General features: G+C 43.2%; 5 protein-coding genes across 5 annotated transcripts in view; 3 read left to right on the top strand and 2 right to left on the bottom strand.

Annotated features, from left to right (window-relative positions):
- LOC104478582 (C-type lectin domain family 1 member B-like) overlaps positions 1 to 2,741 on the top strand; it is a 4,699-nt gene extending 1,958 nt beyond the window's left edge. The window contains exons 3-6 of the mRNA XM_010118969.2: positions 428 to 526; positions 775 to 929; positions 1,452 to 1,564; positions 2,618 to 2,741. Coding sequence (XP_010117271.2) covers positions 428 to 526; positions 775 to 929; positions 1,452 to 1,564; positions 2,618 to 2,741 — 491 coding nt within the window. The remainder of the gene's footprint in view (positions 1 to 427; positions 527 to 774; positions 930 to 1,451; positions 1,565 to 2,617) is intronic.
- A 16,868-nt stretch (positions 2,742 to 19,609) lies between these two features.
- Positions 19,610 to 24,756, bottom strand: LOC147602182 (oxidized low-density lipoprotein receptor 1-like). The gene is made up of 6 exons (XM_086748342.1): positions 24,669 to 24,756; positions 23,042 to 23,155; positions 22,559 to 22,708; positions 20,846 to 20,997; positions 20,005 to 20,123; positions 19,610 to 19,772 (listed from the first exon to the last, which is right to left on the bottom strand). Exons 1-6 carry the CDS (start codon positions 24,754 to 24,756, stop codon positions 19,610 to 19,612), a joined length of 786 nt encoding a protein of 261 aa, XP_086604468.1.
- A 4,205-nt stretch (positions 24,757 to 28,961) lies between these two features.
- Positions 28,962 to 32,434, top strand: TMEM52B (transmembrane protein 52B). The gene is made up of 5 exons (XM_010127147.2): positions 28,962 to 29,006; positions 29,646 to 29,689; positions 30,552 to 30,590; positions 31,577 to 31,743; positions 32,184 to 32,434. Exons 1-5 carry the CDS (start codon positions 28,974 to 28,976, stop codon positions 32,432 to 32,434), a joined length of 534 nt encoding a protein of 177 aa, XP_010125449.1. The 5' UTR covers positions 28,962 to 28,973.
- An 8,388-nt stretch (positions 32,435 to 40,822) lies between these two features.
- On the top strand, positions 40,823 to 50,006 carry GABARAPL1 (GABA type A receptor associated protein like 1). The gene is made up of 4 exons (XM_010121043.2): positions 40,823 to 41,007; positions 44,696 to 44,774; positions 45,682 to 45,800; positions 47,218 to 50,006. Exons 1-4 carry the CDS (start codon positions 40,918 to 40,920, stop codon positions 47,281 to 47,283), a joined length of 354 nt encoding a protein of 117 aa, XP_010119345.1. The 5' UTR covers positions 40,823 to 40,917; the 3' UTR covers positions 47,284 to 50,006.
- A 13,530-nt stretch (positions 50,007 to 63,536) lies between these two features.
- On the bottom strand, positions 63,537 to 70,228 carry LOC147602181 (killer cell lectin-like receptor subfamily G member 1). Its single transcript, XM_086764689.1, has 6 exons — positions 70,210 to 70,228; positions 69,498 to 69,746; positions 68,340 to 68,438; positions 66,407 to 66,558; positions 65,651 to 65,754; positions 63,537 to 63,693 (listed from the first exon to the last, which is right to left on the bottom strand). Exons 2-6 carry the CDS (start codon positions 69,544 to 69,546, stop codon positions 63,582 to 63,584), a joined length of 516 nt encoding a protein of 171 aa, XP_086620815.1. The 5' UTR covers positions 69,547 to 69,746; positions 70,210 to 70,228; the 3' UTR covers positions 63,537 to 63,581.
- Between the last annotated feature and the right edge of the window lie 206 nt (positions 70,229 to 70,434).

The raw sequence follows: 70,434 nt of genomic DNA, 5'->3' as shown, positions 1-70,434 counted from the left end.
CTACACATAAATACCCTCCCCACTTTCTTTAGAGAAGTTTTACCAGCCTTTAAGAATAAAATATTTTTTCAATTTGAAGTATGTTTAGAATTTTAGTTTTTTTCAAAGGCTTATAAAACTTCCTTTAAGATCAACATGATTAGTTCAAGATAGTCCTTCCCAAGCATATTTTTTTTTGCATTATTTTATTAGGTTGCCAAGTGGTCTGCAATGGCACTGTGATTAAACTGTATTTAAAATTTGGAAATTTCTTTATCCATCATCTTCTCATCTGCTAATCTCCCAATAGCATCACTGTAGCATCAGAGTTGCATGTGAGCACACTGTTGCAAAAAGTGAATTTGCAATATATGAGGAAGCATGTATCATGCAGTAGCACCATCACAGCTTTTTTTTGTCTTACAAAGAATATTTTTATAAAATCCAGGTCTCAGAGGTTCTAAGGCACCTGCAGGACATAATGAAAACTTGCAGGGTCTAAAGGAGAGATTGTGCTTGACGGATGATGCAAACAGTAAGAACAATAGTAAGCAGAACCACAGCTCACACAGCCTGAAATCTATGTGTTAGGCCTTATATCAGATTAAGCAAGGGTGTTATATGCTGTATCAGATTAAATACTGAGGTTAAAAAAAAAATAGTATAGATGTGACCTATAAACTGCCATATGCATTTCAGTTCTGCATAACTTTGACTTTCCAGGCTTGTGGGTGTTGACTCCTCTACACTTCCTTTGGCTGTTTTCAAGGGACTGACAGTCCCTCTCTGTTCTAGGGTTCGCATTTTCACTCTGCCCTGTAAACTGGAAATGGGTTGGAGGCGACACTTGTTTCTACTTTTCAGAAAAGGAGGCCACGTGGCAGGAAAGTGAAGACTTTTGCTTCTCCAAGAATGCCACCCTTCTTATACTGAAAAGGAAAAGCAAATTGGTATGGTTTCAATCATACTGGTATTTCTCTGCATTGGTACCAACTATTCAAAACTCCTCAGCAGTCAGCAAGTACCTCTTACAGGTACATAGTAATATTGTCTGAGGCAATGTAGACTGCAGAACATTTAACCACAAATGGTTTAAAGATGAGGTAGCTAGCAACACAGGATATTATTCAGCCAAAGAGTGGACATGAGTGTCACAGATCCTGTGAAAGTTACAAGCACGAGTCTTTCATTCAGGAAATCTTTCTGAATACTCTAAGAGATAAGGCTCGAAAAAGAATTGTTGCCCTGGTCTTAAATTTAGTAGATAGAAAATATTCCTGTTTGCATGCCGAATAGAGATGTTGTCTCTTGGAAATGGTTATGGGGGCCTGATGATGAGGTCAGACAGTCATTGTCAAATTACCTTCTTTGGTTCTCTCTTAATCACCTCCTCTATCAAGAGTAGTTGTTTAGGTAAAGCAAAAATAATACCCACAAGCTCCTTGGTGATAAAGGTTTTGAATTTTTTATAGATTAGCATATCTCAAATATCACAAAAACTATCTTATTGGATTGGATTATCACATGGAGTTGATGGCTGGTCTTGGATAGATGATACGAAACTTTCTACAAAGAGAATGGACTGGTAAGTTTTTTTACCTTCAGCAGCTGGTGTTTTTTAATGTCTTCTTGCACAATATCCTCCCTGTGCACTGAAGGAGGAGGAAACCACAATCCCTTTAATGGCAAAGCTTCAAGGGAGAATACAGCCGCAGGTGTATTTGGAGTTAAAATACTCTTTTAGGTGTGGAGTCCCTGAAATAGGAAAGAGTTTCAGAAAACTGGAAGTGGGCACAGGAGGAGTCAACAAAGCAGTGCAATCAGTGACTACTCTCACTAGTTAAAGTCATTAATGAAACAACACATGACTCTATAGGAAGCAACCCACACTTCCTTCAAGACAGCCTACCTCCTGCAAAGCCTGCCTGCACCTGCCTCTTCTACTCAGCCACAATTATCCCAAATTCATTTCTCACTTCCATCAACATTTTGAAACCTCTATTACACAAAAATAGTCAACATTAGGTGGAGATAATCTGTTTATTTTTTTTCCTGTAAAATCTCATCTACTTACTCTGTATATTTCTCCTGTGGGGAAAACAAAAATTGAATTCCCATTCTGTTCTATGTGAAGTGATCATTGCATGCAATATGAGTCCTCTTCAGGATCTGGAGAACTTTCTTTGAGTGAAGATTCTCCAGTGCCTCCTTGGAAAGACATGCTAATTTTGTCTTGCAAACTCTTACACTTCCTGAGGCTAGTAGACATTGGGCAGAATGATCTGACTTCTGTTTGGGCAGACCACTGCCTTTCAGTTTCCAGATCCAAATTACCACTACATAAAACAATGTTTGGAGTGACATGACTACCGGTAAGGAACTAGCACTGTTTTCTGCTTTGATGGTGCTCTAGACATAGGCTCATTTTACATCTTTGAGCTGATGGCAGGGGGGAGAATGATCCTTCAGTCTTGAATTATATGACCTGCTATGTTCTTCAGTACTTCATATAAACCTTTATAGACCTTAAAATTACTAAGCAACTTTTGCAATAATGTATGATTGTCCAAAAGTGCTTTATGTTTTTAAATTTTACATGAAAGTTTCTAACAAGATGGTGTGGGATTTTTTTTCCTAGGATTAATTTGTCCTCTAAGAAAAACTGCGCATACCTGTTTTATCATAATACAAGAGTTTACAGTGAGGATTGTTATGAGAAATATCCCTGGATCTGTGAGAAGGCAGCAGTCCAGCTGATCTAGAGATTATCAGCAGAAAAAAACAACGGGAAGAGTATGAAGAAGATTTTGATATTCAGATTTTTCAAAGAAGGGGTGTAAAATAATGTTTAAGACAAATTCAGAGCAGAGTCCTTCCTTTCTTCCTAGTATATTTACACAAACACAAAAATAGAAAAGAGACAGAAAGCCTTTGCAGATAAAAAGAACCAGTAGTAACAAGTATTTACAAATCAGAGATGAGATATTAGCTTCATTGTTCTAGTTCAGAAACCTCTACCTTAGCGATGCTGATAATCTTAAGCATTACTTACAGCCAAAGAAATCAGAAGTATAAAGCCCTGTGGGATCACTTCTTGTCACTCTGATTGGAAGTCCATGTATATCCATTTCTGCCAAGGCTCTCTCTTTAGTCCATTTGACCTTACTCAGATGATGAGCCTTCTCTCACTTCAGTTTGTAAAGATATGCTAACCTCTGATAAGTCTTAACTATTTCCAGGCCTCTCTTCAGCACCCTCACTTTCAGTTATTCTATATTCCTCTAAAACTTCAAGGCAAGCTCTTCTGTTCTTTACTACTCAAAGACATGTGGCTCCCTTGTTCACTGCTTGACAGTGAAGCATCATTCAGCATTCTCACTCTCTTCTTAACTCGGTATAATATATGGATTTTAGATATGTTCAAATTTTACTTCCAGATAATTATGCTTTTACTATACATGGAATAATATTATCTATCAAGAATGCCCAGAAGTCAGTGTTAAATGAATTTTAATAAACAATATATTATTATCATCATGACGATTGCAGTTACGCAGGGAGAATGAAAATAACGACTGGATTTTTCCAGGAACACCATCTGAGGGCCATTAGTCTTCAGCTACCATAGAAAATGTCCATCCCTTTACCTAATGCATCTCATCAAATGAAAGGATGGATATGTGGCATGAATGGCTGCACTGACAGCTGGAATGCTGTGACGGTATTCAGAAAAGTATTAACTGCTGAATGGGGAACTGAATTTTCCAACATATTGGAAATCACATATTTTTCATATTATATATTAATTGTCTTTTGGAATGGGTGATTTTCTAAATCTAAGTAATTATACCTCGTGTATCTTGTTCAGGATCCCAACAGGAGGGACGTGGGTAAAAAGTAAGCTCACAATCCTGGACTTCAGGAGAGTAGACTTTGGCTTCTTGAAAGATCTGCTCAGAAGAGTCCCATGGGTTAAGGCCCTGGAGGGAAGAGTGGCTCCGGAAAGTTGGTTAATATTCAGGGATTACCTCCTCCAAGCTCAAGAGCAGTCTGTCACAACAAGTAGGAAGTCAGGCAGGAATGCCAGGAGGCTTACATGGATGAACAAGATGATCTTGGCAAAACACAGACAAAAATAGGAAGCATACACAGGGTGAAAGCAGGGACAGGTAACCTGGAAAGAACACAGAGACATTATCTGAGTATGCAGAGACAAGGTTAGGAAAGCCAAAGCCCAAAAGGTATTTAATTTGGTGAGAGGTGTCAAAGGTAACAAGGAGGGCTTCTACAAGTACATAGGTGACAAAAGGAAGACTAGGGAAAATGTGGGCCCACTGTTGAATGAGACCAGCGACCTGGTAACCCAGAATATGGAAAAGGCTGAGGTACCAAATGCCTTCTTTGCCTCAGTCTTTACTAGCAAGATCAGCCTTCAGGAATCTCAGGTCCCAGAGTCCAGGGAAAAATCTGCAGCAAGGAAGATGTATCCCTGGTGGAAGAGGACCAGGTCAGTGAATATTTAAGCAAGCTGGACACACATAAGTCCATGGGCTCTGATGGGATGCACCCATGATTGCTGAGGCAGATGTCATTGCGAGGCACCTCTTGATACTCTTTGATTGATCATGGCAACTGCAAGAAGTGCCCAAGGACTGGAAGAAAGTAAATGTCACTCCTATCTGCAATAAGGGCAGGAAGGAGGACCTAAGGAACTACCCTAGGAAGTGGATGGAGCATCTAATTCTGCAAGCCATTTCCAGGTACATGGAGGATAAGAAGGGAATTGTGAGTAGTCAGCATAGATTCACCAAGGCAAAGTCATACTTGACCAATCTGATATCCTTTTATGATGATTGGCTTGGTAGACAGGGAGAGAACAGTGAATATTTTCTACCTAGATTTCAGTAAGGCTTTCAATCCTTTCTCCTATAAGACACTCATAGAGAAGCTGTTGATGTACAGACTGGATGAGCAGACAGTGAGGTGGATTGAAAATTGGCTGAAGAGATGACCCAGAGGGTGGTGACCCATGGCATGAAGTCTACAGCTGGAAGCCAGTCACTAGTGATGTACCTCAGGGGTCAACACTGGATCTAACCTGGTTTAATATACTCATTAATGATCTGGATGATAAGGCAGAGTTTGTTAATGACACAAAAGTGGGAGGAGTGGTTGATACACCAGAAGATTGTGTTGCCTCACAGGGACCTCAACAGGCTGGAGAAATGGGCTGACAGGACCCTCATTAAGTTCAATAAGAAGTGGTGCAAAGTCCTGTAACTGGAGGCGAACAACCCCATGCATCAGTACATGCTGGGGGCTGACCAGCTGGAAATCAGCAAAGGGCTTCTGGTGGACACCAAATTGACCATGAGACAACAGAATGCCCTTCTGGCAAAGAAGGTGTCCTGATTTCAGCTAGGATAGAGTTAATTTTCCTCTCAGTAGCTGATGTGTTTTGGATTTCGTATGTGAAGAATGTTGATAAACACACCGATATTGTTAGTTGTTGCTAAAGAGACCAAGGTCATTGTCTGGCTTCCCAGGTTTTGCTAATGTGCAGGTACAGGAAGCTGGGCAGGATAGTTAACCCAAACTGGCCAAAGAGAGTACTCCATGCCATAAATGTCATGCTCAGTACTTAAGTGGGAGGTGAGCCAGTGAGCTGTTTCTTTTTTTCTCTCTCACTGTTTGGAATCATTCTGGGATAGTTTACAGGTTTTTTTTCATTCCATGATTGCTGCTCAGGACAGGCTGTATTGGTCATTGGGTCATCGGGTGGTGAGAAATTGTGCATCATTTGTTGTTCTTGTTTTGTTCATTGGTTTGGGTTATTATTATTAGTAGTATTATCTATTAGTATTATTACAATTATTACATATATATATATATAATTATATTTTCTTTCACTGTCCTAGTAAACTGCCTTTATCTCAAGCCACAAATTTTCTTTTCTTCCTGATTCTCTCCTCTGTCTCCTGGAGAGGGGGAGGGTGATTGAGCAGTTGTGTGGTACTCGATTGCTGACTGTAGCTAAACCATGACAGAAGGCTTATGGTATCCTGGGCTGCATTAGGAGGAGTGTGGCCAGCAGGCTGAGGGAGCTGATCCTTTCCCTCTGCTCAGCACTGGTGAGATCACACCTGAAGTGCTGGGTCCAGTGCTGGGCTCCCCAATACAAGAGAGACATGGACATCCTGGAGAGGGTCCAATGAAAGGCCACAAAGATGATGAAGGAATGGAAGCATCTCTCCCATGAGGAGGGGCTGAGAGAGCTGGGATGATTTATCCTGGAGAAGAGAAGGTTTGGAGGGGAAATTATTAATACCTGAAGGGAGGGTGCAAAGAGGACGGAGCCAGCCTATTTTCAGTGGTACACAGTGACAAGACCAGAGGCAATGGACACAAACTCAAACACAGGAAGTTCCCTCTGAACATCAGGAAACACTTTTTTACTCTGAGGGTGACCAAGCACTGGCACTGGTTGCCCAGAGAGGTTGTGGAGTCTCCCTCTATGGAGATATTAAAAAACAATCTGGACATTGCAGGCTTCTCTTGCCAGCTAACCTACCCCGCACGCACCGGAGCCCCGCTCCGGGGAAAGCAGGGCATCACACGGATACCGTCAAGCCAAGCCTTCAATTTAATGCTGCACAACACAGGGTTAAATACCCGTACACCCGCTACGCACGCGAACGCACCCGCCCCCCTGCACCCATGGACCCATCCATGCCCGCCACGCACCTACCCCTACACTCATGGACTTATCCGTGCCTACCACGTACGTGGACACACCTAACCCCTGCACTGATGGATTCATCCGCGTCCAGTGCGTGAGTCGCCACGGACCGCCCCTCCAGTGTACGTGCATCCCTTCTAACGTTACCCCACAATTCCCCCCCTCTATGCTAAATCACTCTAGTCTAATGGCTGGTACCCTGAGGCGGATGCCGCTATAACATAGTTGATTACGAATAGTTGCCTAGTAACCCCTCAATCATAGCATGCAAGAAAGGTAACAATAACAGAAACAAACAAAGCCTTATCAAAACAACTACTAGGATCATCAAACCTATAGACACAATATTTCTTAGCCATCTAGGTAAACTGAGGAAGTCCGAAATCTACCCCCAGTCTTTTAGAGCCCTGACGTTGAATACTAACTGGGCAGCATGCGCACGTGTCTTCTCCGAGGCCAAGAAAGCATTTTTGCTGAAGTCCAAACAGCAGTAGCTTAGGAGACCTAGTACTCCCTCCAAGTCACTGCAACCGACGCCAGGCCTCGCAAGGGCATAATCTAATGCCAACTTCATTTGTGTCAGTCCTTCGTCGCATGCTGAGTAAAGCTGATGTAGTTCGTGAACCGCTCCCAGAAATTAGTCGTTATCACTTGCATTGGAAGACTCACAATCAGGATCAATCCCACTAAGATGAGCTGGAGAGTGCCATGCCGCTCGGTTACCCTGCTGATCCTCCAGCCACAGCTGTACCAACCAGGCTGGGATCCATCAGGTCCCCGTACCTGTGGAGATACAAGCATACCCTCGTCCCCATGTTAGCAAATCAGCAGGACCTTCCCAACGTGGGTCTTCTGGCAGGCGGTCCCAGACCCCCGGGAGTGCCTTGCCCCCAAACAGCAGCTAACATGAGGAGAAATTATTTTGGATAGGGGAAACGGGCTAAGGGTCAGCAAAGGACATATGATTCAGTACCACAAGTACTTCACTGACCAAGACTCCTGGCGAACCCCTCTTTTCCCCCTCTCTCAAGCAGATTAGCTGTGCTTTCAGGGTCCTGTGTGCGCGTTCTACAATCACTTGCTTGGTGCTGTTCAGAGGAATGCCAAACGTATGGCGGACTCCCCACATCTGCAGGAAGTGGTGAGATATCTGTGACGGCCCACGGTCAGTCTTTATTTTCCAAGGTATCCTAGGCGAATAAAAGCCCAGCTCTGGTGCAGGATGGATTTTGTGTTATAGACGTCGTGAATGGACACACGAAGAGAGCTCGGGAGCAAGTGTCGATCGCAACATGAATGTATTTGAAACAGCCAAACAGCACATAGTCTGTGATATCTAGTTGTCATACCTGGTTCGGAGCATACCTCCGGGGTTAACGCCTGGGTAGTATAAGGCCTGGTTCGGGTTAGGTGCTTGACATGCTGGACAGGCTGGCACTGCAGCCCAACCGTGTGAGATGGGCAGTTGGAACTGACGTCATATGGCATGTGTGTTCTGATGTATTATCCTCTGTATCACTTTTATAGACAGGTGACCAAGCATGGAATGTTAATGATTATACCTAGTATGATGCCTAGTATCACAATTTTGTAGCTAAGGATAGCAACCACCTAGCTATGCCCTACACAAGCTAATAAGATTACTAATGACACCTTATATATATATATATATATATAAAAAAAAAACCCTAAATTTCACTATTTTCTACTAATTTTCTATTATGATATTCTCTATTACTACAAACATAATAACTTCAATAACTTTCTTATCTACAAAGCCAGTGACTAATTTTTGCAGGCCTCTGTTGAAACAAGCCATAAATTCCATTAACAATGTCTTGTATTTAAAGTTCCCTTCTCATTCCATGTCTTTCTCCCAACAACTATGATTGTATCCCCCTCCCAAGGTCAGTGTGTTTTCACTGACCTACATCTCCCCTTGTTTGTTTACGAGAAGAGGCTTGTTTCAATGCTTTATCTATTACAATCTGCACACATTTCATTACACATAAAACACAAATTAAAATACATATATAAAAGCATGAATGAGTAAAACATCTTACGTCTATTTGTAATAAGCTTCTATCAATGTAACTTTTTTTTTTTCCATATTCATGCAGCAAAACTCATCAAAATCTTGACAATCATGACTTTGTTATCTACTGTTACCAACCCTACTATGCTAATAACACCACCGCCGAGCAAGAGGATAATTATCAGCTGGGTCAGAGCAGAGAAAAGAGACAGATACAGCACCTTCAGGGCGTCCCCTGCTATTAATAAAGTGTGCTCCGGATCCTCTCCCCCTCCCCGCCCCGAGTCATCCCTGTTTTATCCTCAGCGGATTCAGTAAAAGAGTAGTCAGTAGACATTGCTGCACACGTGGCCAACGCACACAACAAGGCCTGATGAGACGTTGCTGCATGTGTGGCCAGCACATGCAACAAGGTCTGTCAAACATGTGCTCTGCAGGCTAACAGCGGTTCTGTTTTGTAAAATAGTATAGCGTATAGAACCTATATCAATTAACAGTGTTAATAGTACTAATATAATTGCATGTGTTTACTTAGCAAGCCAAAAACCCAATTTATTTAGCGTAGCTAATGCCTAGCCACTTGCCGCATCAAGTGCAAAGATTGAAGCAGCAATAATTTCACCTGGTTTCCAAAACTCTATATTATCTTGGCAATCAGATTTAAAGCTATGTGTACTTCGTTTAGGTTTTTATGCTGTCAGGATTTTGATACGCGGTCGCATGATTACACCATGCTGTGCCATTGCAATGTATAGGTCTTAGAGCATTTACAATCATTACCCCTCTAGTAACATTAGCTCCTGAACAGTTAAAGAAAATAGGCAGAAGTCCATCTTTAGGGATCCCAAAAGTTCCATCTTCTGTTATTTAGCACTCAGCACTCACGGCTGCTGTTGTTTTACACAGAATTGTCATCCTACCGCTATCTGATCTGGCAGATTGACCAAGCATGTTCTGAAAGGCTTATTTTAAGATGATATAGACAAACAAATCATGTCCTGTTCTGTGGCATTAACCATAATTACCCACACATTTGTTCTTTCTGTAACTGATGTCCATGGAGCTGCCACACAGGTTGTTAACAATCTGACGGACGCAAGGCAGCTTGGAGCACTGGTTGTAGCCATCCAGGGATGGCAGGGATCCATTTGTTTACTGTCCCTGTGTTAGTGATTTGAAAGAGAAACTTAACACATATTTAATAGGATATTATCACATGGGGAAGATTCACTCAGGCATCAAAACATGCATCTGAACCCTTTACTGCTGGACGAATCCATTTAGCAGGCACCCATCGAGGGCCACTAGCAGTTTGCACACATGCATAACCTCGGCCCACTTGCAGTAGTGGTACTGGCCCGTGCCATTCTAAAGTGACTGGGTCACGGAAGCACACTGGAGCTTCTGCTAAGCGGGAAGACAATGTAGTCGAAAAATGCTGGGAAATTGGGGATATCTCTGTTCCAGTCATTTGATTGATTACTACCAGAGCTCTTGTTAGGAACTCATAATGCCCCCCAGGGGACACTCTCTCCCCCCCTCTAACCCGATCAAGCTGACACTTGATTGATTGATGTGCCCGTTCCACTATAGCTTGGCCACCACTATTGCCTGGGATGCCAGTACAGTGTTCCACTCCCCAGTTCTGTAAGAAATTGTTATACAAGCTGCTTTTATAGCAAGGCCCATTGTCTGTTTTTATCCGTTGAGGCAGCCCCAATGTAGCAAATGCAGCACAACAATGTCGGATAGCAGCACGTGCATTAGTTTTGATTTCTGCAGTAGCATGGATGCAACCGCTACAAGTATCCACACTTACATGAAGATATTTAAACCGTCCGAAGGGGGGATATTCTGTAATATCTTGCTGCCAGATCTGGTTTGCTTGAAGGCCCTGCGGATTAACACCTATTGCTATGGAAGAGGTAGATTTGCAGCTAGGGCAAGCAGCGATAATTGCTCGTGCGTCCGCTAAGGACACTTTGAAATTTTTGGCTAGAGCTCGAGCCCCTTGATGAAAGAACTGATGAGATAACTGAGCTTGTTTTAGAGCAGGAACCCCCACCGCTGCTATCTGTACCAGAGTACTTGCGGCCTCGTCTGCCCGACGATTACCCTCTGTAATAACCCCTGGTAACGTGGTATGGCTATTAACATGCGCAAAAAAAATAGGTGCAGTACGCTGTTCTAGTGCATTTTGAAGCAGTCGTGCTGGGGCTGTAGTTCCGGGCAAACTAAGTGTACAGCGGAGAGCTAATCGGTAGCAATACTCACTGTCAGTCACAATATTTATCGGGATATTGATCCATTTGTGTATGGCATGCGTTATTGCTTGTAATTCCAAGCCCTGAATAGAGCCCTCTGCCTTCCAAACTTGTGTGTGCCAAGTTCCTTGGTTATACCAAGCAATAGCCGCTTGCTGAGTCTGTCCGGAGGCATCTGTGAATACATAAGTCCCTGCACTGGGGTCATTACAATTGGGCTAACTGGCAGTACTGTGACTGACTCCAATGCCTTTAGCGCCGTGCATGGCCGGGCTGGACGGATGTCACCAGAAAAGTGTGCTAGTGCCCCCTGAATGTTGGTATCCATCATCATTAAATTTTCTAATGTTGCCGCATTGTTGGAATCATCATGGCAAATCGCTTACTGTCATCAGGGTGCAATGGTATGGAGAAAAAGCAGTCTTTAATGTCTATGACCGCTACCGGCCAGCTGTCCGGTAACATGGACGGCCAAGGCATACCTGGCTGCAGTGGTCCCATGTCTTCCAGTACTGCATTCACTGCTCGCAAATCATGCAAAAATCGCCAAGTTCCAGACTTCTTTTTTATCAGAAACACTGGACAATTCCAGGGGCTTACTGAGTGTATCAAATGTCCTGCTGCTACTTCCCTATCTACTAGCAAATTTAATTGATTCAATTTTTCTTCAGTTAGCGGCCACTGATCCACCCATACCGGGTTGTCGGTTAACCATGTCATTCTAATGGAGGGTTTTTCTGGATCAGTGGCCTCCACTAAAAAGGCTTTTCTATGCTGAGCTGAACTTTAAGAGATTGCAAAACGTCCCGACCTAAAAGGGAAACAGGTAGATTATTCAATACGTACGGTCGTATAGTTGTCTCACCTTTTTCTCCTTTTATTGAGAGACATGCTGGGTATTGGCTCCGTAATGCTCTCTGACTGCCGCCAACGCCTTTCAATGGGGTGGCCACTGGGGCTAAAGGAAGCTCCTTTGGCCAATCTGTCAGAGAAATTACCGTAACGTCTGCTCCAGTGTCTAACATGGCTTCAAAGCAGTTTGGTGGCTGTTGGTCTGCTTCCGTGGAAGGGTACCTGTATGGACGTAGCTCGCACACGACTATCGGGCGTGTTGAAAGATCAAGTAATAAACCGACAAAAGTTGACCCTTTGGGCAAATATACGGGCATCTCGGACACCGGAGTAACACACACTGTGTTTTCCCCGTTTTGTGTCTTCATTTCTGGCACCACCTCCACCTCCAACTGTTGTGCCCCTGCCCCTACTATTATTCCAGGTGGTATTTTTTCGTCAATGCGTACATAAGTAGGGGCTGTAATCCACAAACCTTCCGCACAAGTTAGTTGTACTCCTGAGTGGGACCCGACAGCAAGGCCCGCCCCTCTCTGTTTAGAAAGGTTAGTGGGGGCGTTTCTTTGCCTGGCATATCCCTCCGCCCCCGTAAGAGACCGCGCCTCCCGTTCCCCTGCCCCCCTGCCAGGCGTGGCTGCAGACACTGTTTGGCAAGATGTCCGCCCCGCCCACCTCGAAAACATCTCCTTTTTTGGCCATTTGTGAGTTCTGTCTCCTGATTGGTCCCTGAGGGACACTGTCGCTTAAAGTGTCCTACACCCCCACAACCAAACAGGTGGGGCGCACGGGCGGTGATCGCATAGCGGACACTGCTGCGATGAGCGGTTTTGCTTGCTGCAGCGCTTCTGCCTCCATGGCTCGTTTAATCGTCTGCGCCACACCTGCATTCCCGGGCAATTGAAGCAAAAGTTGTTGAGTTACCTCGTTTGCATTCTGTTTAGCTAGTTCTTTCGCCAGTATAGGTTTCACATCCTCTGGCAAATCAGAATTCTCAATCGCTTTTTGCAGCCTTTCCAAGAAAGAGGTATAGGACTCCCCTACGCCCTGCTTCACCTGAGTGTATGACCACTTCTTGCCCTCATACTTACCCATTTTTGCAAACGCCACTCGTGCCGCCCGTACAGTGGCGTTGATGTCTCTGCCTCGCATGTTAGCCTGTGCAGCCGGATCAATGAAGTTACCTGAACCCATAATTCTCTCCACAGTAATCCCGTGCAAGGGGTGATTCGGATCTAAAGCTTCTAAAACCATCCTATCTGCTTCCTCCTCTAACGCAGCCTCCCACAGCACCATATGGGGGGCTGTAAAACCCGCTCTAGCCAGCTGCCTGCAATCAAAGGGAAGCGGATTCGCTGCCCAGATGACATCTAAAATTGCTCGAGTCGCCACCCCATTAACACCTTCCTCCTTCACCGCCTTCTGCCACTCTCTAAGCAACTTGTAATCTAACGGGCTCCACTGCCGCCCGTCCTGCCCCTGTGTCACTGGGCACACCATTATACCCCCGTCTCCGTCTGGTGGCCCTAGAGAAACTCCTTCCAATACGCAATTTCTAGCAATCAGTGTCCAATCTGTAAATCCACGAGTCATCCCCTTTTCAGCTGCTGCCTCCGCCTTCCGCGCCGACCCCTCTACTTGATGTAATGTTTTTTCTACATCCGACGCCAACCGCGTGAACCTTCGGATTAAAGCGTGCACTACTCCCACTTCAGTGGCCCCCTCCCTTCCTTTTTCAGTCCATGAATCATTAGGGAGAGATGGTAAATTGGTCTCATCCTTCTGCAAATTTTCTAACGGTGGAGCTGATGGGGCAGAAGTAGAGACAGAGGGCATTTCTGTATCCTCGTATTTGGGGGGTTGTTTTTTCAATTCTGGCTCTTCCGGCAAGGAAGGCATGATACACGGGGGAGTACATCCAAATTCTACCATCCCTTTGCTATCTTTGAAGGCTGCCGGCCGAACCGGGCAGACCACGGAAGCGCGACCCCCCTTCCCCTCCGCGCCGTCTCGAGCCCCTTCGTCCCTCTCCCCCTCTGCCTCCGGGGGCCGCTGTTCTCCCTTGATTGCAGCTAAAGTTGTAAGCCACAATTCATGCTCCTCACGAGCCTTAGTCAGCAATCTTTTTACTGAACCTAACGTCTGCAGCCGCGTCGCCACACCCCTCACTCCGACCTCCCCTTCTTTCTGTAACTCTTTCCCCGCCGCCTGTAACCGCGCCACGTCCATCACCTCTCCCGGCTTGTTAATCAAGCCCCTTTTCTGCATCCATAGGATGAACTCCGTCAACGGTGCCCTATGCACCGGACAATTCACATCTTTACCCAACGCCTTTAATACCTTCACTGTATCAGAGATGGATGCCATCTTAACAGCAGGCAGGCACGACCGCCGCGCGGCCCCAGCTCAAAACCGTCCGGATCTGTCACACGTCGGGGTCACCACTTGCAGGCTTCTCTTGCCAGCTAACCTACCCCGCACGCACCGGAGCCCCGCTCCGGGGAAAGCAGGGCATCACACGGACACCGTCAAGCCAAGCCTTCAATTTAATGCTGCGCAACACAGGGTTAAATACCCGTACACCCGCTACGCACGCGAACGCACCCACCCCCCTGCACCCATGGACCCATCCATGCCCGCCACGCACCTACCCCTACACTCATGGACTTATCCGTACCTACCACGTACGTGGACACACCTAACCCCTGCACTGATGGATTCATCCACGTCCAGTGCGTGAGTCGCCACGGACCGCCCCTCCAGCGTACGTGCATCCCTTCTAACGTTACCCCACAGACATAGTCCTGGACAAATGGTTCTAGGTGGCTGTGCTTGAGCAGAGGGGTTGGAGCAGATGACATTCAGAGGTCACAGAATGGTTAGGTTGGAAAGGACCTTTAAAGTTCATCTAGTCCAGTCCCCCTGCCCTGGGTAGAGACATCTTTCACTAGGTCAGGTTGCTCAAAGCCCCATCCAATCTGACCTTGAACAATTTCAGGGAGAGGGCGTCCACATCTTTTCTGGGCAACTTGTTCCAGTGTCTCACCACTCTCATCATAAAAAAAAAAAAGCTTCTTATGTCTAATCTAAATCCACCCTCTTATAGTTTAAAACCTTGCCTCTTGTCCTATCATTGCAGGCCTTGGCAAAAAGTCTCTTTCTGTTTTGCTTATGAGCTACCTTTATATATTGAAAGGCTGCAATAATGTCTCCCTAGAGCTTTCTATTCTCCAGGCTGAACAACCCCAACTCTCTCAGCCTGTCCTCATAGGAGAGGTGCTCCAGCCCTCTGATTTGAGGTCCCATCCAACTTCAAACATTCAGTAATTCTGTTTTTTTTTCAAAAGCTCAAATTTTAGACACTAGTGAATAAAATCTCTGTGTGATACTAATGTGACCATGTTCGAATGAGCTGCTCAGTTTAATAGTGTTTGCCTTTTTTTAGTAAGAACACTGATTACAAAAATCTCCTTGTTATCTGACCAATTTTTAAAGGGCCAAGACTTTTGCCATCATAACAAGCTGATGTTAATTATTTATTTACTTTCCCCTACAAAATACTGCTTTCCAGATATTATTAAATATCTGCACCACGATTTGTGCTATGACAAGCCTTCACCTTAATTTGACATTATAAAAAGCAACTGAGCATAGTTATTTGACTGTCCATTTCCAGGAAAACCTTACCCACAAAGGCCACCTGTGCATATTGTGCATTTAAGTGTGCCCAACTGAGTGCTCCAATTCCATACATCCCTTGAGTCTGTTTCTTTGTTTCAGGTGCCCACTGTTGCTAGCTATGTTCTTCTGAAAAAAAAGCATAATAAATCTAAAGAACAAGCGAGGAATAAAATACAGGAAATACTGAATAGAGAGGAAATACTGGCTTTGCTGCTGATGGCTAAACCAGACTTATGTCGTCTTTCTCTGCCGAATAATATTTCACAACTCTGAATATAGTTGTTTCAAATTAAAAAAAAAAAAAAAACAAACCAGCAACCCTTCTACAGAACAAGTAAGCATTTCTTCCTGCTCAGTTTCCTGGTGGGCTTCCAGAACGGTGAGGAGCAGGGAGGGTAGGTATATTTCCAAGATAGGATGCATATGTGTGATTGCAAACCTTTGACTCTGAATTTCTGAAACAGAAATAGAAATAGGCTTCTGTGGAAGCATTTAGACAAGGTCTGCATTTTGGTTTTCAAATGTAAAATCACAAGTTTCTTTTTGCAAAATTTACAGGAAGGGAATCTTAATTTAGCAAAAGGAGGAATCCCCACATGACTCTGACCAGAGAACTGCAGGATGAATAACGTTTCCTTTTTTACTTCATTTTTTAGCATTAGTTCTTTTATCCAAGAGGGTTAAGGATGAGATGGTGGTAGAAAGACAATCACAGATTGGGAGAGGGTAAAAGATTAGACTAAACAAGCTTGAATGCATAGGTTTAAATGCAAGGTCCCAAAATCCTAACTCTGCAGAATTCCGAGTGTAAAGAAAAAAACTCTCTTAACCATCTCTCATGGCATTGACTTTGATTTTAGGTCTAGGACATGAACATTCATTTTTTAAAAAGCTGAAAACCTCAGAAAATGTTTCACTCAAAGCACCCAATATGCAACTGCATTTACTGTGATATATTCAGTAAATAATTGTGTTTCTGTCCTTGCTTCCTTTTTCTCTCAGCAGTCCTTAGCAGAAGTGATTTAGCAGCACTTCCCATATATTATGTGGCTGTGAAAAATGACAGTATATTTTGCAAGGCCTGCTGTTTAAAGGCAGCAGATTCTGTCTTCACGTGAAATCAGAGCTGCATCTATTTTCTCTGCTAATTATGAGTATTGGGATCTTGCTGCAAGAACATTTTTCTACACTTTGATTTGTTTTTATGATGCAGGTGGTTTACTGACTATTTGTCACTAAGGGTAAAGAGAAGAAAACTCATTAAAAAGTAAAGCTCTGACACTCAATTCAAGGTTGCATCTCTGAGCTTTGCCAATAAATTAGCTAGTTGTGCAGCTATATGTCAATATAGAACAGAACAGAACGGAACAGAACGGAACAGAACAGAATAGAATAGAATAGAATAGAATAGAATAGAATAGAATAGAATAGAATAGAATAGAATAGAATAGAATAGAATAGAATAGAATAGAATCATTAAGGTTGTAAAACACCTCTAAGGTCATCAAGTCCAACCGTCAACACCACCACGCCTACTAAACCATATGCTGAAGTGCCACGTCTACACATTTTTTGAACACCTCTGGGGTGTTCCTACCAGCCTCCTCCTGCTGGCCACACTGTTCCTGATGCAAGCCAGGATGCTGTTGGCCTTCTTGGCCACCTGGGCACACTGCAACTGAAAGAAATGTAAGAAAACTAAGTGAGCAGAACAATTTGTCTTTATGACACATAGGCACTATGAAGAAAAACCTTTATGAGTTTGGTAGATCTACTGAGACAAATACTCACGTTCAGGCCAATATAGAAATTATTTACCAAGAAGCACTGAGAGCAGCTTGTGAGCTGAAGGCTTGTTTTGTAACAATGTAGCATGTGCACAATGCTTATACTCTGATTTTAATGAACATTGTATACATTTATTGAACATTGTATTTGCTGTATTCACTTGATTTGTTATCACTGTGAACAACATAACATCAATAATACAGAACTGGCTGTGCTAATAAAAGCTTATGGCAACAACAGAAAGTAACTAATTACTAATCTAGTGGTAGCTATTAAAAAAAATTAACCCTTGCAACAAAACCTAAATATTTGCCTATGACCATTGTACAACTCAGTTCATTTGATTAAAGGTATGATTGCATGCTGCCTTTTGAACTTTGTCAGTTTTAAACGCTTTCTGCAGCCAAATGACAACAGAGATGATCTTGCTTTTAAGACAAATTACCACTGCAGTTGTGGTAATTTTCAAGGACTAGACTTCACAGGTAGCTGTGCAAAATGCCATGGTCAGCATGACTTGCAAAGCTAAGTGGAAAGACTGCTTCTCTAACTCATTGCTTACTGAGAATATACTGAGCACCACAGAATAGAGTCCTGTGAGCCAACTAGTTTAATGGGCCCTGGGCAAACTGAGAAAGAATCCTGAAGAGGACATTTCAAAGGAAGTTAAGAAGAAGAATGCACAGACATATTTAGAAGATAGTCCTATGCGTGCAGACAGCTATGGGAAAGGGTAAAGTGCAGAAGGTATGTGCACGAAATTGCTTAGTTCTGAATTGCTTTAAAGTTCAGAACATTTTAACCTCATACAACAAAAGATATGACATCTGTTAAAATAATTATTGTATTGTGTCTTCAGTTACCATCTTATGTATAAGGCTAATTTTTTCTCTCCTAGTTTAAGCCAAACTGATTTACGCTACATATCAAGGAAATTCAGGATTAGGCATTACTCAAAGAAACACAGTAACAGGTTGCACACTGCACATCTCAGGGCAATTACTGGATACCATGTGCTCCTCTGTTCTGTGGAACTTAGCTTATCATGTAGCAGTTAGAATTATGAGTCATTGAGGTATGAAGATGTGGTATAAAATGAAAAAAATCCAGACACCAATGAGGACCAGGAACTTACCCCAAGTTTTATAAGCTTGTGAATATTCAGCAGCCAGGCACAGGGATGAGTGCTTCATGCCCCGGCCAGGGGGACAAGACAGGCTAATGGATTCTCCACCCAAATGCAGTACAGAACAGTAGACTTTAATTCAACATTTCATTCCTTCACTTTCTGCAGCATTTCACTCCCAGTAATAGTCCATAATACCTGTGCTTTTACATCCAACACTTTTCCCTCAGCCAGGCCCCTACAATCAACCATTGCTCCCCTCACTGTTTCGCTGAGCCCATGCCCATCACACCAGTTCCCTCACATCAGTTTTGCTCACTGCTTCAGCTCTTCACCAGCTCCTCCTCATACCAGCACCCTCAGTGAGGGCTCTCCTGCTTCCTCGCAGTGTGATCTTTAAGAGGTCTTGTATTATTGTATTATCTTGTATTATTAAGGGTTATAAGATGAGAACTCCCTTGCTAATGCTCGGTACAGCAGAACAATCCACTAGCAGCTGGACTGGGATTCCTGGACATTAAATATTGCTGACTTTCCTAAATAAAGAAGTGTTCTCTATTTGCCTCCTATTTGTTGATCCCATAGGGCATACAATCCCATTTGGAAGCTTTTCTCTCTAACCAGGACAACTATAAATATTTGTATTTGTCTTTTAATGCAGGCTCTGATTCTGTCTCACTTTCTAGTTATCAGTAGGCAAGGAGTGAAATTAAATCAAATATTTGGAAATTTACTGTAAATTGGGAGCTCACATCTGTGAATACCCAATGGATGGATTTTGAAAACATGATGTGTTGCTTTTACAAATGATCATTGATTCCTGTTTCTAGGAGATAGGAATTAATCTTTAGAGTTCTGGAACCATACCCTTAATTTTGTTTCATTTAAAAATAAATTTATGAGGAGCGGATAGAAGAGGTTACACAAGACTGCAAGGGCTGAAAGAATAAAGAGGGAATGAAGTTGTTGAAGAAAAAGCCCGAGAAGGAGTCTGACTGATGCGCATCATCAGAGGGCAAGTTAAGCTTAGATTATCTCTGATGTTATATTAAAGAAAGCTCAGACTGTCTTTCCCTTTCACAAACCCTGGAGCAGAACTTGCCCCTACGACATATCCCAGGATGGGGCTCTCTGCAGAGCTCTGCACACTAGTGCCCGTTCGAGTAGCTCACTTGCTTGACCACCGCAGGATCCACCACTTTCTCACAAATGTAAAATTTGTACTCGCCACACCGTGCAGTGTCTATGTTAGCACCTTGAAGCCACACACAATCTAGTAAACTATTTGAGCTGGTTCGTTGCATCTGAAACCTGTGAAAAAATAGCAGAGATATTCATCATCCCATGGGAAAAGTCACAGGCTGATACAATAATTCCCAACTGCTGTTACCCATTTGACCCACAACAGCACACAAGCTCTCTGACATGGGCTTGCCTAGGTTGATAAGCGAATGAGTGATAGATAACCTCTCTGCTGGCAAGCAGGCAGGGGGACAGGCGATTACTGAGTGGCGGTCACAGATTGCTGCTTCTGGCTCGTAACAGATCAGGGGAAAAAGATGATCCATCCTTCCACAGCCAGGGCCCCTCAGCTCTGCTGTGAGACAGCCCAATCCAGAAAGAGTAAGAACTATAAGACTGTGCTGATCGTATTGCAAAGTCCTGCATGGAAATAAATGCAAATAAATAGATCACGTCCCTGCTTCAGTCATAACAGCCTATGACTTGGAAAAGGAGAGAGGCAAAAGAAAATAAGCTGCTCGCAACTGTGTATAACAGACTTTGTTTTGTAAGTGAACCTTTGCAGTGCCTCCTACTCCTAGCAGTCAGTGCTGTTTTGGAGATAAGGAAAAAGAACATGCTGAGACCTTTCAGTAGCTCTCAGCTAAAATGACAGTTGAGATAAGTAAAGCCTGCACATTAGCTGGGTAATGGATATAGGATAATTACTTCCTTCCAACACCCTGGCTGCATAAGTCAGGCAGGAAAAGGCCTTTGCATCATCTGCTATCACTGTATAAAGGAAATTCAAAATACAGACAATAAAATCACTCAGTTCAAGACATAATTCCATTTCCATTAAGGGTCCAGGTAGAAATTCACTCACAGCAAAGAGCTCTTCTGGCTCTGGTGGAATGAGGATCTAGAGGTAGACCTAAGCTGGTGTGTCTCAGTTAACTCCCCTGAAGTCAGTAGCGATGCACCAGGGAGGCTGCAGCCACAGTACAGGTAGAGAGGCTCCAAAGGGACATGGACAGTTTTTGCCATTTGGTCCAGCACACGCATGCTATAGCATACTGCACCAATGGAAGGATGGAGTGGCTGTTCAGGCCACAGGAAAATGCCAAGTGTATAATTAGAGAGAGGAAAAAAATAATCTTTACCAGCTTTTCCTTACTCTTTATCTTAAGGAGTCTGGACTCCAGAGCAGAGCACTGAGCCTTGCTTTCTTGACAAGTTTTCCATTCCTTTGAAAAGTGGTAGCAGTTGTCCCCATACTGTAGCCAGTTCTCAAGACAAGGAATACATTTATTTCCTTGAAAAAAAAAAGAGCACCTGATCAGGTTTGCCAGTGACAGCAGTCTCTAGTGGTCTAGTGGATCCCTGCAGGATCACTAGAGCTCTGCACAGCCTCTCTATGACAGAGCAACAATTCCTCCTTCATTCTGCAGCTAAATTCATGTCTTCATTGGAGACTCAATAAACCCAGTTGCCAGAAGACCAGGAAAAAACATTTCTAAATGAAAATCAGAAATAGAAATCATAAAGATTTCTGGAACCTGACCAGCAAATCTGGAGGGTGCTAGTAAAACAAAAATCGAGGAAATTTTGGAAGATTGAGCCATACTCGTTATATTCATAGCATCAGGGTCAGCTCTTCCCTGCTATATGCTTTACAACACAATTTATACTTTAACTTTTCTGGTAGCATTTCATACTTGCTGTGGATTCAGTGCACAGACATCAGATAGTGATGGCCAGCCAAAGTGAAAGACAATGAGCCTATTGCTGTTAAAGAAAATACCTTTCTGACAACTGCACTTTGACTCTTTTCTGCCACATTATTCTGTTAGCTGCTTGTTGAGACCCTGAATAATACTGAAGCCAGAAAGAACTCCAAATGTTGACTTTTTTCCTGCACCATTTGGGGAACTTTATTTCTAGTTGGAAACTGAAATAATGACAAGCACCAAAAAGATCTGTCAGAGAAAATATTTTTGAGATTTGTGGGAACTGGGTCCCAAGTACTGGGCAAACCAGATTCATTATACTATAGTTCACATGACCATTTTCTATTGTTACAAATCAACACCAACTGGAAATGCCAGGACTTGAGGCTGGATGGCAATACATAGCACAGCACAGTGCACTTGACTCTTATAAGTAGCTTCTGGTTTGTGCCAAATTCAAACGTAGATATTTCAAAAGATAATAACCTTGCCACTCTCTCATATGACATTAATTCATTACAATTCTCTTCCCTCCACTATGACCTAACATGTTCAGCTCACCTATGATTAAACTTTCACAACACAAGAAAAAATACTCTCAGCTTAGAGTCTGTAACTGTTAAAGCCAGTGATTACAGTCCCATTTGGTACAGAGCAGCAGTTTTCCCACTGCTGCATTCACTATGGCATAACAGAATGAAGCTGTCTTGAGGAGTCAAAGCATTCCAGATAATTAAAGCCAGTAGGGATTTTCCATCAAAACTTTTTTACTATAATTCACTGAAACTGACTGTGAAAAGGAGAATGATAGCATTAATGAATTTACCTACTGGAAATATTTAAAAAAAAAAAAAAAGGTATCACGATTGTAGTATTTTCTGAATTTTATTGTTTATTTTAGGTTATGAAACAGCTCCATTACAAAAATTTAATAAACATACTTCAAAAAGACTGATGCTTAAAAAATTATCAAAATGGAAATGCAGCCTTTTGATTGACTCAGTTGAATTTTGGTTTTAAATTAAATAATTCAAGGAATTTTTAAAGATTTTTATTTTTCTTTTCTTTTATTTTCCAAATCAGAAAAAAAATCAACCTGTGGCTACCATAATGCAATGGAATCACTATCTTCCCACCACTATGTACCTCTGGAGGTGGCAAGCTGCTTTACAGTCTCTGTCAAGTTCAAATTCTGAGCCTGGAGGAGCTCCAGCTGCTGGTTGAGGCTATCCATAATTGCCTTTTGCAGAGTGAAGTTTTCATCCCCTTCGCGCACAAGGTGACAGACCAGCATGACTTGAATCACAGTGAAACAGGAATGAAATTGTTCCATTAACATAAAAGCTAAAATGTTCAATGCAACCTGAATAAACTTACCAAAGACACACTTACCTCCCCATGACTCAACATACTTCACCCACATACAGTTTGTGTATGCCTATGAGTAAGACAGATATACTATATGCCGATTTCAAAGTCTGGGGGATCTCCTGAGTGGGGAAACTCTTCCAGCAAGGGACACCTTTTCCCGTCATTAATCCCCTAGGCTAATCCTTTTCCTTAACTAATTTCCTAGACTTTTAGTTGTTCATACTGAACTCTGAGCGTCCCTTCTATGACCATACTTACACCTGGCAGCCAAGACTCCTGCAGCTACCACTGAACTTAGGCAGAAGTCGCCAACAGGAAGATGGACTGGGAGAACCTGTGATAGACAAAAAGGAAAGTAGCAAGAACAGGAATCTCTCATTTCTGTACCCGCAGCTCCTACGTTGCACAAGACAATATGACTGTCCAGTGAATTGCTCAGGTCTAGAATGGTATGTGATATTAAATTGTGAAAATTGTCCCATCGTTTGGCTGTAGTCAGTCCTCCTTAGGAGCTGGAGGCTGGGAAGTGAGCAAGCCAGGGAGACTAGCTTAGCCAGGCGCTTTTAAAAGAAAACAAATTGGACAAATAAAGCTGAACAGCACAGAATTTCACAGGTGAAGAAAGAACATCAAGGAAGTATTTGTGCTTACAAAATGGCCAAAATTTTCATACACAGACAGGTATTGGGGTATTTTTGAGTGCCTAACCTGTCAAATCAGGAATTAATTCACCTTTTCAACCTCGCCAATGGAAGCCAGTTTTCTCTAAAATAATCTGAAATTAAGGCATACAGATGTGAACAAGACCACGTACCTGCAGTTGCACAGAAACACAGTCTCACACTTAGAAGTGCACACACCTGTTCTTGCAATGTGAGCAGGTGCAAACACCCATGTAAACTCAGCCCCAAACACACACAGGAAAGGACTGCTTCAAATTTAAGACTTTTGTGTTCTTTTACTAGACTACAGTATCAAATTTCCATGGGAATATTTATGCTGAAGTCACTAACAGAAACAACTGGCATACCAACCAGTGGTATTTCTGCCTTTTATTCTCTGTGATCCCTAACTCTGTAACCAAATAGTTGAGAAGAAACCTACTACATTACTAGGAGTTCAGCTTCAGGCTCTAAGTAAAACAAGGATCCCTCAAAAAGTGAGAATGGGATAATCACTGGCTAGCCAATAAGGGGAAAATTCCTTCAGAAAGAGCTCTTTAATCTATTAGATTTTTATCAAATGTATCAAATTCATCTCCAGACATTTAGTCAGGCTGCAACATAACATCTCTTTGCCTTGTTACTACCTTTCATACAGAGCAATTCTAAAGTACTAATACATAGAACAAAGAATATAGACTTGGCATCAGCCACATTCCTCCCTTCCTTTGTGAAGCTATGTAGCAGAATTTTTATTACTTTTAAGTACAAAAAGGTATTTGTCTGAGTATTTCTTCTGTTGAGAGAAAACGTATTTTTCCCTAGCAATTACTTCATTCAGTTAGTCACATTTAAATTAGTAAAGCTGAAAGACTTTTGCAAGGTCCCTTAGGCAGATTACTTCACTAACTTGCAGGAGCTGACACTTAATGTCTAACTGGAACATGTTTATTTTTACTTAACTGCATCCCACAACTTTAATTATATCTCTCCTCTCAAGTCCAAACACTTTTTCCACATTTTCCACCCTTCCATTCTTTTTTAATCTCCTACCTTTTTTAATTTCTACCTCCAATTTCTTAGAAGATTTGAGTTCAAAGGGCTCCCAGAAGCCAAGATGCTTCTTGGTAGGTCACATCCTCCTCTGAGTGTCACAAAAAAAAAAATGTTCTCCAAGGTGAGAGTTTGCCTTGGAGAGAATTGCTCCCCAGTGCCACCGCTACCTTTTGCTCTGGCAGTCTGGAGCTCCTGGTCCTGGGATTTTTCCAGTGTCATGAACCTCAGGTTTGCGTATGTCACTTCTTCAGTCATTTCTGGCATGGTCACAGGAGAATTCAAAAGTTTGGTTGATCACACAGGAGAAACAGGCATAAGGCTCTACCTAGGATCAGATGAACAGTCAGTGTCGCTGGGAGTTAACAGTGATTCATGTAAAAGTCAGAAGGGGTTTTTTGCTCATACTAAAGGATTTCATGATGGGGCACAAAAATCTCACAGTTCTCAGTTCCTGGAACAGATGTATACAGTTACTCAATTTGGGAGTACATCCTTTCTGTAGAAAGAAAAAGAAGAAACAAGAGAGGTAAAGAGGAAATGACATTAATTTTTTATTAAGTCTAAACAATTACTTGATTTTTTTCAGCAGAGTTTGTTTTCTGGCTTTATTATTAATAAATAATAATAAATATTATTATTAAATAATAATAAATAATAATAAATATTATAAATAAATATTAATAAATATTTAATATTCAATAAATTCAGCCAGAAGGGCTCCTCGATCTCTCAAGAGGCACAGGAGAACTGGAGGTAAAATGAAATGAGAAACAAAATTATCCCCTTTGCTCACCCTAATATAGTACCACATAGACTTGTTACTGCTATCGCCCATTCCTAAGACAAAAATCCAGGTTTCGCAGCTGCCATTCCAGGTATATGTGCACTGTAAGAGAATGAGTCCAAGAAATCAGCTGAACTAATGGATCTGGGTAGAAAATTCATGTACCAGAGTATGATGCTGTGCTCCTGGACTAGCTCTGGCCTGAAAGCAGTCCAGGCAAAGTCACACATGATAATCTCTGTCTTTTAGCAAGAGCGATTAACAGAGCACAGCAGCATGCCATTGCACTAGGGCTGCCCCTGCATCCATGGAGGGGTTGCCTATCAACTTGAGTGCCTGCACCATGCTCTCTTGAACTTTGAGCACTAGGAATAAGATGGAAAAACTTAACTGGTCCTACATTTCCTGGTATTTCTAGGTTTGCTGGTGAAATGACAGGAATAAGACCTCAAATTGCAGTTTTGCTTCATATGGCTGTACTGCACAGAGCTCAAGAACTGCCGGTCTCACCAGCTGTTAACTCAGCAACAACGAACACCAGGTAGCACAGAATACTACCCCCCCCAGCACCACGTCTCACCAAGGGCTTTGCCAGCCGCTGTTAACCCCAGACCGCTGGACATCAAAGCTCCCTGCAGACAGGGCAGAAGGTATTCCCACACTTTTCTCGCACAGTGGAAAAATTGAGCACTGTGACTTAGACTCCAGCACCTGGGCAGACACATATAGACCAATAAACAGTAATTTCAAGGAGCGTCTTGCCCTGTCTCTAATCAACTGCTGCTTTTGAATCGTCTGTCACATTTTCTATCAAGGGGAGGTAACAATCCTTATGTCCTCAGTGGAAAGAGCATGGAATGTGGGAGGGAAGTGTTCTGCTTCTTTATGTGCAGTTTATTAAAAAAATGATTTGGTTTTGTTTTACAAGCCACTGAGCTCTTTTAAATTATCATCATCCAGTGCAAAATACATGAAAGCTTTGATAATGTCCTGCTACACCCGCAAAAGTATCAGAGATCCTTAGATGGATACTTTTCCCTATGTAAATGTGTTCCCATACTTTACTTCCCAAATGCCCATAGGGAAGTATTGGGTATGAGTAATCAAGATGGCTCTAGAGAGCAACAGGGAACAAGCAGCAATTTCTCAACAACTTCTAAGAGCAGTACAACAGCATTTTTTTCAGCTTATTAAGAAGCTTTACTTCCAGTTACAATCATGCTATCTAAGAAATAAAAGTTAAAACAGGCTTGACATGCATCCCTTGATACAACCAAAGCAGGGAAGCAGAGAGGATAGAAATACCTTCTGTCCATACCATAATCTGCTTTCTCTGGCATCCAAGGAAGGATATGTTCAAATCACATAGCTCACTATGGAAGGGACCCTTAGATTTTAAACAATCACAAAGAACAGAGAAAAGCCAATGATGAGATTTTTTTTTTTAATTTAGCAGTTCTGCAATAGTCTGATCACAATTTTTAACTTTTTGAAAGGTGGTAAGGGCAAAATATGAAAGAGAAAAGTCACTGCAATATAATATAAAACAAAGAAAAATAAAATATTGAGATGATTGAGGCAAAATGCCAGGGGAAGGTGGGGAAATTTAAACCATTGTTGGATGATAAGATAACGAGGCCATAGGTGGATTACTGGAAGCACAGTATTAATGGCAATGCCATAGAAATGGAAAAAGAATGATCAATAATTTTCAGCACGAATGAATTATGATAAGTTTTTGGAAGGGTTACTGTTTCAAGTTACACTGCTGCTTTTTCTTTGAAGACATTTTTTTTTTACTTTTCCTGATATTTCTCCAGTTTGATCCAGGTGATTAAATTCTCAAGAGACTGAATTTCAGTTAAAAATCAATTTAATAATATAGTGGATTATCATAATGATAATAAAAAGTCCCTGAAAAACATTGATAATTCACACTTCTTTTCCACATTGAATCCCACCAGTTCTAAAAGCTGTACATACAAGAAAGACTATTTTATAGTTCTGCTGGTTCTTTTCTTCTAAAACTCCTATAATACACAAAAGAATTTAAGAAGAAAGCGACAAAAAGAATACTGGGCAATTCCCATGAAAATACAAAGCAAATACCTCATGTTTCTATGTTTCTTATTTATCCACTAGGACTCAGAAACCTTCTTCCAGTAGTAGACTAGTATAGACAGATAGACAGACAGACAAAGAGATAAATAGATAGATAAACTCATGCTAAGGCATGTTTATACTCCACCACTACTTTTATAATTGGAGAATGTTAAATGGTTTATAGCCTGCCTTGAGAGAATACATTATGTTCACTAATCCATTGGTTCTGCTCTGCAACTCTAATATGCATCACCAAGGCTAATGATTCACCAGTTTAATGTGAATGCATTGTGATTGCAACATGGGGCAACAAGTTTCTCTAGTTGCTACCCTCCCCTTAACATATATTTACGCACCAGTCCCAGGAGGTTCCCAAACACAAATAGTAACATATTACTGCAGAGCATTTTTTCTGTATCAGGTATTCAAAAAAGAAAGAGAAGGTGAACAAAATTATATGCATGTAATAACATTCTGTATAGCCACAAGCAGTAAAAGAAATCTAAAGCAGTTCTACAAGAGAGAGAAAATGAATGGGGCATTGAATGGAAACTCTGTATTTAACTAACTGCAGGACAAAGAGTATCCAGGATAGGAGAATCAACACGTATGCCTTGAGATGCAAAGTATTTGGAGGGACTTTGCTGGCCATGCAGGAAGTTCAGTGAGTGACCAAACTGCCAGTTGCAGGACTGACATAGCAGGAGACTACCAGGTAAGAGGGATGGTGGGAGAGTCTTAAAATGGGAGATAGGAGAAGTGTTGCATATGCGCAACAGATATACATATATATGTATATACATATACACATATGCATACATACATATGCATATATGTGTATATATATATGTTGCATTCATATACATATAGCTACATATATATAAAATGCTGTATATAATTATTACATTGCAAACTCTTTCAATTCAGCAGGAACATCTCACTTGTAACTTACACTTTGGATGTTGATTATGTGGCTAAAGCCAATAGACAATGTGAGTGCAGGAGCAGAAAAGCTCCTGGAGGAGGGAAAGGAACCTGAACTCCATTTAAACAGGTCAATAACATGACCTTCAACCCACTCCCCTCAGGGTAGGGGCGGGGAGAGGAATAATTGGGAATGAACAAACTCAGAGACCCTTTCTGCTCACAGAAGGGAAGGGTCAGGCCTGCAGAGATCTCATTATGCCCTTCACTGAACTAGGTCAACATCTAAAGTAAGAACTTGTAGCCACTGCTTTTCTCCTGATCTGACTGGAAGGCTTTAGAGATCCCTTCAAAAGAAGGACAGAAGCAGACCAAGAAAATAACAAAAGGAGACAGGCAGAAAGAAACAGGAATTGCCGATCACAAAGAGTGAAAGAGAGAAAGCAAAAACTTGAAGGGCAGAGAAGGACAGACCCAGAGGAGGACAGAAAGGTAGAGCAGGAAGAAGAGATTGGATTCAACGTACAACAAGGAATCTGCTCCTTCTCCTGGTGGGTGGACTGGTGAGGATGAACTGAAACCAGAAAGGACAAGAAGATATCAAGCAGCTTGAGCTACCAAAAGGCCACAGAACCACCATACAGGGATACATAGCCCAGTCATGATCTGCTTTGTTTTAGTGTGTTTCTTATGGGTAAGTTACATCTCATGTTCCTTTTTATGGGATCTCTGCTCAGTTATGAAGTTACTTTGGAAAGGTGGAGGGGGATTAGCAATTAACCATCACAATAATTTCCCCAATATTAGAAAGAAGTGGTCATATAAAAGGCAGACATGCAGAAGAGAAGAATATTTGCTGCTATTCCTGGGATGGTAACACAGAGACCAGGGTGCCCAACAAAAAGGAATGAGAAGGGTAGGAGTACTGGATGGACAGAATAAAATTCAGGTCAATGTGGATATAATATGAAGCAGGACATTTAAAGGTTCTTTAATATTTGAGAAGGATCTACATCTGTAGCATGACATAGCTTGTGGTGGGGAAAGAGAAACCTGTTGTGAGGGTGAAGGTAAGTTGGTGTTTGTGCTGGGAACAGTGCTAAGTAGGATTTTAATGACTACAGGAAGTTAAGATATGAAACAATGCAGTTGGTATCACAAGAACTTCAAATCTACAGAAGAATATATGATGCAAGCAATGGACGATAGATAACAGTAAGTCCTTACCGTAGGCAATTCAAACTGGCAATAGTCCAGGTGGCAGAGACAAAAGTTGCATATGACAAAGATTTAATTCACTCTAGCTGTGACTTGCTTGGTTTTCTCCTTCTAGTTCCCCCAAGTGAGAGGTGAGGAAGGCTGTCTCAACACTGAACTGTGAGTATTTGTTGATTTTGCACTCTTTTAAGAAGGACAGAGGCCGTAGTAGACATCAGTGTTACAGCACGGTGGCTGACACTTTCCAGAAAAGCTTACTTTAATTGCGACTCTGGAAAACTCAACATAAAATTTCCATTGCACTGAATGTGAAGTGTATTGTTTACTGTTCCTGCTGCCTATTTGGATAACTGTAATGGTTAAGAGCTTTCTGGTGTAATTTTGATTGACTGATATTATAAATTTGAAATAGACCTTTCCTTGAAAAATGATCTGAAATATAGTGCTTGTGTGAGTATTCCTCTTGGTGATGTGATTTGTAAGAATAACAGAAATCAAGATAAAACAAATGTGAAAAATTGCCTAGGAGGGTTCTTTTTAGACTAAAAAAAAGGTCTTTAAAAATGCACAGGCAGATCTACTAACTACAACTAAAGGAACCTACCCCACAGAATCCTAAATGTGCCCACAGGGCGAGAAAGAAATCAAAGAGAAAGTCGAAAAAAAACAAAGCAAAAAATAACAGGATTGGGCAGACTAAATTGTGAAAAAAAATATATGAAAGAAAGAAGTAACATGATGCAGATCCCTAAAGTTTGCAAACAGAATTGGTCAGGCACAAATATCAGGGGAACAATAAAGACATAAATCCAAAGAGAAGGCAAACTCACCTAACAGTGAGATTGATGAGGTTGCACAACTGTCTCCTCCATGAAGCACAGTGAATTTCTCAACATTGTGCTATTTAGAAGCTGGAGTGTAATTGAGGAGTGTGAAGGGAGCTGGAAGAGGGTAAGGTAGGGATCTTTCCATTTATTTGGCATTCTGTGGCTAACTATATGTTGCACCCTCTTCTCCTCAGCTGTTCAGGTACGGAGTGGGACCGTTTGTGGTATATCTGGTAAGATGACGTGTTTACTTTAAAACTGCATCACTGGAAAATTCCAGTAGCAAAGAATGGGACTAAATGTGATGCACTCAAGTGTGATGCCACCTCTGCTTTTCCTTGGGACACTCTAATGCTCTACAGAAGCTAGGCAATGCCCTAGCTATTGCATTGTCTTTAACAAATGTTGACTTGCCAGCCTCCTTTTTTATTCCATATATTAATTTAGTCAAATGAACAATATTAATACAGCATTCATGCCACAACATGCCTTTTAAAAGGCTCATTAAAAAAAAAAAAAAAAAAAAAAAAGATTAGTCTGATTCCTTAGTAATTTTCAACAGGATGAGACTAAAAAGAATAGTAATTGTTGGACATCTACAAGACTGCATTAACAAAAGTACAGCCACTACACTGAGAGACACGAGACAGAGATTTTTCCTCTCTGCTTGTCACTCATGAGGATACATCTGGAATATGTAGTCTAGTCTTAGTTCAGTCTTGGTCTCTCAGTGCAAGAGTGATGTTGACAAACTGGAACAAGTCCACTGGAGAGACAATAAAATGGTCAGGGGTCCAGAGGACACGATGTATGAGGAGGGGCTGAAAGGATCAGGTTTGTTCAGCCTGGAGGAGGCTAAGCGGTCAGCCTGATTGCAGTTTTCCTCTACCTAAAGTGGCTCTAGAGAGAAGATAGAGCCAGAGTCTTCTCAGAGGTGCCCAGCAGAAGGATCTGAGGGGACTGGACAAGCTGAATGCAGGGAAGTTCTGATTAGAGAGAAGGAAAAAAATGCTTTCCCCAAGGGTGATGCAGCACTGGAACGGATGTAGAGGGGATGTGAGCTCTCCATCTCTGGAGACTGTCCAAACTCTGCTGGACAGCGTTCCAAACTACCATGTCTAGCTTTGAGGTTAGCCCTACATCAGTCAGGGTGAGACTTTAAAAGATCTCCTGCAAACAAAGTCTTTCTGTCCTAATTCTGTATCCGCTTCCTTTCCAGGCTGGTGGTGGTGATTGGTGGACTGCTGCTTCTGTGTGGTCTGGTTTCCATCTGCATGAGATGCTGTTTTCATTGCCGTCAGACAGGGGAGGAATCAAGTCCTCAGCCCTACGAGGTCACAGTCATTGCTTTTGATCATGACAGCACCCTCCAAAGCACCATTACCTGTGAGTTGGCTTCAACAGAGGCTGGGGACCTCAGCATGAGAGGCTGCACTGTAAAAAGCCCAGATTGTGGCTCTCCAAGGCTGGCAGAGAGAAGTTCATGGCAGGATGCAGGGAAAGCAGCATCTGTACATATTACAAATTAATGTGTTCACCAGGCTTCATGTAGCAAATGCAGCCAGATGGTGAATCAGCTGTGAGACATAAGTGGGTGGAATTAGGGCAGCTATGGGCCTCAGTGGCGCTTAAGGAAGGAGTAATTGTGGGATGTTGCTGATGAAGTTTCACACCCTTCTCTTTCAGGGAAGGATGAAGGGGCATGAAAAGGAAAACATTCAGGCTGTGGGGAAAGAAAAGCCTATGCGGGGTAGATATACTTGTCCTCCTCTAACCACATGATGCTTTGAAGATGAGGCAAAAAGCTTTTGTCTCCTCCCTTTCAGCTCTCCATTCTGTGTTTGGGCCTGCTGCCAGGAGGATATTAGCAGTGGCACACTCCCATAGTGCTGCACAGGGAACGCCATCCCTCTCACCATCAGACACTCCTCCAGTCTACGAAGAAGCTCTGCACATGAGCAGATTCACAGTCGCGAAGGCGGGGCATAAAGTATCAGACCTGGATCCAGTGCTGGAGGAAAAACCACAGGCATCTACTGAGGGCAAGGATGTCCAGTCAGCCGTCCCAGGACACTAGTGCCTGTTTCTACTCAACAGCAATTAATACAGAATAGTTATGTGCAGAAACTAATCCTTCTGAGCAGGGTGAGGAATATCAGATTAACCTCCTTAGTCTAATGAGAAAGGGGAAAAAAAAAACCAAACTAAAATAGTTTCAGATCCAGCATATTTTGATGGCTCCTTTTGACACCTGCTTGAGATAATCGACAATTGGCCTTCCCCATGTCCATTTATTACACACAGGTATCATCCTTTTCACAAAAAAAAAAAAAAAACAGGCAGCAGAATCAAGGTGCTGAGCGTCTTTGCAGGCTAGTGACCTATAGGGAGATTTCAGCATAAGTCTCCTGGCAGAGACGTCTTCACAAGAAGAAAAAGAAAGCTATATGAGAAGGTCTTAATACCTAGCAGTAACACCGAACTTCTGGGAAGTGCCAACCATTTATAGTAAATGTAAAAAAAAAAAAAAAAAAAAGGAGGTGTGTAGGAATATAATCTGCATGTAAACAAAAGATAGCATACATTTGGTAGTATGTGCAGTATAGTGCCCTAAATGCCCTACAGGATATATAGAACGAATACAGTTCTGAATACAATATATAGCAATTCTGTAATACTAGTCAAAAGCTCTTATATTTGAATTTTAAAAATACATGTGCGATAACACATCAAACAAGGGGAGGAGATGGAACACTACCCCTTGAAGTAAAGTTCAATCTTATTTTAGTTGCATTCATATTGTGTAATTTATTAATTATTCCTAATGTTGCTGTCAATAGCAGATCAAATTAAATAAGACTATTTAAAATATTTAACCCATTTCTCAAATAGAAATAATATGTGAATCTTTCCTGATCTATACAAATACATTGAATCAGCCAGAAATATGAATCAAACTGTTTGGATGAATACACCTATGGACCATCTGTAAAATGTATTCTTGGACTAGGCACTCAGAAGAAGGTGACTGTTGAATTACATCAGTATTGTTTCTACCCCATCTTCAGCAACTGAAAACACTAAATCAGAAGGATATCCAAGATCACATGATAAGCAGTCACAAATGAATTGCGTATATATATATGTTAATGTTGACATGAATGCAGAGGTCGCGAATATCACATCTTTCTGAAGTGCCTGCATGGCCCGTCCTACTGCAGTACCCAAATTCTCACTGTCCTTAATATGCTGATCTTTACAACGATCCCGTGAAAATACAGAAAATATGGTTATTTTGTGGATAAGGAGAACAAGGACCAGGTCCCCAGATATGTTAAGGAACATAACTGCTGTTGAGATTACAGCCAGCCATGAATAATTTTAGTAAAGGATGATAAGACAGCTTCAGGTATTGCATAAAGCAGAACTGAATGACCAAAACACCTTTGATGGTGTCCCAGACCTTGTCCAGTCTCAGGAATTTTTTATCCAAGGGCATTTAATGAGGGTCTTGATTTCCTAGGTGACAAAGTTCTTCCTGAATTTCCTAGTCATTACCTAACTGTACCATTAATGAGTGATAAACTGGAATGCAATAAATAAATAAGTGACATGTAAGGTTATGTCTCTCCTGCTATACAGCACACTTGAAATAATAATAACAACTGTTTGTGGAACATTTACTGGAGACCTATTTCATCAGCTGCTCTCTTAAGTCCAGTCTGAGCCTGCCTTCTCCACCAGCTGAACATTTCCTGGAAGGCTTTTGTTTACTCCCCAGTAAAAGCCCGAAGCGAGCAGAGACATTTGCACTTGCTGAACATGCACCGAGGCCTATCAAGCCCACAAACTTCCTGGAAGCCTTCAAAACCGTTTCCGGGGGAACATCCCGTTCCTCCGCCGCCTCCCCGCCGCCTTCCTCTTGCCTACGAGCCCCGAGCTGTGCGGGCCTTTAACAGGAGGTGGCAGCCGCGCTCCACGGGGCAGCAATCCTGCCGAGCAGCGCAGGACAGCGCAACTTTTAATAATTTGCAAGAAAAGGCACACCGTATTTTTTTTTTTCTAAGATGTGCAACCAAAAGGGAAGTTATAAAATTCTTCATTTTCCCCTCCTCTGCAGCAAATCACCTCTGCTATCTGCTTTCTCAGTTTCATGAGGAAAAATTATGGGTCACTCGTACCCAGAGCTGGGTATTACCTGCCAATTTCAGTGTTTTCCGGTAACCAGAGACAGTATTGTCTAACTCTCCTGTCCTTTTCCGTCTGCTCACATCCTTCTTTGCTTGTCTCACCCTTAGTTGTTAGATGCTAGAGCAGGTACCCTCAATTTTTTTTTTACCAGCGAGACATCCAAAATACTTCAAGTGACAATGATATATATAACTTCACTTGCTCAGGGATTGTTTCCTACTAAACTGACTTCAGATGATTACTCAATGCTCAGAGACCAGATTAAAACAAGGACCAGAATCAAACAAATAAACAAAAAACAGAAGCAGAGCTACAGACACTTGATTTAACCATAGAAGGTTGTGCGTGAAAGGAAAGACCAGGTGTCAGTGATTGGAAACGCTTCACTCTCACCTTCCTATCTGTTATGATCAAAGGCTTCTCTCCTCGCAAACAATCCAAAAATGAGGACAGAGTCAATAAAGATTACTTGTACTTCATGAAAAAGCAGGACCACACCCCATAAAAATACAGCAAGTTTACTTATTTACAGAGGTAAACTGCTACTTTGTACTGCAAATTGCTGTTATTCATCTGAATTTTTTACTCCATTAGTGGTGACTCCATCTCACTGTTTAGTCTGGACACTGAATACACTTTGTATGTTGTATTATATTGGCCAATAAGCACTTTGAAATCTTTTATGCTTTCAGATTGAAAATTAAACATTCAATATTATCAAACATAAAGAATTAATGCTTTCATGCAATATTTAAAAAAACATTCAAGTAGCAACTGTTTTCCCCACACTGAAGAGCAGCAGAGACGTGAATTGCTCACAAATACAGAATAACATACATTGGAAAATAAATAAAAGGTTTCTGTTAATCATTAAATAATTTTAGGGTTAGTTCAGATGCTGTGTACAGCCACTGGTGTCAAGTTGGCTGCACTGGGGTACCCATCTTCTGCAGAGCACTCCAATATCCTGCACGACAAGGAAAAAAATACCATCAAAAGCAATTCTATTTAGTTATGAATAATTAAGTATCTGCATTCAAAGATCCCCATGCACTTTACAGACTTTAACCATATTGTCACGCTACCTATGCATCAGACAAGCCTTAGTATGCCATCTGTAGATAGCGAAAATTATGCACAAAGTACTGAAGATAACTATGTCATAACCACGTCACTGACCCTTGACTCGGCTCCGGCTCACTTGTTCACTCAGGCCTTAACCAAACACTGGGAAAAGGGTGGGATACACACAAGCACAGGAGCAGAAAGAGCAACCAGTGTCCACTTTAGCCTGCACATGGAGTAAGTTGGGCTGGAACACGTGAAGGGAAACAAGGGGATACTGACAGCAGGTGCTACAGAGGAATTGTCCACACCACCCTTAGGTTCCCCTACAGCATGTGGTACGTGAGAAAGACTGCTCTTTAGAAACACCCCACTGGCCTCACTGTTGTGTTGCTTCTTTGTTTTCACAGGACTGTAAGTAACAATGATACCCCAACAGGCCACTTCAAACCCTAGTCTGGAACAAAGGGATCTCAGACTTGTGTTATTCAGATTTTGTCCTGTACTGCTGCTTTTCACAGTGCAACAAGCTTATTTTCCTTAATCTCCTCTTAACATTATTTGTATGCGTTTAAGCAACTTGAACTGAGGCTGGGCCATGCAACCACTTTGGGAGGAATGAGTAGCTTCTTTGTAAAAAATAAGAAGCTGTACAAAACAGAGCGGTGAAATGGCAGCACAGCATAGACAATACAGAGGAAAGGAAAACATCTGCACAATTAGACATTGTTTGCTGGGAGTGACTAACCCTGTGCCCTCACACAGAGCCAGTTCTCCTGTACTGGCTCTGAGGCTGCTATAGATCCAGTGTCAAGTGAAACTGGTGGCCAGTCACGAGTGGTGCAGGAGAGGTGCCAGGCAAGAACTGAAGAACTATCCGTGTGCCATAGATGGACATAAAACAGAGCAGAATCACAAGTGACTTGAGGTACGCCCTCTGTGATTTAATCACCATTCAGACTACAAAGTAGAAGTTTTCTGACAGGAGAGGCTTCAATATGCTGAAACTACCCTAAAGATTAAAAAAAAAAGGAAAAAAAGTCAGCCTCTTGAGGTACAAATGGAGTAAGTATTCAAGGGCAGGTACTAATGAAAGAAATATCCAAGGGAATCTAGATTTATAGGCAGCTGAACAGTAGCTCCAGGGGGTTCCCAGAGACACTCACCTAGATGACATTTCCAAGAAACACAGTGCAAATAATGGATATTTTTATCCTTAATCCACAGAATTTTAGCCAGTTGTGTAGATATACCCAAGCTACCTTCAAGTCACAGTAGTGCACTGCAGAGCTCCTAGCAGTGCCCCTGGAGCACTGTGTGCTACAGAATGGGCGGCAAAGCCTACCCCCAGATTCTGTGTAAATATTTTTATCGTCTGCTTCTACGGTTACAGTATTGGCAATGCTCGGGAAATCCCTTTTAGAGTGAACCTCGGCCTACGTGAGTTGCAGACACAGCAATACACGACATGCCCAGAGCTGTTCTGACACTCTAGTTTAAGAAAGAGTATATTGTTTTGACACTCTGTGCACCACCTCGCAGTCCAGGGTAGGAAAACTAGCCAACCACCTTTCCAGTTCCTCCCTCTAGCACAGGGACCCAGAATGTGGGGTTTGTCACATGCTCAGGGGTTGACATTCTAATAGGAATTCTAAGTCAGATGATTAGCTGTTTGTCACTGTTTCTGCATGTATCATCTTCCCCCCTGCTCCTGTGCCAATGACGTTATTGTTATTATTGAGCTGGAGAAGAGGGCTGGGAATTCAGTGCCTGGTGGGGAGGAAGCCGGGAAGTGGGAGGAGTGAGGCTTGTGGATGCACATCCAGGGCTGCATCACCAGGGCAGGAAGAGTTCAGTAAGGAGATTTGTGATCCTGACATGGGATGTGTTGGGGGAAAAGCCACCAATGCTCTCACAGGCCATGCCTTTGCATCAGACCAGGGAATAACCCTGAAACTCCTCTCTGACTTGTCAATAGAAACTAAAACTAGACGCTAGCTCAGCTGCCCTGTGTATAGTTCTGGAGAGGGAAACAGCGATTTACAGGACAACAGGGGTTTGAGATCAGTATGTTAAAATTTCCAGAATGTGTTGGTGCCCTATGTGAAACAAGCTGGAAAATTTCCTTTCTTTTGTCCTTGAGGAAGAGGGCATCTACATCACTACAGACTTTGAATACATTTTAGCAACTGCTATGCTGCAGTTAGGAAGTTAGGAAGCAAGTTGGCCAAACACAGGTATTATAAAAAGGTGCAATGCCATGAAACCAAAATTTTCCCCAGGTCTAAACTCTGGGATTCCTTCAGTCTATGTTATTCATTATGGTACTGCACAAAAATAATGCCTTCCTTCTGACTCACCCTTCTGAGATCCTCTGACACTCCCTGCAACTATGGGGAAATGTTCACATGTCCTAGGATAGACAGAAACAAGATGATGATGTTTCCTGTACAAACCTTATGCACGTGAACTAGTGAAGGCTTGGACACACTGGTCTGTGCCATTCCAACTGTGGGCTGCTCTATCCTCAAGAGATTTGGGCATGCACCTGTTGGAGCTGACCATTGCGCTACGCAGGAGGTCATGCTACACCATAGTAAAAAGTAGTAAAAGCTTAGACACTAAAGCACCTGCCAGAGTTCTTGGGGCATACTTCAGCCTTCCAAAAGTAGATGTCATGACTCAGGTGAGAAAAATCCCAGGCCAACATGCCTATTTATTGGCATTGACTATAAGGACAGTCTAAAGTGACAGATTCAGCTGTACATGCCTACATTAAAAAGTGTAGGTGAGATTTCTGTCCTACACATTCCTGTGCCAGGCAAGATCATCTGGTACATGCCACCATCTGAACATATCTACAACTAAGTAAATTTATTTCCTCCACATCTCTCCTACATACGTACAAAATAAGAGGTCACAGTGCACCAGGGTTTGGCGAGGGAGCCTCTGAGTTCAAGCAGCAGTGTGCTATTGAGTGCAAAGATCGGTGGTGACCAGTATGTGAAACAGCTCTCTACAAGGCAAGGGACACAAGCTAACACCGCGCATCTGCTGTGAGGATTTGTAATAGGACCTTCCTACCCCCAGTGTCACCATGCGTCCCATCCTGCAGGCAACTCAGGTGTGCATATCAGTATATAGGGATAAAGCCACCAGTTCTATGAGCTTCCAGGGGCAGCCTAAATGATTTATGTGAGTACTTCAGACAAAGACCAGTGCTTTATGTCCCCCTGTCCTGGTTTCATCTAGGATAGAGTTAATTTTCCTCTCAGTAGCTGATGTGTTTTGGATTTCCTATGTGAAGAATGTTGATAAACACACTCATGTTGTTAGTTGTTGCTAAAGAGACCAAGGTCACCTCTGGCTTCCCAGGTTTTGCTAATGTGCAGGTACAGGAAGCTGGGCAGGATATAGCCAGAATAGTTGACCCTAACTGGCCAAGAGAGTATTCCATGCCATAAACGTCACACTCAGTATTTAAGTAAGGGGGTGAGCCAGTGAGTGCTCTCTTTTTTTCCCTCTCTCACTGTTTGGAATCGTTCCGGGATCATTTATAGGGTTTTTTTTTTTCATTCCGTGATTGCTGCTTGGGACAGGCTGTATCAGTCATCGGGTCATAGGGTGGTGAGAAATTACGCATTATTTGTTGGTTTGTTTGTTTGTTTGGGGGGGTTTAAAATTATTCTTCTTTTTATTTTTTCTATTAGTATTATTATTTATATATATATATATCTATATCTTTACATATATATATCTTTTCTTTTGCTATCCTAGTAAACTGCCTTTATCTCAACCCACAAGTTTTATTTTCTTCCCAATTCTCTCCTCCATCCCCTGGGTCGGGTGACTGAGCAGCTGCGTGGTACTCGATTGCTGACTGTAGCTAAACCACAACACCCCCTGATCCTGTTTTTATCATTAAGGAGAATCCAGCTTGCTCTTCAGTTTCTTCAGGATTCAAGCTGACTCTGTTATGGCCTGGATTTTTTCCATTCTAACCGCACTGCAGAAGCAGAGTGCCAGCAAAACATCAACAATGTCTTTTCCTGCCCTTGTTTATTCTGAGTCAACACACTGGCACAGGGTTGAATCAGATACAGGAAACCTGGGTCCTCTCATCTCTGCCAATGGTGTGGCCTTGCAGAGTCACCTTACTCATCTGAGGCTGTCTGCTGTCTCACTCAGCCCCTACCAGTACAACTAAAACTATGACACAAATAAAAGATTATCCTTAGAAAGGTTCTGCTTCTCTGGTTCAGGCATGCAAAGAAAGAATTATTTGATACACTCCCATTCATTTTCCCCAGGGTAGCTGCAATTAATTTTTATGCTGATTTGAGCATGCTGATCCATTCATTAATACCTTCTCTTTTGCTGGTCAGTAAATAATTACAAGCCCAACTACTCCCAGAAAAAAAAAAAAAACAAAGATAGTCCAAGTGTGTATCAGCTGAGTAACTGGGCTAAAATTGGCTGGCTATTTTGGCTTGTTTGCAGACAGTTCCCTTTAACTGTCTGCTCTTCGTAAGTGCATCTGGCCTGGCACATTACATGACACACTTTTCTTTAACCGAGATGTTATAAGCAGAGGGATAATCCAGATCCGACAGGGACAGTCACGATAAGTAGCATTTTTTTTGGTCTTACGTCTCACAGCCACTTTAAGAACAGGTCAAGCTCATTACCTCCGTTTTAGACAAGCACACGCCTTAAAGCTTCACACAGGGGAGACCAACACCAAGCCTCTCTCTCACGCGTGGAGCGCCGCCCCGCGCTGCCGCGCCCGTCCGGAGAGAGAGGGAGGAGCAACGCGGTCATCCCCGCAGTCCCGGGTGGATTATGTATAACTACCTCATGCGGTATTTGTAACCCCTGAGTCACGCTGGGGGCATGCGACGTTGCTCAATCGTATGTTTGTTTTGCTGCCTTATTAAAAAAAAAAAAAGTTTTAAAATTTTTATTTATTATTTATTGCCGCGCAATAAGTCAATGCCCGAACAAACATATCCCTCCCCCCCCCGTCACGCGTGGGCTAGAAGGCGGCACATCCCTTCTTACCCCCCTCCCCAGTATGCGCACTTTCTGCGCCTTCCCCCTCAACCCCCCCACCACGGGCGGCGTGGACCTGAGCCCCGCCCCGGCGGCAGGGTGACGGCGGGGGGAAGAGGGGGAGGGGCTGCCTCCCCGTGACGTCACAGCGCCCAATTTGCTCCCGAGGCAGTGCTTCGCTGGGCTTGCGGGGGCGTGCGGGGTCTTGCTGAGCAGCCGGCCGCAGGGGAGGGAGAGTGACAGCCCGGCAGCATGAAGTTCCAGTACAAGGAAGACCACCCGTTCGAGTACAGGAAAAAAGAAGGGGAGAAAATCCGGAAGAAATATCCCGACAGAGTCCCTGTGAGTGGGGGGGGGGCGGGGGGCAGCGGCCATTGCTGGCTATGCCGCCTTTGTGTGCCTCGTCGGCTGCCGCTGTCTGCATTTTTCAAGGCAAAAGAAATGAGATTAGTAAAGATGATTGTCATCTTGATGGCCTCATTCTCATTCCGGGCGGCTTTTCTCTTTAGCGGAAAGCCATGCCTGTTTATTGTGTAGAAGGTCTGTGTCCGTGGGTGGGTGCGGGGCCGCCGGGATGTAATACATCTTTTTTTCTTTTTTTCTTTTTTTTTTTTTTTCCCTGGAATCCGCAGTAACTCGACAGCGAGAATGCTGCTAATCTTTTTCTGGCAGCAAACGTGCGTGGGATTATGGGGTGGGGAGGGAGCTTGCCATTAGCTCTGGAAAAATGGAGAACAATGAGTGGGTTAGCCGGGTACTCTTTATAGAAAACAAGGTCTGTGTCGCTGTCATCTGATACTTTCCTTTTATTTTATTTTCTTTTGGCCTGTCTTTTCGATATAGTCTTGCTCTGTTGTTTGCCTTTGCATGAGAGAAAAATGATGCTTTGCAGTCTTTCTGTCCTCCTGTTTAATCATCCTGTGGAAAAAACGTCACTTGGAAAACAAGGTCATCTTTTAGCTAAACTTTGCTTCTTCATCTTTAGGTCCCTTTGGAGTGCCTGTGGAAAACGCCTAGCTTTGTAATTACTAATAATAATTGGGAAAAAAATGACAAATCAAATTAATTGTGGGGTTTTTTTTGTTCCTTTTTAATAAACGTTTTGCAGATATTCTTTCTTTCCATCCCCAGTGGAGAGGTCTGTCCTAGATTTACTGCCCAGGGGTACTGCATGCAAAATAACTTAGACTCTCCTGTAAATCAAGGGAGAACAGTTAACACCACATGTTTTCCATGCAGGCTAACACGATTTTTTGATTTGGGAGTGGCTCTTGGGTGCATTTGTCCTAGCTGTTTTTGGGACCCCTGGCATAGCACAGCAGGTTGAGCATGCAACGAGTCAATGGTGAAGTGTGTGCAGCTCTGTGTTTTAAGATGAGGACTGCAGGGGGCTCTGTAGGCAGGGAGTCAGGCAGGCTGTAAATTGAGGATTAGCATGGCAGATTGTACAGCAGATCACGAGAGATGTGTCTGGAAGAGCACCATGTGGGGAGCCTGGGACCAGAGCTGATCTGGCAGGAGGTAAAAGAAGTCAAGATAGAGGGACATCAGCAGATCTTTATGGAGGAGGCCAGGACCAGAATAACAAGGTGTGCTGTAGTTAAGGATAAATGAAAATGATGCATGATGAGGCCCAGATGTGAATTTTTGGGGGTAGCCTCTTGTCAGAACTGCGTACGGAGCAAACAAATGCAGCAGACAACTGTTCTTTACATCACTTCTGTCTCTGCCCTTCCTGACAGCAGGATCCTTGAAGATGACGTCCATTTGGCTGCCTACGCTGCAGTGCCCTGATACACCTCAGCATTTTGCTGAGATTATACGGTTGGCACGGTCGCACGTTACCACAGTCACCAGCCAGCAATAACAGACGTACAGATAATCTGTATCTTCCCTTTGGATTTTCTTTGTAGGTTTATTTGTATGTATGAAGGGTTTAGTGCTTTGGAGGACAGACCTGTGTTATCAGGCAAACTGACTACAGTTGATAGTCAGACTAGCAGAGCATCTCCCTGCCACTTTGCAAGAGGGAGATCTCTCTTAAGCTTGGTGATGATCTGGTCTAAATCCTTCCTAGGGATTTAGAAGCCCCAACGCTCTCACCTTTTCCTCATAAACATGACTTCTTTTTCTTTATTATCTAGTGACCAAGCTACAAGCCACCCTTTTGAGTCAGGGTGATCACAACAGTGCTACTAGCTGACAGTTCTGCTTGCAGTAGTTTTTTTTTTTTTAATTGGAGGCAAGAAGTAAAGGTTTCTCTCAACTTCAGTTTGTTGTGTTAGATATTACCTTGTTGGATGTGTAGGGAAGAAAAACGTGCAAAGTGCTGTTGCTGTTCAGTCTGCACCTGTTCAGTGAGACTGTAGAACTGTCCTTCCTTCACAGCACTTACCAACTGCATCTTGTACAGAAATGCATATCCTACCATAAACTGCCTAAATTAGCTTGAATGCCTTATTCTGATTGAGATGCTTGAAGTTCTTGAATTAGCAGAGATGACTATGTTTCTATTCTAAAAACAAACTTAAAATTTTCAGGGTTTTTCACTGTGTTGGCAGCATCCAAATGGAGCAGAGTGAAGAGATGTTAAGCTAGCATCTCTATGATGCAACATGCTTTGCAGATATTCACTTTGCATTGAATTAGCGTGGCACTTTGTCCTGGCTAAATACACCAAGCTCATCATTATCACTTTTTTTCCTCTGGCATGGTGTCTCACTGCTGTGACACTACTGTTTTGCTTGCAAAGAAGGCTTAGTCCACAGGAGTTCAGCGTTTTCTGTTACACAACAGGTGCAGTTGCTGATTTGGGTTGCCAAAGAGCTAAGGGAGCATGGAGCCCTTAAAAATTAGTCCCACGCTGTCTCGCATGGAGTATTTAGAATTATAGGATCTAACAGAATTAAAAAGTTGAGGAGGTTCAGAAAATACAGCTTCTTGTTTAGATGGTCAAAATGGCTTCTGCAAAACAGCAAGCCACATAGGTTGAATCATGTAATAATCTCTTACTAGTTCAAAAATACGTATCACCAAAAGAACTCTCAAAAAACTGCCTTCAAATTTTTTTTCTGCACAAACTTAGTAGTTCCATGGAAACATACCTCCAACCTTTGAAAAGGTTTCCAAGGTTTTTCATGGAAGGAGATCAGGTCACATTGGTATACTTCCTGCTTCTGAGGTAAACATTTTGCCTAGGTCTAGTAGCAAAAAATTTTCCTGTCGTAGAAGATCTCGTCATCTATTTGACCTTAAAGCTGCTAAGCTTCATATTTTTCTATGTCTTAATGACATGAGAATATAATGAGGATTGATCTCTGTTGGTCCAGTTGCCCAGATGGCAGCCTGTTTTTTAATTATTAGATATATATATGAATAGGGAAATGTCCATAACTATATGAAATAGGGAAAACAACCTTAATGGATAGGAATTTCAGAGTAGAAGATAAACTCTGAAGAACTGGGGATTCAAAAAAAAAAAATCATTCCCCCATGAGCTATAGTAATTCTTTGCTTCATTCTAGAGCACTTGGTATTGATGAATGTAGAAATTAGGATGTTAGACTGCTGGGAGTAGGGCTGATTTTGTGCTAGGCAGTTTGGAACTGTAACCTGGAAACAGTTCAACTTACTTGGGATAGTACTTGTGTTCATGTATTAGCCTCCTGGCAGCTCCTTCATACAAAATTAACCTGCATTGGGACCATCAAGGTGACCTGATTTTTTTTTTTTTTTTTTTTTTTCTCAGCTATTATGGTTTATTTTTATGTCTGTTCCAGTCTCCATTTTTCACTCACTGTGCTTCCTGCTGCTGTCTTACAGCACAGCTATTGACAGTGATTTTAAGTCGTCTTCTTGCCTACCTATTCTTTAATGTTGTGTGTTACAGATTAAATACATGTCTAAAGGCCTGGTAGCACCATCTCTCTCGAAGAATAATACCCTTTTCCGCTGATGATTTTCGGTCCATTTCATTTTATGACACTCATGGGTTGTTGCTTTCTTGCTTTTTCTCATTCTTTCTCTCCAGGTAATTGTGGAAAAAGCACCGAAAGCCAGAGTACCTGACCTAGACAAAAGGAAGTATCTTGTGCCTTCTGACCTCACAGGTAACAAAGTATACCTCCTTTCTTCCTGTTTTCAGTGAGAAGGTCTCAGAAGTTTACCTGGCTGTCCTTGTTATATTTGTGTACCTTACAGCCTGGATTACAACATGCAGAATTCTCTGAGGTCTTCTGAGGTATCCCACAGGCTTAGCTAACATGCATGTGTCAGAGCTTACTTCTAGCCATGGTGAAAATGACTGAACTGTGTATCATAGGCAGTAGCATAATTATCAGTCAATGATGACCTAGCTGCAGAGTTGCCAGCGACTGTATTCTTGTTGCAGGAAGAGACAAGTTCTTGAAATAGTCACATTGTTTTCTGTCCCTGTGGTTGGAGTCATGGCTACAAAGTCCCTTTTTCAAATGGTCCTGTGCGTTTTGTGTGTGATTACATTTGTTTTCATTTAAGGACATGAATGAGTTAAAGGAACTGCATTTTTTTTTTCTTCTTGCATTATATAATAGTGTGCAGAATACTTTGTTTGCAACATAATTCAAGCAAATGGTAAGGAATTTGTTTTCAGGAATACTATGACTATTTCCATCAAGGTTAAATTCTCTAAGGTGTTTTTGATCTATACAATTTAAAGGTTAAGCTAGTTAGAGATCTTCCCACCAATCCCCGCAGTAGAGCATTTCATACTGTAGTGGGTGGAGTGTGGATTTAGAGGGTACGTGGCCTGGGGTATGTACCAGCCAGCTCCAACTGGATTGGCTGCTAATGTGGCTACAGTCACGAAGTTACTGCTTTCTTTCCTACGTTGTTCATTTTTCCCTGCTTTTTACATAAAATATGTGACTTCCACCACCAAAAGAAAACAGCCATGGCTAGGGTAAAAACAAAAAAAAAACACCCCGAAACCAAAACATTCTTTCTGCATCTAAGTCATTCTCCTCTGTTCCTCATCAGTTGGCCAGTTCTACTTCTTAATCCGAAAGCGGATCCACCTGAGACCAGAAGATGCCCTGTTCTTCTTTGTCAATAATACCATCCCTCCTACCAGTGCTACCATGGGCCAGCTCTATGAGGTAAGCCTGGCCTATCTCTTTCTCCTTTTGTTGGAGTATCTGGAAGAATGCATATCCCCGCTGAAGAACAACTGAGCACTACTCAGCTGGCAAGTAGGTGCAGCTTGGTCATAGATGCCTGAACATGGACCTCCTTGGCCAGGGCTGTGTCCTGTCATCTGTTTAGGGAAGTTCCATCCTGGAGTTACAAAGAGGAGCCCGGGGACCCTCAGCATTTTGTTTGTTTGCTATTTGAAAGGGTTGTTGCATCAGGTGGTAAATAGCTGCCCCAGCAGTGGTATGTTGGTCCTACTACTTTAACAAAGTACTGAAATAAACTACGTATATTTCAGAGGAAATACTATGTCTGGGGTGGAGGCTGGAACATACACTTTAGCTTTAGTTTTTATACAAAAAATATTTCCTTTTAGCCAGTAAAAGAACACAGTATCACTGGGCAGCCAACTGTCTATAAATGTACTGCCAAGGAACATTTATTCTTTGTTCAGAATTACATTTTCATAGCTGGTACTGTATATGTTAGGATCTTGTAGGACACTGTAAACATTGCTGCCCGTTGTTTCTACTGAGCAGTGTTTATTTGATTGACCATAAAGGCATATTCTATGCCCATCAGAGGAATGTTCCTCAATGATGTAGCTGTTATATCATGGCTGGTTTGCAGCCTGGATTGATTTATCCTTGATTTCTCCTTCTGCTACGTTAGTGTGTTTTAATAGGAGAGCTCCGGTATGATGCTGTGAGCATTATTTGACCTGTCACTTTTTGACAATAACTGGACAGTGTGTATATGGACTGATGAAAATAATATACATCCACAGGGAGTTTTCCAAATTTAGACATGTAGGAGGAAGGTATGTCTGACTGTCCAGAGCTGAGGTCAGGACTCTGTTCCTGTTGCTCTACAGACTTTGTGTATCAGTGTAATCACTTAACATCTCAGCTTTGCTGCCCATATGTAAAAAAGGACTAGAAATACAGCCACTTGTTAAAGTGTTATGAAAACCAACAAATATAACCACATTTACCAAATACTGAAGTACCGAGAGGTGATTTTTGACTTCAAAGTCTTTCCTCTCAATCTTAAGGCCATACCAGCACTGAGATTCTGCTGCACAGCCTGCAGCAATCAGAGCTGTTTCTGTTGTCCAAGCACACTCTGGCTGTGACTTTTCAAGTAAATTCACTTGTGTCCAGAAATGTGGCATGCCTGAATTTAGAAGTAGAGCTGTGGCCACAGAGAGAGAGTTGCTGTACGCTCTCTTTGGTATAAGGAAGTGAAGCCTTCAGTGTAAAGGGGAAGAAACAGTGAAAGAGATTATGCCCTCTTGTTACAATGATCTCTTGGTTGGGCTTTTTCACATGTAGTGAGTTGCAGAGCTTTAGTTTGTTACTTTCTCCCTTTCTTTCCTTGCAGGATAACCACGAAGAGGACTATTTTCTCTATGTGGCCTATAGTGATGAGAGTGTCTATGGCAAGTGAGCACCAGCCCCCCAGGCATGCAGGCGAGATGGACTGATGGAATGGATTTGGGGAGGGGTGTTGGAGAGGAGGAAGGAGAATGCTTGAGAAGAGGGGAAGAGAACTGGAAGTGACCACATGCACAATGCCATCACCTTCCATGCATTAATTATAACCATTATTTTTTAAATTGAGGGGAGGAAGGGTAGGGGGACAGTGTGTAAAAGGGTGAACTGGAAGGCTAACTAGGGTTCTGTGCTGAGGGATGGGGAGATTCCACTATTCATAGTTATTCTTTTACCACAGCTGCAAGTAGTTAGCCAGTACTGCAGTCTGCTAGACAACCCAGTGTGGTGGAGTTCCAGGAGAGTGTCTGGGCAGGATGGCCATTTTTGTGTAACCCTTTCATTGGATGAAGAAGGCATGCCATGTATTGTACACTGACCTTGTTACGTCTTGCCCATGGTATGGACTGCACTCCTGTGAGCATTCGGTGAGCTGTGAAATACTTCATTCTTCCCACGCAAGGCTGTCCTGTGCTGACAGTCCTCACTCCAGCTGCTACCTGCGAAGTGTTTGAAGAGTATTGTGCTTCCCATCACTTCCATCTGTACTAGAAGGGCTAACTCTGAGGCCTCCCATCTGTGAGACATGAAGGTTGGGGAAAAGAAGGAAGGATTTTATTTTTTTTGCCTTTGTTGCTTTAATTGCAAGTGCTGGACAGAAAAACTTGAGACAACCCTTATATTCTTTTCAGTGAAGCCAAGTGATAAACTCGTAAGCATAGGGCTAAAAAAAGGACCTCAAGAGAATGATTAGCCCACTCCAGCCCTGAGACAGGACTAAGTACACCAAACACGTCCACCATGGCCACTCATGTAACTTGTTCATAGTGAACTTCACTGTGGCAGATCTTGGTTGTCTGTTCAGCTCCTAGCTAACCTCTGAGCGAGACAGCTTTTCTTGCTACCTAACTTCAGTTTCCCTTGCTGTGCATTAAAGGAACTAACTACTAATGATCTTGTTATTGGTGAACACAGAAAATTATCTATCAGTGTTGTCCTTGTATCAGTCTTCTGGAGAATTGAAGATGGCAGATGTCCTGTGGGTTTAGCCTTCCCTTCCATGTCTCATCTCTGTACAGCTCTTGTACCACATGCACAAGCAGAAGAAGTCACTCCCACGTTTTGCTGGCTTTTCACGATTGGACAACAGTGCCACTCTTTGCCAAAAGAGAGGTGCTTTTAGACATGAAGGGGAATATATTCTCTGTAGATTTTAAAAAAATTATTTTAAGCCAGTGTTATTCTTAGAAAGGTGCCAGATAGATATGTCCTATGTAAGCCTTATGCTGTTATGCCAAAGCAGTTTCTTCCCTGTGGTACAAACAGCAGATTTTCCCATAACTGCAATAACTGTGATGGAGGGATGGGGTTTGGGGAGTGAGCTTTTAGGAGAATTCTGGGATTTTATCTAAAAATCAGAGAACTGGACCTGAATTACTGTAAACATTCCTATATTTAAGGGAGGGACCAAGAGGGAGGAAAAGGCAAGAAGGATGAAGAAGACAGGCAGATTCCAAAATAAGTTGAGGGTGTTTGCTCTGTTCATGTAAGTCAGATGCTAGTTCTCTGCATTCCTTAGGAATGAGAAATCAAGATGAGTGCTCCTCTGATTGTGGGAGACAGGAAATCAGGTTTCAGCCTTCTCTGACTGTTACTCTACAGAGGTACACGAGGCAGAAGAGCAGGCTGGAAGTGTGAGGTGGAAGTCACCGGCAGAACTGTGTGAAGATCACGGAAGGCAGCGTAGGGGGAGCAGGAGGGTCACTGCCTGCGTGGTACAGGAAGTAGCAGAAGAATGGGAGAGAAAGGAGGGAGCACAAAGGATGTAGACAGAGAAGTCATAAAGGGCAGACAGAAATTGAGGGAACAAAGGATTAAATGAGTGGGTTAGTATTTCCCAGTTTTTCATCCTGAACTTCAAGTTTGCTTTTCTGTCGTGTGCTCATCTGGAATAAATGCATTTGAATGAGTTGTACCTACTGCCAACTTAGATAACTTCAGTTTCTGCCTCCAGTGCTCAGTCCTCTCTTTTTGGCCCACTCTCCTCCAATTATCTGGCTTTTTTTTCACATCTTTTGGGTGCAAATCCACATCAGTCTCTTGTTTTAGGAAGCTGTGAATGTTCTGAAACAGAGAACAGACCGAGGAGGCTTTCTAGGGTAAATGACAAGATGCGGGCAGATGGTGTGCATCTCTCTGCCACTGTCCCAGTTGCTCACATGCATGCTGCCAAGCACATGGTTCTGCATTGTCTCAAATGAGCCCATGCTTAGACACGCTCAAGGGAGAAGGAGCTGGCATCTGGGGTGCTCAGTTTTGTGTTCACACCTCCCCTCCCGCTGCTGGATTTATAAGTGACATGTGTGGGACTAATCTCAGCCATTTTACAGTTTAATTTAGTTTAATACAGTTTAATTTAGTTATTTTACAGTTCTTTTAACTGGATTGTGGCTTTTTTTTTTTTTTTTGTGCTAGTCCGGTATTGTACAAGGTAATGATGGTAATTCCTTTTTGTGTTGGTTAGCTGCAGGTTCTTGTAAAATAAAGTTCATACTACTTGAGCTAAATCAACCAATCAATAAAGATGCATTAGAAAATCAGAGGCGTGGTCCAAAAGGGATGACTGTAGCATTTCTCCCCACATGTGTGCTTGTAAATAAAGAGGCAGCTTTGTCAGAACTTCTTGCTGCTGCTTTTCCCCAGAACCTCAGTTTTTCTCTGTCCTGTCTACCAGGACAAGTCACATGTCTCCTTTTTTTTTTTGTTATGTTGTCACACACACTTGGCTATGTCTTGCTGTGCCATGAACAGACCTGGATTATGTGAAAAGGTCTCCAGGAGTGCAATGGATGCACTGAGGCATTATTCTGCCATTTTAAGGCCTTGAACAGTTCTAGGCAGCTGACGGGGCCCTGAGGGTACCACCAGCCCTGATTGTCTGTGCCCAGCCCCCAGGGCTACCCCCAACCCTGCCCACAGCCCAGGACTTCATTGCAGCTCCCCAGGGCCATCGGCCCCTGCCCAAGTGATGGAATCATAGAATGGTCAGGGTTGGTTAGGGTTGTGATGCCACAGGAAGGCTGATCTCCAACTCCCACAGCCTTGCTGTGCCCAACTATGAGCTACACTGAGCCAGGCCCATGGGGCCCAGCCCCAGCCCATCCCCATCCCCGCTGCCCTGCCATCATTAGGCCTGACCCAGAGCATAACCTGCAGATGGGGTTCCCATCTCGGCCCACCTCATCACCATGATGAGCCTTATGGTTGGGGCTGGTGGCTGTGCCTGGCCACCATCCCTGGGCCTGCCTTGCTCCCCACATCAGGTGCTGTAGGATGGGTGCCATGTTGCCCTGCCAGCCATGCCCCTCAGGGAGCTACTGGCCCTCACTGTCTGGTGACAGCTCAGGCTGAGGTGGGACTTCTAGCCATGGGCAGAGGGTGTGGGGGAGGCCCCTCCATGCCTCAGGGCCCTCTAAAGATAGGAAAGGCAGAGATGAGGAAATCTAGGACTGATTGAAATGTAAGCCCACAGTGGCGCAGATCTAGACTGCTTTTCCTTCCAGGTATTTGTGCACTGAGAGGGAAGGAGCCCTGCTGGGAGCTGGCAAGACCAACAGGCACCATTTGCTCAGTGCCATAACTCCACATCAGGCACAGGCAGCACATGAGGAGGAAAGGGATGAGTGATGCCATCTGGGGAACCAGCAAGAGACATGCTGCTTCTTCCACCTCCTCCTTTCTCCTCCTCCGTCACCTGTAGGTTTGTGTGGGTGCTGCTGGCTGGAGTGGCAGAAACGGACCACATCAATGCTGCAGAGGAGTGACCATCAGCTCTTACCATGCTGCACACTGAGATGGTTGCTTGAAACACTGAGGTCAAGAGTTAATGACACTGAAACTCAGGAATAAAACTCGCTAGGCCTAATGGATCTTACCTTCCCCGTTGCATACAGGGTGGAGCCACAGTGTGAGCTTTCGTTGCTAGTGCTGAGGGAGAGGCAGTAAATCATCCTGCACTGTGTAAACTCAGGGCCTGCCCGTAGCAGCAGTTTCTGTGCTCATATCCACTATGGTGACTGAAACAAGCTCCCCCTGTATGGCAGAAGGGCACTGTGACTCCAGCCAGATGGGCAGAGATCAGCTAAAAGCATACATTATCAGCTGAAATAATTTTAATTTCAGCTTCAAACATAGTGCATGTTTTGCTGTCTAGGTTGAGGTACTGTCTGCTGGCTCAAGTAGAAAAGAGCTATGGAATTGTATCTGTATCCAAGCAGGCCTCTCCCACTCCTCACCCTTTTCCTAGGAAAATGGTGCCTCAGTGATGTTTGTACCTGCCATGCTGCTTTGCACATGCATGTCAGTGCCATCACTGAGAGAAAGAGCAGGCAGGTGCATTTGCTGAATGTGATTTGCCTGGTCCATATGTGAAATGTTAGCCTGTGCTCAAAGGCTGTCACCCTTATTCTGTGGGTTATGGAAACGGGATTGGAGCAAGGCCTGCAGGGCTCAGCTGGTTAAGAGAGGTTAAGTAATTAAGACTGTGCCTTGGTCACTCTCGCCACACTTAGGATCCTCTCTCCAGTCATCCTAATGCTTGCTTTGGAAGAAAACATTGCCCTGGAGCAGAGACTACCTAAGGAAAAAGATGCCTTGGGGCATTGGGGCCTCACAACATAACCATGAAGGATGTCTGGGCTAACAAAACAGGTCCTAAATTATGCTAAGGACTGATGTTTTCACTTCCATAGCGCAGTCATGTCCGAAGTGAAAGAAACACTGATTAAAACAGAAATAAGACTACCGGGGGGGAGAAACTCCAACTCATTCCTGTCACTCAGTCTCAAATAAATGCTCCCCCGGGATGAGCCACAGAGTGTGACTAGAGATCTCATTGCTGGCATACTATCTCCACATAGATAGTATGTAGAAAAAACACTGCAAAGGGGAAGGAAAAAGGAAGATGCATGCACACCCCGAATATGACACTTTACCGGCCTGAAGTACAGCCACTCCATCAAATATAGTGTATCCAGGGAATCAAGAAATAAACACAGTGAAATATATACCTGTGCGCACTGGTTTTCACCCAGCCCTTAGAAGGATGGGCAAACATACATTGTGCGCTAACATATATTCAGTGCAACTGGAGCCAACACCCACGTGGCAAAAGTGGCCACTGAGAAGTGGACATCAACAGGGAAACACAGAATGGAAAAAATGCACAGGGAAATCATAAACAGTTATGGGCTTCATGTGATTACAGAAAAGTTTACAAGGGTAAAATTAAGAGTGAAGAAGGAACTTGGAGCGCCTAGAAAAGGTACTACAGAATACACCCACTAAACTGCCTCTTATCTATGGTGTACAAAGGATGCCAAGAAAGCATCAGGTCATAGGAAACCTTGGAGGAAAGGTATACAGCCGTATTTCACAGGTGAAGAAACAGCAGTCCCTTTTTCTTCTGTCCTTTGCAATTGAGGGTGAAAATTTGTCGTAGTTCAGCCCCGATCAGGACCAAACTACGCAGTCTCTCTCTCGCTCCCCCCACCCTCCAAGAGAATAGGGCGAGATGATATAAGGAAAAACAGCTCGAGGTTTGAGATAAGGACAGGGAGAAATCCTTAAGGTTACCATCACAGGCAAAACAGGCTCGACTTGCGGAAAACTATTCATTTATTTCTAAAACTAGTAGGAGAATGAGACAGGGAACAAGATAACCTCCCCCCACACCTCCCTCTTCCCAGGCTTAACATTATCTCTACTACCTTCCCCTCCCGAGCGGCACGGGGGGAAAAGGGAATGGGGGTTGCGGTCAGTTCATCATGTGTTGTTTCATGCTGCTGCTTCATCGTCGGGGGAAAAACTCCTCTCATTCCTCCTCTGCTCCTTCGTGGGGTCCCTCCCACAGGCCACAGTCCTTCGTGAAATTGCTCCAGCGTGGGTCATCTCTTCCACGGGTGCAGTCCCTCCAGAACAGCTGTCCCAGTGGGCCCTCCATGGGCCACAGCCTCCTTCAGGCCTCCACCTGCTCCGGCATGGGGTCCTCCACGGGCTGCAGGTGGATCCCTGCTCCTCTGTGGGCCTCCATGGGCTGCAGAAGGACAACCTGTTCCACCATGGTCGTCACCACGGGCTGCAGGGGAATCTTGGCTAGGACCCGCATTACTCCTCCCCCTCCTTCTGAACTGACCTTGGCGTCTGCAGCCGTCCCTCACAACAGGCTGGCAGACGCCTCTCAGGATTGTTTTTACATCTTATTCACTTCTCATCTCCTCTCCACTTCTTGCGGCCGGGCCAGGCTGAGTTTGGCCCAGTTGGCCGCCCGGCGGGAGGCCAGAGGGTGAGGCCTGCAAGGCCCACAAGGCTCACGCCTCCCCCTCTCTGCCCCCGCTCAGCTGCTTCACATCTTCTCCTCCTTTTTCCTGTTTTCCCCTTCTTAAATACGTTATCGCAGAGGCGTTATCACGGGACATTCTGCTACCAATTGGCTCGGCCTTGGCCAACAGTGGGTCCGCCCTAGGCCCGGCTGAGTCCACTGAACAAAGGGGAGCAACTTCTAGCAGTTTCCTACAGAAGCTACCACCTTAGGCCCCCCTTACTAAACAAAACCAGAACAAAATTACAGAGCCCTTTTGACTAGGACTGGATTGGGAGAATAGGGGGAGGGTAAAACTGGAGTATCAGCAGTTTGTGGAGTGCAGATGGAAGGTAGTAGACTGACAGAGCAAGGTGTGCGAAGAGAGCAAGACTCATGAAAGGGCTGCGGGATATGAGTAAACCTGGAAGAACTGCATGGGAAGCCCAGCACTGAAATAACACAGTGGCTCCCCAGCACTGAAATAACACAGTGGCTCCAAGCCAGGAGTTAAAAGGTACAGCTAGCTTAAACTTATGCAAATGGTATTGCAGAAAAAGCTCCTTCTGTATCAGGTGTGTGGTTGCTCCAACAGATCATAGAATCATAGAATGGTTAGGGTTGTAAGGGACCTTCAAAGGTCATCTAGTCCAACCCCCCTGCAAGAAGCAGGGACATCCCCAACTAGATCAGGTTGCTCAGAGCCTCATCCAACCTGGCCTTGAACATTCCCAGATCCTGTGCATTCAGATTGCTGTCACTACCAGTAGAACTGAGTATACAGAACTCATTCGCAAAGCTGAGTATCTGGTGAAGCTGTGATTATTCACCTAACTGTCTCTCTATCTAGGCCTTTTGTGCATAGTCATTATAGTAGCCATCCAAGCTCCCTATGACCATTGTGCTGCCTCAGTGCTACCAGTTAACCTGTTTGACAGTGGGGGGACAGAGGTGTGGGATGGACTAAATGCCTTTTCTTGACATTACACAGGAAATTTGTGGCAGGGCAAGGGATTATCACAGAGATGGTCCTTTTTCTTAAGAGCTGTTCTGAGCCCACAAGCAAAATAAGAATATAGTTCAAGGAGTGCTATTACCATGCAGATACAAAGGACAATAGAGTCTAATATTTAGGAGAGAACAACTAGAAGACAACGGACAAAATAATACTTTTAGAATGAGAGTCAAGAAAGGCAGGCTTCAAGCTGTGATTCACTATGTAATGTATAATAAATGTAATGTAATGTATATTAAAATGATGAAGAAGATGCTAATACAGATTAGAATCTGAAATAAGTATTTTGTTCAGATGTAACACTGGAATATTTCAGGTCTCACTCACTGCTCATTTGTTCCAAGGAGCATACAACAGAAAATGAGCACTGACAGGTCTGATCACATTTTATTCGGTTGCATTTTATTACTTCACACTTGAATAACAAGTTCTACATGATACTCTCAGTCCTTTCAAAAAAAAGATCTGTTCGGCCTCACAGTGGCCCAGTGGGGTAGCTCTCATTGTCTCCAGCCTGATGCTGGGGAAATTGATGCACAGAGATATGGGACTGGCTTGCCTCAAGGCAACACACAATGAATTAGAAGCAGAGTTAGAAAAAAAACTTCATCCCCCTGATCTCTAGCACCTCTAATAACAGGATTATAGTCATTACACAGTAAAATTTGAAATGAGGATTCTGTATATTCATGTTATCTTTCATTAATGAAAGAAACCCTTCATCATCTTTGGAATAACAGCATTGTAACATTTTGATGTTCTGCCATTTGCAGACTGGAAAAGCTCTGATTTCTTTGCCAGAACCAGCAACAAGAAGGTAGCTCCTACTCTTGATGTACTGCCAAGAAAACACTGCTGAATTTTCTTAGAGCAACAGCTCTCTTCAAAGCTCATTGATACATTTATCAGTGCCTTCCTTCTTTGGAACAAAAAAAAACAAATCACAGTGCAAGCTGGAAAAAAAAAATGTGCATTTTCTTCTAGTCATTTGCATTTTGTTGATTTTCGGGCAACTTACAAGTATTTAGTATCTGCTCTTCTATTTTATTATGAGCAAGTTTCATGAAATTTGCAAAAGGATTCAAATTATTTAGAAGCCTAAATGTCACTTTGAAAATAATTTAGACATTTAACTCTAGATCTTCAGAGCTGAAGTCCTACTTACTCTTGAAAATGTTGAAATAAACACAACACTGTAGCCGCAGAATTTCAGTGATATTTTGGTTTGTAGTATTTTTTAAGGCATATTCACATGACAAAGCAAAAAGAAATCTTGATGTTTTTGAAACTATATACCTATTTGCAGCTGTGGTTATCTAAATAAAAATCAGACATAAGACACTTCTGGAAGAGCTATCATTTTGGGATAGCATTTCCTGGCTAGGGAAAAAAAAAAATCTATGCATGTGCTGTGGGTGTCATAGAGATGAGTGTTAGAGTGTTTCACTGTTAGAGAAAAATGTCATACACTGTCTTGGCCTCAGGAGATGAGAAAGCACTTATCCAGTGGCAAAGACTGAAGGCCCTACAGCTACCTAATAAAATGGAGAAGTGACACTAAGTTAATGTCACTTCAGTGACTGAGATACTTTTGCTTCTTATAAAAGGTTTCAGCTGATTTTACCTTGAGGATATTCAGTAAGAAAACTGCATTTCCCCAACTCAACCACAGTGGAAAATACCTTTTATTAAAACTTTGACTATTCCAGAAAGCAGAATCAAGTGCATATTTGGACCAACTTCTGAGCTCCAGAAAAATCACAAAGCTGCTAAGGCAAATTCATATTTTAGCATATTCTTATAGTATATTTTAGCATATTTTTTTTACTGAAACATTCTCATATTTTTCCAGAAAAGAGAAAACACATCCAAGTAGTATATCCTAGATAGTGCACTGACACTTCTCCTCTTGACTTAGACGTTGCAGTTCAGTTGCTCCCACAGCATGGATGTTTTCCTCTCTCTGCAGTTGGTGTTGAGTTGTCTAGAATAAAACAATCTCCTTGAAGGCACCTCCCTGCAAAGGATTCCTGGGCGGAGCCCGCCTCCCAGATTGGATCTGAGCATGCCACCTTGTCTAGCAGCTTATTTTTGAAAGAGACGATAAAGACAATTTAAAAAGTAAAGTAAGCTATGCTGGGCAATTTAGGGTGAGGCAGCCACAAGAAAGTAACACTACTCAGTGACTTAATATCTAAGGTTTTTTTTTACTAAGGGAGATGGTATTAGCAGGTGGCTGGCAATTTCTAGCTTTGAAATGCATGTGTGCACACACACTCTCTGCAGAACACACACCCCTCAACCAAAAACTCCGGTACAACTGTAAATGGCACTATGGACTCAGGGGAGCAACACCATACTGGGTGTAACGGGCAGTTTCTGGAACAGGGGCCTGCAGGGTTGCCCTATGTGAGAGGAGGCAGTGAACTGCCCCATTCAGTTACAGCTACTTCCAGTTGTCTCTGAAATGGGTGTGACAGCCCGTGGTGCTCCAGAAACCTCAGTCTGTCAGAGCCAGTCAGAAGATCCATAGCAGAAAATGGGAAGAGGTATATAAGGAGACACATGAAAGAAGACATTGCTGGAGAGGCGCCCTTGGAAGAAGAAGCTCCATGCCAGAGCAGGAACACCTCTGAGGGATTGTGGCTTGTGGAGAGCCCATGCCAGAGTAGGGACACACGCAAAGGAACTGCAGCCTGTGGGTGACCCACAACAGAGCAGAGGAAAATTAATAAAAAACATAGATTGGCAGAGAGAAACCATTACGTGTCAACCTCAGCCTTGTGCACTGCCCATCGCATCCCTGAAGGGATTGGAGAGACTGTAATGCGCAGCAAAAACAAGGGAAGTGGGGACAAGGAAGGGGTGGGAATGGTGTTTGACTGAAATTGAGGTGGGGAAAGAGGAGGAAAGGTGTTTCCCTAAATGTTTGTTTACTCATTTACTTTTTTGTCTCTCCTTAATGTCCAAATCAGTAATCCAAAGTTTGTGCTAGCTGGCAATAAATTAAATTAAACATAATTCCCCAAGTTTAGACTGCTTTGGCCATGACAAGTATGCTTATTGCAGCTGGTAAAAGTGTCCAAGTCCTGTGTGGTGACCCAGCTTTTACAGTTCCAGCTCAAGATCAGCCTTCAGTATGATGCTGTACACTGAGGATTGGTTCCTCCCCTCAGTGACAATTGTTTTCACTGTTTATTGCTGCCTAACTAAGATGGTCAGTAAGTCATCAGTTACCTCATTTTCAGGTCAACCCAAACTGCCTTAGCTTTCTCCATATGTTAAGCCAGTTAATGGTCGTTTGTGGAGTCACTAATATGTTGCAAGGAGCTAAAGCTGTTAAGAGCTCCTCTGTGCTTCTTGGTTCTTTTGGTTGCATACCTGAATCATTTGGAACAGGGCAAATGTCATTCAGAGCTTTGGGCAAGCCTTCCCCATAACAGCTATTTGTGTTTTCCTTGTTTTTCCCAGTGTACATGCCAGAATCATCCTAAGTGTTAAAGCTGGCACAGCAGTTCAAGTCTCATTTTGTCTGAGTGATAGTCTGGGGCAAGTTTCACGACATGAGAAGCCTAGCCTCCATTTCCAAAGGATCTCGAAGCAATCTACAGAGATTGATACTAAAATGGTCATCCTACTTATGGAAAGGCAGCTGTTCTTTAAGCTGCAGAAAACAACCATAGATCAGCTAGCTACAGGGTAGAAAAAGCAGAATAACATCAAGTCTCTGAAGCAGGAGGTGGGGGGATTCTGTCTGCTAGAACCGGATCAACACTTTCATAGACCCATCCACTTCAGAAATACTAAAGATAATTTACTATTATTCATAAGCTTAGTTTGAAAATTCTTTTCTGTCTCCAAATAGCATGGGTTTTGATTGGAAATATTAAAGATGTGAGCCATGTGTAGTGTGGGAGTTTTAAAAGCAGAAAAATGGAAGGCTAAATTATATCGTGAAATAATGAGAAAAATGATACATGCTGGCTACAATTTGGGGATAGTGTGTTTTCTGGGGAGTTTTGTACCGCCTCTTAAAAAGTACAGAGAAAGAGACAGAGTGAACTAGTTTAACCCAATGTAAGAGAGATAGAAACCTCCTGGCTATTCCGGTTTTCTGCTTTCAGACAATTGTTTTCATAAGCATTTTCTATTAAAACCTCATGTTTCAGTCAAAGAACTCAAATATCCACTGTTTATGTAAGATATTTATTTGTCTGCCTGATGGAAGGTAGGAGTTGTGAGTCTCCAAAGTGTGGAACAGAGATGATAAACTTATCTGATGGGACAGATTCAGTAATGTTAGTGCAGGACCCAAGAATGCAACCAACATTAAGTAGGATTCACTGCTATGAAGTTTAGAGGCTGTAACAGAAACTTGACTCTCCTGGGATTACAATGTAAAGGACAGTATCAATGTAAAGGCCTTATCCTTCCAGCTAGTTAACAATGACAGTAACTAATAAACTCCTCTGGGGCAAGAAGTAGCAATAAGTCTCAAAAGGATAGGAAAGAGCATCAAAGGAGACATAAAGGATTTACAGTGGAAGAAAAATATTAGATTCTTAATCTTGCTTTCACTGGCATTACTGAAGAGCTTCAGTTTGGTTTCTATGAGACCAGACTCTGCACCTGAAAGCAGACATAAGATTATGCTCTATGCTATATTCATGGCACGGAGATTGGTAGAGTTGCACAGAGGCAAAAAAAAATTCCTTCCTTTCTTGGTGGGAGTAAAAATTAACCCAAGAAAGCTTTGTGGTGGTTGTCTGCAGGTCTCCATTATGAATGCTTAAGCCTATGGATGATGCCACCCTCCTTCACTTCCCATTTCAGCCATCATCATACATGTCAGACTGGAAAATGCTGTTGAAAGGTGATTAATACTGGATTTTAGACTGGATATCTCCCACCTGGAGAAAGCCAGCTTGAAAGAATATAAAGCAAGGTTGCTGCCTCTTTGCTTGTGTGCTGTCAGTGGACCCAGCTGGGAAATGATGCAAGATTTAGAAAGGAAGCTGGGAACTAGATGGAAAAAGACATTTTCTAATTGAACTGATATTTCGTGACAGGTCTTATTGGCCAACAAAGCAGCAGATATGATGCACTTGGCTGAGTCTGACATATGTTACCATGTCAGGGTGTTCACAGCCCTCAAAACCTCATCCATTGAAAACCACTGAAAAATATATCACATTATTAACAGATGGCTGTTAACAGCTTCTGAGAGCATCCTCTCCTATGTTTCCAAGCCATTACCCATTCAATGGACATGTCTGCACAGCATTAACTATTGCAGGTGATCCAAAGAAGTCAGATCACAGTGAAAAATTGTCTTCTGCCTTTGTGATTAATATTGTTAAACAAAATAGACTACAAGTTCTTTAAAAAGAATTGGATTATCCAAACTTTCCCCCCACCCCCCAGGGTATTTTTTTTTTCTGACACTATGTACACAGTAGGACTGCTTCCAATTATATCAAATACTGTAAAAATATTCAGCCCCTTTTAGGCATTTGACACACTGCAGACAGCATAGAACAGAAAGCTAACAAGGTTTCCATCAAGTCAGTCATTAGGAGAGATTGTTAGAGGGCAAAATGCTTGAATGGGAATTGTCAAAAAATATCAGGGTTTAGATGTCAGTCTTGCAAAATTACAAATAATAAGCAAGTGGGTGATAGACCAGTTTCTCATCTCCTAGATGTCTGTGCCAGTACTATTCTTCTAACAATAGCACCCATGTAATTGCTTTAGAAAACATGAACTAAATTAACGTAAATCCTCTTTTCTGGCCCACCTTCCCCTGGGTTTGGAGCACCTTTTCTCAGTATAGCAACATCTTTCTCACACCACTACCTTCTTAAAATGCATTTTTGATCTCTATGCTCCCTGAAGCACTGGGAACTGAGGGTTGTATACTGTTTCTCAGCGCAGCCATGCTCTTTCTCTGTCCCCATTCCTCTGACAACCAGTGGAGTAGCTCAGCAATGCACAATGCCTTTAAGAGAAGGCTGTACTAAAATATTTATTTTTGTCTTAGAAGGTGTAAACACTGGTTTTCATTCCAGAGCCCAAATAATTTCCCACCCCTCCAGCACTGTCAGTATAGTTTGTGAATCTAATAGCTGATTATGGAAAAGCCACAAAACATACAATATGCAGAAGTAACCCAAACCCATTCCTTTCATTTCTCAGGCTCTACAGGGAGAACAGGGCATAAATTTCATGTGCTGAGAAAAGACTCATTTATTCATGAGGTACTATCGTACATATTAAACGGGAGAGTGCTCCTCAGAGGCTGAAAAAACACCCAGATGAGAAGAATTTAGATGCCAAGAATCCTGCCTGATTTTCCTTACATTCTGCTAGGAAAAAAAATACAGAAAACAACGGTATTTATCAAAAGGTATTTGAAGAATCTCTGCTGTTTTCCTCACATGCTCTGTTAGTTTTTGTAACCCAAAGTTAATAACTATTAAAGAAAACTAATGAGCACAAAGGAGTAACATTTGTAAAGTCTTTATTAATTGCTTCTGAACTGATAGCGCTTCTAAAATAAACTCCTTTTTTATGCATACAGTTAGCATGGTCATGGAAGAGTTCTCTGATTGGAGAGGGACTTGCAGTGTGTGGTGTAGGGCTGAAGCCACTGTTTATTCTTTACTGTAAAGCGCAGAAAATCCTGGAAGAATGCTGTGATGGCTGCTGAAATGTTTTAAATACTTACAAGGCAGTCAAGATGAGTAATTTGTAAAGCAGCGGGGCTAAAACTCCTCTAGGATTTTTTCTCCGGTATGTCATATCTCTCAATATTGTTCTTGGTAGCACGATTTTCTCTACCTTATTGATGAGCAGTTTGCCTTAGAAAGCTCTTTGTTCACAAATATGAGCTAGTCCTTAGGTATAGCCAAAGGAATAAAGGTCGTCTGTTCTGAAAGCAGCCTCATGTCCTATGCCCTTTTGTTGTATTTGAAACTTCAAATTGGAAGACATCTTTTATTGTTAACTTTTCTAATCTTATTATAAATGGCACATAAAGAAATGGTGCCTTCTTTGCTTCTCTGGGTACCCATAGTTGTTTTGGAGTTTCTTGGAGTTTAGAGGGATTCACCATGGAAGGGGCAGATGGGTGAGCCATACCAGGCTCTGCTCCATCACAGAAGTCTGTATACAGTAGACAAAAAGTAAGGCAGATATACTTCTTATTCTCCTAAGAGAAATCCCGTGAGCTGTAGTTGCTGCTGTAATTTGCACTATCAGACATGAATACATCCCAGTATTTCTTCACAGGCCTGGAGATGGGGGCTAATAGACAAAAATGGAAAGGCTTAGCTGAAGGAAGAACTCATGGCCGCTGCACTGGAAGCTCAGGAAAGCAGATGACAGAGATAAGAACAAGGGCCATATCAGTAACACTATCCTAACAACTCAAAATGCTGTTATAAAAATCGTTGTCTGTCCAAGCCTTGAGACAGAACAGTCCTCCATCCTTCTGGAAGAGAACATGCCCGAAAAGCGTCCACCTCCCAAAGCAGGCTTTGCAAAAACGTAAAATAGCAAACAAGGATAAGATAAACTTGAAAACAAAAGAAACACAGATTTCACTTATTGATGGCTCTAAAATCTCCTCTGAGTGCTCTACTCCATTAGACTGGTCCTTCCCTGGTCCAGTTCTGCGGTTTTTTTTCAGTGATTCTCTGCATTAAATAAGCAATAAGTGCCCACAGCTCCTAGAAGGCATGAGACTGTGCTAGGGGTCTGCACCCAGGGTTTCAGGGTTCCCCATTACTGTGTGACCCCCTGCCTCCCCCAGCCCACCTTCTGGATTCTGAGCACATCCAGCCAGCTGTGGGGAAGGTACCACCTTCCCTCTTTTCAGTGGAGTCTCCTTGACTAAGCATGCTGCAGCAGGGATGGGGTGACAGCACCATCTTTCCTGTCCTCCTGTCTCTGTCATCTGGCTATATGTCTTACCTTCCTCCCTTGTAATCTATGGCCCTTCAGCATACCACCAATGGAGACCACACATCGTACAGCATCGGTGTATGTAGGTTTAAAAAAGACAAATGAAAGACATTGGAGAGATTTCTAGACTCCCTGCCACACAATGGTAGTATAAAGCCTGTCTAAAGAGAGCTCCAAGAATTTCTTTTTCAAACAAATATCCCTTTGACATACAGAAATCTAGTTATGGTTCCTTTTATGTGTTCACTTAACCCACTAGCAAAGTCTAAGCTTCCAGCCCTACATGATGAGTTGCACCTTCCAACAGCCTTTGTATTCTCATCTTCCACATAAAGTCAGTGAACACCAGAATCAGTGGTGTTGCATGGCCTTCTCACCTCCTAGGGTTGCTGCTTGGATGATGGGATAGCTACTTGGTAACAGTGCCCCATATATTGTCTATGATGTGATAATCCCCACATTTCCCTTATGGCACTCTCTGCAGGGATTTCACAATTTCTATCTGCTCACACCTCACAGACTGTACTCTGAACAAGAATGATTTGCCACCTCTGAAACTTATCAAATTCTTGGGAACACTGGCTTCTTCACGAGGAAAACAAAGTGTTAAAAAAATATCTCTTTCCTCATCTCTACCATTTTGAAGACTGTTTGTCACTAGCCGATGGCTATGAATATGAGCATCACCAGTGTGATTCTGAATGGAGCCAGGAGCAGCACGCAGACCTCCTGTTGCAGCTGCTCGTGCCAGGGCTTTGGCTGTAGCTGCATTCATTCCTTGCACTATGGCAGGTGTCACAGCAGCAAGGAGCACACCCAGGCACGCTCTCAGAGAAGCTTCCTGAGTCATCTTCACAGGGATTAAGCCTTATCACAGCTCTCCAAAGGAAACGTCCTAATACAAGGTCCACGGAGGTCACTGAAGAGATTTCTCGCAGATCCACAGGGCAAGGACATCGCAGCTGGAAGCATGGATGGTACTATCCAGCAGAATGGTGCAGTTCTGCATGGGGCTGTTGGACAGGACCCTATGGGAGACACGGGCACAGTACACAAGCAGGGGAACATTAGAGAGGGATCTCTGCTGTGGCAGGGAGGAAAACACCTCACAGCTTTGGAGGCAGGAGACTTGCTGCAGCTGGACTTCGTGACCTTGTGTTGAGGAAGACATCCTGGGACATGGGAGATCTGGCAGGGGGGCTTACTATGCCCAGAGCTCACCATGAGACTTTCAGTTAGTCAGTCTCATTCTGGGCTTTCCATTTCCCATCCTTAAAGAGAGAATAGTTGTGTCCACAAGGGATATTTTTCTATTCCACTTAAGGCATTTGGAGACCTTGGGACAGAAAGTATCAAGTATCCTAGTTTAAATCTATTATATGGATATCTGGAAGGTGAAAGTGTCTGCTTCATTAAGGTTATCCAATCAAGAACCCCTTCAGTACAAAAGGGAATAATAAGGAGGAAATTATTAAACAGAAATCCACAGAGACACAAACCTAGTGCACAAGAAATAACAGAGGCAAAGGCAAAGTCCAGAAGTCTTCAGTCACTAATTGATGGGCCATCAAGAAACTCCAGGCACAGCTTTGGAGAGGACCAGCCTGGGCTTTGTAACTGATAAGAAGGGGGCAACAAGAGGAACAGGAGGATTTGGGATATTCTAGGGGGGCATGTAGGATTGTGCAAAACTTGTTGAGGAACATTTAGGGGAAGATGGGTGAACATAGAGGAGGGCGTGGGCCATGTGCAAACAGTTGCTGACCCCATGTAAGCACTTTTCTGACCCAGCCCTGCCCCTGGTCACCACAGTCTCTCCTGGGTCTGCACTAAATCCTTCCTTCACTGTCTCTCCCTGCAGTCTGACTCCCTGCCCCATGTGTGTCAGTGTTGTAAGGACGAGGTGCCAGCAAAGGGGGGCACCTTGTGAGTGGACGTGGTCTCAGCTCTGGTGCAGGACCCCGGGTGGTGGTGCCAGGCGCTGGGGTGGATGAGGGTCTCAGCCCAGCCCCTGGGTCAGGACCAGTGTGTGTGTCCCACGTGCAACTGCTGGGGGGAGTGAGGGGCTCAACGCCGGCAGCTGGAGCAGGATCATGGGTCACAGCCCACGTGCGGGTGCTGGGGGGAGAGTGCTTGTGTCTTCCTCCAACCTGGGGTGCATGGGCTGAGCGTGTGCAATTCCTTAGCAAGCCCCAAGCTGCACTAGCCAGTGCATAGGAGGCCCTGGGTGTGGGCAGGGGTATCAGGTGAGCAGAGGGTCTGTGCTGGTATTTGGAGGGAGTCCCATAAGTGTGCAGTTCCTGGGAGATGAGCATGTCTGCTTGCTAGCAAGCACTGAGCTGATCTGCTGGTGAGTAGGAGACCTGTGGCGTGAGTAAGAGGGGCTGTGATCTGGGCAGGGATGTCAAATGGAGAGGTGCTGTTCTGGTAGTTAGGGGATCTGTGAATGTGTGTGTGCTTGTGAACCTAGAGAGCATTGTGTGAGTGTCTTCACTGGTGAAATTCCATCCTGAGCAGACAGAGAGAAGGAAGAGGACTTATCTCCCTATAGTTGTGCTTTATGTGAGTCCTGGTAGTGAGTGATGCTGAAGGCAGTGCCTTGTTTGTGGCAGTCTGCGTAACCAGCTTTGTCAGAGTCCTTTGCTTGCATGTACATGTGTCTGAGTTTCTGTCTCTGCAATACGTGATCAGCTTCACTGCTGGTTGAACCTGCAAATGGGAAAGTAGCAGCTCTGTCTGTCAGCCTGGGATGGAAATTCCTAGGTCTCTGGGTGCACCAAACTGGGCTTCAGCAGCCGGACAGGAGGAGCCCCTTAGTTCTGGAGCTGGTAGAGCCTGCAGCCGCTCTGAACATCCCTACCAGCTGTGTTCATTGTTGGTCAACTTTCATCGACTAGAGATGGGACATTTCATGTAAAAGGGTTAGGGGCATGGGAAGGATCTCAAGCCCTTTATCTAAAAATACAGAGGAAACACCATACTCACTCTTTGCCACTTAGTTTTGAGCTGTCTTCCCAGATCTGGTCACTGCCAGTGCTATTCTGCAAACCAATCCAGTGGGCTTTGATGTGCATCATCTGGAAGAAGTCCTAGGAGGGATCAAGAAGTAGAGAGAGATCAGTGGACTCAGAAAAACCCAGTCAAGTCCTGGGTTCTGAAGGGGAAAAAAGGAGGATTGCATGAAAGAGGGAGTTTCAGGGCCATTTCTCAATATCCTTTGAATATCCATGCCCTTCCTTCCTGCAGGGACCTGCGTTGTGAGGCAGAGTTTCAGAATGTCAGGCAGTCCCTTGACTGTGGGTCTGAGAGCTGAGCCCATGACAAGCTCAGCAGAGGCAGGCAGAGAGAAGCAAGTCCCTCTTGCAAAAGGGCCAAGGGAAAGCCTTGCCTCTACCAGATGCAGGAGGGCAGTGGGTGGGTCCCAGTGCCTTGCAAGGCGCTTTACACTTTCCCTCCCTCACAGAGGGGAAGAGACGAGCAGTACAATGCCTTGGACTTGCTCCCTCGTAATCCTAACATCCTCCAAGAAAAAAAAAAAGTCAAAATATATGAATCCCCTTAGTCTCAAGGTACCAGCTGGAATTTATCACATCACTCCTTTTCTTCCATCTCCTTTGGTCTATAGTGCCACTAAAAAGGTACCCAGAGCAGGTAACAAAGAGAGGCCCACCCCCAAAGTGCCAAAGCAGAGAAGATGAACCCAGCTTCTAGTCCTGCCCTTGCCACTGCACTGGCACTCACCATTTCGCTGGCGTCACTGATCACCAGGAGATGAGCTCCCTGTACCCAGCAGGATTCCTGGCTGGAACACCAGTCCTTCTTCTGCTTAGAGAAGGAGTAGCAGCTCCCTCTGTAGGCTACCCACTGCTCAGGGCAGCATGCACATGGACAGCCTGCAAAACAATCATACATCTCTCTTCCCATTCATAGTCATAGCCTAGTTAATCACAAACAGATTTCACAAATACACCCTCTCCAGAAAACGATTCTCCGCAGTTACAGTAATGCCATCCTTGCAGCTCTTCTGAGATTTGCAAAGACAGTGTTATTACCTGCATTAGCATTAGAGTCTCTGAAGGGCTCTGTGAAGGGCATCCATTTTCCAGATTGGGAATAGGTGGGAAAGCCTGTAGGGGTCTCTTGGGACCTTCCTTTTCCTTCACAGTGTTTTTACCTTTCTGTTTTTCCCTCACATTTTTGTTCTGTCTTCTCCACATAAAATTTGTCTTTGGCCCATGTTTCCTTCTGTCCAATCATAGAATCATAGAATGGTTAGAGTTGGAAGGGACCTTCAAAGGTCATCTAGTCCAACGCCCCTGCAAGGAGCAGGGACATCCCCAACTAGATCAGGTTTATCAGAGCCTCATCCAACCTGGCCTTGAATGTTTCCAGGGATGGGTCATCCTCCACCTCTCTGCGCAACCTGTTCCAGTGTTCTACAACCCTCATTGTAAAAAATTTTTTCCTAATATCCAATCTAAATCTACCTCCCTCTATTCTAAAACCATTACCCCTCATACTGTCACAACAGGCCCTGCTGAACAGCCTCTCCCCATCTTTCTTGTAGGCCCCCTTTAGGTACTGGAAGACTGCTATCAGGTCTCCCCGGAGCCTCCTCTTCTCCAGGCTGAACAGCCCCAACTCTCTCAGCCTGTCCTCATAGGAAAGGTGCTCCAGCCCTCTTATCATCTTCGTGGCCCTCCTCTGGACCTTCTCCAACTGGTCCATGTCCTTCTTGTGTTGGCGGCTCCAGAACTGGACACAGTACTCCAGGTGGGGTCTCACTGGGGCAGAGTAGAGGGGGAGAATCACCTCCCTCGACCTGCTGGCCATGCTCCTCTTGATGCATCCCAGGATGCGGTTGGCCTTCTGGGCCATAAGAGCACATTGCTGGCTCATGTTGAGCTTCTCATCCACCAGCACTCCCAAGTCCTTCTCCTCAGGGCTGCTCTGGATCCATTCTCCAATGGGAGAGGTCACCCATTTCCATACAGCCTCCACTTCTAACACTGACTGCTCCTAGGGCACATCCTATAGCACGTTTCTGAAGTACTGCTGCTTTGTACAAACCGCATGTCAGATTACTGCACTTGCCTGAACCTCAGCTTCATAGCATTTCATGACAAGCCAGTCAAAAGGCTTGAACTTCCTAGGAATAGGAATCATTTCATGATGTTAGTCATGGAGGTCTTGCAGCTTGAAGCACCCTCATTGTCCTTCTAACAGGAGAACTACTAGCCCGTGAGTGGCCACTGAACACCTCAGGGTTCATTCTCTTGCTGTACAGCACTGTTCTCCAAATCCATAGAAAATAAATGGGCCTTCAGGTTTTGTCCTCCAGCCTAAAGATGTAGCCATCAGGATATAAATGTTCCTGAGTGGCTGAGCATCCAACACAGTGTGCTTGCTATACACTGAAGTCTACCTAGTTGCCTGTTCAAAGGCATCTTTTGATACCCTCTACTGCTTACTCTTGTTCCTGCTGCAGGCAGGTCTGATTAGACCAAGCTTAACATTTAAAAATCTCAGAAAAAAGACATAAGTGCTTTTTAAGAGAGAAAAGGTTCTTCCACATTTTTCTTGGACTGCTCAGCAGATTTCAAAAGCTCTGTTTTGCTCCCTGACAAAGTTCTAAATTCAAATTCAACGTTTTCAATGGAGGAAATGTATTTACCCTTGATGGTAAAACCCATTGTTGCTCCCAGCAATGCCAAGAAAAGGATCCCAAGAACCACTGCAATAATCCAGCAAGTAGTACATGAAACAGGAGAATCTAACAAGAAGAAAAAGAACATAAATGTGAGAAAGGCGAGGCTTTCTCAATGGGATCAGCGTTAAAAATACAACTTACATCAAACTGCAGTGTCTGTTTACCTCAGCCTACATTCATGTCAGAGTTCAATACTGTCTGACCAGGTTCTTTTCAATATTCTACATATGGATAATTTAATGTTTGGTACCAAATTTACTTATCTGAAGATACGTGATGTTACATGGGATTCTGATTTACCAGAATGATACAGCTATGTGTTGAAAGCACAACACAAGTGCAAGTTACACTTAGCAGAATATTGCAATTTCAATACACAGCTGAATCACAATACAAATATGACTCTCGTTGCCAGGCTGTATGATATGCTCACCGTAGCAATGCTGGGTGGCACCAGGAAGGAATATGTAGGTTTAAGCAACTCAAGCCTGTTACTCTCTCAAAGTTCTTTGTCAGTTGTTCACTGGTTAGGCTCTGTGTTAGGCTGAGCCACATATACACTCCCCCCATGCTGGTCTGGATAACTCAGAAAGCTATTCAAACTCTTTTGATTAACTCATGGACAAAAATTTACACAATCAGTTGATCCACTCAACTGGTACAGTCAGTTGATCTACCCAGCTGATACAATTGTTAGTCTAAAAGAAAGTATCTCTCCGGTCCCCTTAACATTAAGTTCAACTAACTTTCTGACAGCCGAATTCAGTCACTGCATACTTCATGAACACATTGCACTTGCCCATCTCCTTTGCGCCTTCTCCTGTTGTAGGGGTTTATTGATCAGTCACAACTCAGGATTATGTCTAAAGAGAAGTCCAAATATAGTGACTGTTTTGTTACAGCACCAACAGAAATTATTAGACCACACATTACTTACTCTGTTGGACCTGTAAGACTCTAACTTTAACTTGCCTTGAACTGCCCAACCTTCCCAACTTCTAACAGCAGGATAGAAAAGGAAAATTCTTAGCATACAAATGCAAATCTCTAATTCAGACCTAAAAGCTGTTAGACTGTTTATTCAGTAATGCATAAATCTTTCCCATTATTAAGAGACTTTACCTTTGTTCTTGATGTTCTTATTCTCCTCTGTTCTTTGTCTTCTCATCATCAGTTTCTTGGAAGAAGTGCTGTGTTTCACATTCAGATAGATGTGCTCCTTTTTATCCCCATCACATGCTTTTAAGTATTGCTTTTTTTCAGTTTGCTTTACTTGGAATTTAGAAGTCCATTTAGCTACAAAGTCAAGGTCTGGATCTGAATTTCCCTGAAAGTCAATAGAGCTTTCCTCCCAGCAGTTTGGAATTATTTCTGATGACAGAGTATATTATTAGCAGAAGAGTAATACATAGAAGTAATGATGTCCTAAATCAGCTTTCTGGAATACAAAATCATTTAAGCAATGACAATAGCTCACGAGCTCTATCATTAAACTGCTGCTACGACAGATGCTAGGTAGGTCAATGTTAGACAAGAGATCTTGTTTTCACAGGGAAGTGAAGTTATCCAACATTCTCCACATAAGCTAATATAAGTAAGCAACTTGGGCTTGACCCAGAAGACAAAGGTGAGGAATTAAATTTCCTTATGTAGCAAATAGAAAGACATGGGTAATTCTATTGGGACAATTTTTAGAATGCATTTCTCTCTTTCACTGCAAGCACCATCAATAAAAGCATTTGATCTGTATCAGTGACATACTGATTTAAAAACAAAAATTCTTTGAGTATTAGGACAAGAAAATTGTCAGGAAGTGGGGAGGGAAGAGTGTTACCTTAATTCCACAGGAGGAGGCTGAAAGGTAATAGCAGAACAGGTCATGCATCTGTACTGGTCTCCATATGTGACTCTGCAGGATGACAAAATTATCATTACCATCAGACTGAAACAGGACAACTGAGTGATGAGAAAAAAATATTGTGGTGACCCACACAGGAAACTTGCATTCTTTTACCCCAGCAAAAAGCTTTACCCTTTCAGTGTGATAGTGACAAAAACT

Source organism: Chlamydotis macqueenii, chromosome 1 (assembly GCF_036417535.1).
Source record: "Chlamydotis macqueenii isolate bChlMac1 chromosome 1, bChlMac1.mat, whole genome shotgun sequence".
NCBI classification, from domain to species: Eukaryota; Metazoa; Chordata; class Aves; order Otidiformes; family Otididae; genus Chlamydotis; species Chlamydotis macqueenii.
This window is presented reverse-complemented; position numbering and strand designations above follow the sequence as displayed.

Bases quoted from the DNA above. Each gene is read 5' to 3' on its own strand.
- LOC147602182 (XM_086748342.1), bottom strand. From the start codon at position 24,756: ATGACTGAAGAAGTGACATACGCAAACCTGAGGTTCATGACACTGGAA. The intron at 20,998-22,558 runs GTACATAGTGGT...TTTTTTTTCAAG, and splicing joins GCAGCTTGCCACCTCCAGAG to GAAATAAATGTATTCCTTGT. The intron at 19,773-20,004 runs GTTACGAGCCAG...ATTTTTTCACAG, and splicing joins TCATCTTTTTCCCCTGATCT to GTTTCAGATGCAACGAACCA.
- TMEM52B (XM_010127147.2), top strand. From the start codon at position 28,974: ATGATCTGCTTTGTTTTAGTGTGTTTCTTATGG. The intron at 29,007-29,645 runs GTAAGTTACATC...TTCTCCTTCTAG, and splicing joins TTTTAGTGTGTTTCTTATGG to TTCCCCCAAGTGAGAGGTGA. The intron at 29,690-30,551 runs GTGAGTATTTGT...TCTTCTCCTCAG, and splicing joins GGCTGTCTCAACACTGAACT to CTGTTCAGGTACGGAGTGGG.
- GABARAPL1 (XM_010121043.2), top strand. From the start codon at position 40,918: ATGAAGTTCCAGTACAAGGAAGACCACCCGTTCGAGTACAGGAAAAAA. The intron at 41,008-44,695 runs GTGAGTGGGGGG...CTTTCTCTCCAG, and splicing joins AATATCCCGACAGAGTCCCT to GTAATTGTGGAAAAAGCACC. The intron at 45,801-47,217 runs GTAAGCCTGGCC...CTTTCCTTGCAG, and splicing joins CCATGGGCCAGCTCTATGAG to GATAACCACGAAGAGGACTA.
- LOC147602181 (XM_086764689.1), bottom strand. From the start codon at position 69,546: ATGATGAGAAGACAAAGAACAGAGGAGAATAAGAACATCAAGAACAAA. The intron at 66,559-68,339 runs GTAAATACATTT...ATTGTTTTGCAG, and splicing joins AATGGGTTTTACCATCAAGG to GCTGTCCATGTGCATGCTGC. The intron at 63,694-65,650 runs GTGAGTATGGTG...TGTCTCCCATAG, and splicing joins TCAAAACTAAGTGGCAAAGA to GGTCCTGTCCAACAGCCCCA.